The sequence below is a fragment of the Taudactylus pleione genome, unplaced genomic scaffold, assembly GCF_031769625.1.
Source record: "Taudactylus pleione unplaced genomic scaffold, aTauple2 ptg000408l, whole genome shotgun sequence".
NCBI lineage: Eukaryota > Metazoa > Chordata > Amphibia > Anura > Myobatrachidae > Taudactylus > Taudactylus pleione.
The window spans coordinates 1,459,574-1,531,662 of record NW_028284810.1 but is presented as its reverse complement, the minus strand read 5'-3'; the positions used below and the strand labels follow the sequence as shown (position 1 = coordinate 1,531,662).

The 72,089-nt window shown below is 43.1% G+C and overlaps 2 protein-coding genes across 2 annotated transcripts in view; one reads left to right on the top strand and one right to left on the bottom strand.

Annotated features, from left to right (window-relative positions):
• AGA (aspartylglucosaminidase) overlaps positions 1-15,177 on the top strand; it is a 22,387-nt gene extending 7,210 nt beyond the window's left edge. Inside the window, exons 3-9 of the mRNA XM_088446941.1 lie at positions 1-42; positions 3,140-3,252; positions 5,482-5,599; positions 5,718-5,793; positions 6,989-7,096; positions 10,423-10,556; positions 12,356-15,177. The exon at positions 1-42 is cut by the window's left edge and continues 71 nt beyond it. Coding sequence (XP_088303067.1) covers positions 1-42; positions 3,140-3,252; positions 5,482-5,599; positions 5,718-5,793; positions 6,989-7,096; positions 10,423-10,556; positions 12,356-12,456 — 692 coding nt within the window. The 3' untranslated portion in view covers positions 12,457-15,177. The remainder of the gene's footprint in view (positions 43-3,139; positions 3,253-5,481; positions 5,600-5,717; positions 5,794-6,988; positions 7,097-10,422; positions 10,557-12,355) is intronic.
• A 3,343-nt stretch (positions 15,178-18,520) lies between these two features.
• NEIL3 (nei like DNA glycosylase 3) lies at positions 18,521-58,943 on the bottom strand. Its single transcript, XM_088446964.1, has 10 exons — positions 58,685-58,943; positions 47,168-47,295; positions 35,739-35,873; positions 33,513-33,726; positions 33,185-33,259; positions 32,929-33,095; positions 30,549-30,712; positions 28,673-29,048; positions 22,730-22,904; positions 18,521-18,809 (listed from the first exon to the last, which is right to left on the bottom strand). Exons 1-10 carry the CDS (start codon positions 58,787-58,789, stop codon positions 18,651-18,653), a joined length of 1,698 nt encoding a protein of 565 aa, XP_088303090.1. The 5' UTR covers positions 58,790-58,943; the 3' UTR covers positions 18,521-18,650.
• Positions 58,944-72,089: the final 13,146 nt, after the last annotated feature.

Here is a 72,089-nt window from a genome sequence, read left to right as displayed (position 1 = left end):
TCATGGAGCACACAAGGCACACCTTTCTAGTTGGAGAATCCGGTACGTCACTCTTGCTATGTATTCTTTTTCGGCTATATATCATCATCGCAATGTATTGTTATATGAAGCTGTTTGTGCTGTGAGAGCACTTTGCATTAAGCACAATTCTATCTTGAAGGGAATTTTGTGTAGTATCTAGTAGCGGGCGAGGATTCAGGGTTGGGGACACAGGGGCAGTCGTGTATATATAAACCAATTTGTCCGGTTGGCCACCGTCGCAATTAAAAAAAAATAAAAAATTGATGGAAATATGTTGCATGCACAGAAGATAGCACTGTGTCAGAGAGGTATCATATGGGAAAGCACCATGTTAAATTGTTATCATTAAAATACAATAATGAAGATTATACTATGAAATATGCTCTAAGATAGTTCAGTATGGTATACATTGTTGGAGTGGCTGTCCCCATGAAAATAGAATGTAAGAAAAATAACTGCCATGGATAAAGCATTTATTCAAGTCTTTACAGGTCATAAATTGGTCATATTTACTGTCCTACATGAGTTGTTTAATATTTCCTGAGTAGGAGCTGTCTGCCATATTGATCAATGTGGGTCTGATTCAGAGGTTTGAGCTGCTGCAAATTTATGCTAATTATTCAATCGTGGGGCTGTCCACTGAGACTGTAATTGACTGCGCCTGTAATCCAGTGCAGGGTGCAAATAGTTGCACCATCGAGCAGACATCGGCCTTACATCAGACATTGGAGTAAGCCTATGATTGCTCAGAATGTCCCTGACACGCCCATCAACGAAAGCCACCCCATAGTCACCGCACAGGAGTGCTAATTGGAACTGCATGGATCTGCATGCAATTTCGATCCGTGTCCCCCGTCGGTAACCATCGCGGCTCATCCGCAGTGCGTCTTATACGCATGCTCAGATTTAAAACATTGTATGCTTGCCCCCAAAGTTTTAAAGGCGTCCACCTCTGAATCGGGCTCTGTGAGTGGTACTGTTATTATTTGTTAACATTACTGTCCATTCCATGGCCATGTAAACGTGTAAGTTTTTGTTCTGCTGGCTACATTCTTTTAAATGTAAAAAGGTTTAACAAATAAAATTATGAAGGTAATGTAATAGATTTTCACAGGAAGCACCACCATGACCAACACATATGATTATAGAGATGTAATGTGCAGGCAAATGTAAGAGAAAAAAACGTTCACTTTATATTAACTGGTGGGTGCTCAAGGTTCTAGAATGTGAGAATGAGGGTACATTTTTGCATAAAAAAACACATTTGTGTTTTATTAAGCAACCTTCCCAGATACCTGCCCCTAATTCCTGACCCCCACCACCGGTGTTTATTCCTAGTCCCCATATCCATGTTCTTTCCTTAAATTCTACACATTTTGGAGATTCACATACCTTGACTGGCAACTTGATTTACTAATCACGTTATTCAAGCACATGTTAAAGCTGTTTTAACATATTTACCTAATTGTAAAGTATAACTCCAATCTTCATTTGGAGCATATTTTACAAGATATATTACAAAGTTCTGCTTGCCTTTGGACAAACTATATTACAGTGTGGCAATAGAAGGATAACCAGACTGAACCATTTCAGCATTCCCTGGACTTCGGGCAGTGGGCACACTGCGGGTTAAGTTGAACTTTGTATTTTCCATTGTCACCCATGTCTGGACATTCATATCCACCCTTCCTTGCCTATTTTGCCATCATAGATATTTGTAGGTAGCCAAAAATGGCTCCATAACTTTTGAAAGCTGCATTACCATTCGCCAAAAGGAGATAGTGGAGGGTGACCATCAGTTGAAGCGCTCTTAAGATTGCAGATAATGATTTGTCCTCCCCATTGCTTTACAACTTCAGCCTGGGGCCCTGGCTAGGTTTGCAGTGAGTGGCTTCTCCACTAAAGGTGGGTACACACTATACAGATATATCTGCAGATTGAGTGATCTGCAGATATATCTGCTTATGATGGTCGTTCATACACACTGAACGCCCATCATCTGTGTCTGCCCGTGTGTCGGACGGGGGCGTATCCCACCCCCTCCCCGCGGCTGCCGATGTGTGTGTACGGTCGGTCTGCAGATGGACAGCTATGCCTACAGACATATCTGTCCATCAGCTGAGCAGTACAGCCAATGCAATATGTCTGTGAACAACGTCGTTCATAGACATATCACGGGTACACACTGGCTGACGGGCAGCAGATATATTGGCTGATCAATTAAGTGTGTACCCAGCTTAACCCATTTTAGTGGATGTTGGTGCATATTGGAAAAACTTTTTTTTTTTTTTTTTTTAGCATATGGAAAGTGAAAAATAACTTTACTATTTATTAGGAACTCTACATTTATAAACATATGATGGTTGGTATCCCCTTTACATCTATGTTCTGTATTGTTGGTAACCTGAAAGTAAAGTAAACTAAAAATATCTATGTAAAAAAGAAAATGGTAATCAAATACTTGCAGTAACTCTCCTTTTGACCATTTGCTTTTATATAGAAATAGGTAAAGGAGATAAAGGTTTTTTATAAAAAATTTTACAGCTGCAAGCCATTTCATTAATTTAAGTCTGTGATTTAGGATGTGGAATGATTTTTCATAGGGTTATGGCTATCTCCAAGTGAGCAGTTTCTGAATTATGTTATAGGTAAAAAAGCAGACGACGAAGGCCTATAGAGTGCCAAATAGAATATTTGATACTATTGTACTACATATCACTTTTTCTTTCCCAAGTTTAGTGCCACTTTAACGTTTCCTTGGACACATTCAAATTTATTATGGAAATAATGCAAGGAAGGCAACTTCAATTATACAAGAGCCGATTTGACTGTTCTTGTAAGTTCAGTGATATTTGCAACAGTAATACTAGGAATTGTAGAGCAGCAATTTCACTCCACAAAATGGGATCTGCCCGATTGTTATGAAATTGAAAAAGGTTTGAATTGCGTTTAGAAGACACATTTTTATAGCTCAATAAAGTTCTGTCTTGCGGTTTTAAATGTCTCAATTTAACTTTACGAAGTGTAATCTGTAAAGGGCTAGTTTGAGGCTCCAAGAAAAAGCAAGATAATAACAATTAAATTCAGACTGTAACTTATAAAATGTATCAATTTTTAGCATCCTTGTTTGCTGAGAGTATGGGTTTTGTATGTGAAGACTTAACCACCAACAGATCATTATCCATTTATACAAAATGGCTTACTCAGAACTGTCAACCAAACTTTCGTAAGGTATGTATCAGTGATGCAATGCATTATATTTGTTTACATGAAATAGCTGCACCATAACTGTTATAAATGTATTTTTTAGCATTGCATGAACTCCTGTGGGTTTTGATAGCAGTTTTTTTTTCAGATTTTGTTACAATATGACAAGAACTGAGTAAATTGGTTTCTAAATCTGAACAAATTGTTATTGTAATAGTCAGGATTTAGTAACACAGCTCATGGGCAATAAAAGCCACCAATAGCGTGGATTAAACAAATCTCAAAAGTTAGACTGTAGTTTTCATAGAGAGTAAATTTCCCCTTAACTTTATAGGATGACAGTGTATTAAGTTCAGCAGAGGGTGCATTTAGATACTGTAGCTACAGGTTAAAGTATAATGTACAAAAATAGTACACATTTTTATATAAGTAAACTAGCGACCCACCCCAGCTTCGTACAGGGAGCAATCTCATATTGCCACAGCCCCCTGCATTTCATAACAACCCCCTGCTTCTCACTCCTGCCCCCTGCATCTCACCAGTGTCTCCACAACCCCCACTGCTGCTGCCCTGCAGCTGGCTTGGGCCAGGCAACCGGAATGTGCTGGGAAGGGCAGGAGGATCATGGATGAGTGGTTTGTATTCCAGCTACTGTAAGCATTATCAGCAGCATGTCCCCAGTACTGGGGCACCTGTGCATATTACCGCAGCCTCCATGTGCACCCTTCCCCAGCTGCCGAACATGGCAGTGTCGTCTGTAATTCCTGGGCTTCCTGTTGAGCTTCCTCGTTGTGATTCCCCTGTCTGAGAAAAGTGCTGACTTCCATGGGTGGTGCCTTCTGTTCACCGAGGGTGTGTGGCTGAGTGGAAACATCACACTGGAGAGGGAGCACTTCACAGTGGATCAGTGGTGTCCGGAGTCCATCTGCAGGTTCAGCGTAGGGATGGACATCGGAATCCGATGGTTACTAACCATCAATATTTTTGTTCCGCTGGTAATGTTTTTACCATTTGATGGCGTGGCCGATGTTTGTCACCATCAAATGAAAATTATTTGATTGGTGTTCTGATGGTGTTTTTTTTCTTTTTTTTTTTTTTTTAATTCTTGATAGCTAGCTATACCTCCCCTATCTCCAAGCATCAGTTTCAGATGCTGTCTTGCTGTTTCAGCTGTTCTTGCTGGCCAGCTCCCATACAGCAGCTTGGTGCAATATTTTTTTCTGATTTGCTTCACTAAAATCGTCGCTGCTCGACTCCCTTTTGTCATAGATGAATGATGTACACCTAAACCTTCCTTAACCAATGCTGTATAGAATAGTGAAAACCCCATCAAAATCCATCCAGTGGTTCAAGAGAGCAGACCGAATGAACATATAAAACCCTAAACCGGGGACTTTATTATAGATATATATGATAAATAAATACCTATTTTTTTTCTTTTCAAAAATGGTCTACAAAGGAAAAGCCTATATTAAACCACATGTGGCTGCAAACTCTGTGTGATGATTATATTGTAAACCTTCAGATTGATAAACAGGGATGTCATTAAATCTGCTTGGAAGATGACCACTGTCAGATTATGTATTCTGGCCTCTTCCAACTGGTTCACAAACAACTGTTAGGTCTAAGCTTGGGCTAACTCATGTTCTTGGCAAAGTTGAACAGTGATTCTTGTGTTGAGCCAAATGGCAGAGTCAGTCAATGCATGACTAATAGTGTTAATATTTAAGAGGTGTAAGACTGTGGAGTTAAATACGACATCAGACTAATTTGATAACTACAGTTATATATAGTGGTATGAGAGGAGTCTTTCAACTACAAAAACTTTTGTCTTTGACTTCCTGCTTTATTCCACTCCCATCCTCACATTGACGTTGTCCATCACACAATAATCTGCTAAAATTAACGGGGCTGCTGTAAGTAATCTGACCTATTTGGCTGCAGATTTTTCTATCGCACCCACTGCAAAACTGGAGCTACATGGATGGATGGATGAGCAGATAATAAAAAAGTGATGTGACACTAGTCAGTGGTTCTGTTTTGTGGTCGCCTATTGACTTATTTTGCTATATTTGTGAAGTAACAGCCCAATGTTTTCATGTGCAACAAATCTTAGGTTAGTACTTGTTGAAAACTAGATTAAAGTTTACCTATTTCTCATGATTCAAGTATTGTGGCAGTATATATAATTTAAATCTATATCGTGCTATGCATAGGCAAAAACATTACTATTTTGCTATATGTGATTTACAGAATGTAACTCCAGATCCTGCAAAGTCATGTGGCCCATATAAACCTGTTAGGGGACTACAAGATGGGAAGACACCCTCTCCACAGAAAAATACAGATTTGCGCAGTCACGATACCATCGGTAAACATGTTTTTTAGATACAAAAGTTAAAGGTTCTAGTTTAAAGTTCCTACTATCGGTTTTTACTGTGACTAGAATTAAAAATACATAATAAACTTTTTTTTTCCCACCCTATTAGGAATGATTGCAATTGATAAACAGGGTAATGTAGCTACTGGGACCTCCACAAATGGGGCATCTCATAAAATCCCTGGGTAAGTGAATGACACTTTGCAAACTTTTGTAACTCCATGAAACTTGTTTCGCTCCCTTCATGAAATGCCCTGTTTAGTAGATACGGTAGAACACTGTTTAATCTATTCCTTTAAAAGGCATTGCCCAAAATGCATCCTTTACTTTACATGGAAACCCTTTATTGGCAAGTGTTTATATAATAAATAATACTATTATTTTTATTTTTTACTTATTGTTTCACCTAATTGTGAATTTTGGATCTTTTGAAACATCTGATTGCTATAAAAGCACAAATTTAGATGTTGCTTGAACTCATTACTGGCACAGAAAGGATAAAAATGTAAATACTACAGCATAACTAGAATGCAAAATTAATGTTTCTTGAGAGCAGCATTGCACACGTATAACCAAAAGGCATCAGTTAAGTATATTATTTGAGAGCTTTTGGGGTTGGTTCAAAGTTTTTAAAGCTCTTTCAGTCCAATGTATCACTAAAAATATGCCAGGGAAGCGAAGTAATACTCAGCACTCCAGCAGTACTTGCTGGCAAGCAAGACAAGACATTTACTGCTTTGCCAGCCAGTCCAGTGTCCGTATTCACATGAGTATGTGCGCGGCACTGAAAGACTAGACTTGGGTTTCCAGTTACAGAATCCATTTAACAAAAAAATTTAATTATCTGCCACTATTTTTGTTAAATAGGCAATAGGTAGCTCCACCACAAGGCATATGGAAACTATTGCTGAGCGTAGCTTTTCATGGCTTTATAAAAAGGACCCCTTAGGACTATTATACACACACTGGTTTTGTCCGGACATAATAAAAAAACTGTCCGTTTTTTTTCCTGTGGATCAGTCACTTTCACAAGCAACTGCTTTGTGCCATCTGTAATATTGCCGTGTGTTTACAATCTGTAAAACCGAAGACCGTGGATGGCAGCCGTCCTTGTAAGTGATTATTCACGGCTGTAACGTGGCAATCATGCTGTATTCATGCCGTCTAAAGGCATGTATGTATTTGTGTTTGACTACAAACACACTATGGAAAAAAAAACCTGACTGTTTGTTTTTTTTCGTCCAGACAAAACCGTTGTGTGTGAAAAGAGCCAGTGTCCCTGGTTTAAATTGTAAGGATATTGGAAATCCAACTCATTGTGTTATGAAGAAATGTATGGGTAAACAATTTAATACAGATAGTATTTCATTTTAATTCTAGACGTGTGGGAGACTCGCCAATAATTGGATCTGGATCCTATGCAGACAGCTCAGTGGGAGGAGCGGCAGCCACGGGTGATGGTGATACCATGATGCGATTTTTGCCAAGGTGACTTCACATTGTTAGGATTCCAGCAGTTTTCTTTCAAAGTTATTTCAGTTCTTTCCAAAAGAATGTTCTAAGTGGGCCAGTCTACATTTGTCAAGGGTGAATGCAAGAAACATGTGAGTTTGAATGTTCTCACACCTGACTACATGTGCGGGTTGTAAAAAAATGCAAGTTTATCGCTAAACACACATTTTTTACAACTCGTGTAGGAATAGTTTTGAAAACTGTGTGTGCCTTTATTGTAGGGTTAGTTTATTGATTTTATTACATGAATATCAATTAACAAGCAGTCTATGGGCCTGATTCATCACGGATCGCTATTGCGATCGTAGCTGCAATTATGCACGCAGGTCTGCTGTGAAAACATGGTAATGAATGCAATCGCAAAGACGTCAAACAGCCAACATAGAGACGCCCACTACCGCTATCTCACATCCATAATACCTTGCAGTCCTGCGTATACATCGGGAACATAGAGTAACATCGGCCCCTCACGCAGTTACAACAGGTCTGACTTTACACAGAAATTGCTAACCTCGTCGCACGCAGTAAGTACTTAAGCTTGGAATAGTGTCGCAGTGGCTAATTTATGCATGCCCATGCAATGGCGTTCAAACGAACAGACACTCCTGCGTTTCTCCATCCACTCCCCCGTCACCACCCCCCAGACTCTGACATCCCATCCTTCAGTCCGCGATGGCTTTGATCTGAGTAGGTGATCGCAGTGCTAACTCTCACACACACACTGTGGAGCATGCGCAGTACGCACCATCGGCCGATCTGCATACACTGTTGCAGTTGCGCTCCGTGATGAATCAGGCCTTATGTATGGCACAGCATAATATAATGTTCAGTTGCTAGCATCTTGTAACTATTATGCTGCTACTTTTTCCTGTTTAGTGTTTTGATAGAGTTCCCTCTCTGGGATCTCTTTTTCTTACGTGTAAGCAACTTGCAGGGAAATTTAGAAATGGAAAGATATCATGAAGACGTGGGAGGTTTCCCTATAACACGGATTCAATAATGATGCCGGAAGGAATCCCAGAAAGGAAGCCTGTGGTAATACATGGAAGAAGTGACGCAGTAATATGGCTAAATGTCGTTTACCTTTAGGAAAATCCATTTTAAAGCATTAAATATGGCCATTTCACAGTATTAGTATGCAAAGGAACTATCACTTTTACAGCTGGGAAAGCACTAAGGTAACTTGATGTAACAGTCTGGTATGGCCCGGGATGGTTGCATGCTCACAGAGGTCCCATCCCCAACTCTACAATCACCGTCCCCCTGCATCTCCAAGGAGCTACGCTGCCATTACACGAGGGACAAGGGCAAGGCCAAACTGAGACCTCCACACACCGACCTGTCGAGGCAACAGGCAGGAACTGAGACCTCACAGACCATCGTTGCAGAGGAATCCCGGTCCCTTCGTCAGACCCGGCGCTGCAGCTCCCGCTGCCCCCACCGCCTACTACCACCTGATGGGGGACTCTGGTGTCTTTGAGGAATTCTCCCAGGAGCCTAAAGAGTGGGGAGCACGGAGGTGAGAGCATCGGGACCAGGCCACAGTGCCATCTTGCCGCATGCTAGCCTCCCTCACCACCATCACAGCCGGCTTCTCATGCCTCTGCCACTGGACCCTCCAGGGACTGCTCTGAAGGAGAGGATCAGTCAGATGGGCAACCCACCGCCCATTCAGCTGCCTGGCCTCCTCCATGTACTGGGGCAGCTTCTCCTACCAGGCAACGGCAGACCTCTCTCTCCACTTCAAGTGGCTCTGTGGAGGGAGAGCTAGTGACAACAGACTGGCTGTTTCTTCACTGGACTACACCAAGCTATTATACTGTACATTTATTATGATTGATTATACATTTTGGTTTATTACTTTCCTATCACTTTGAAGTGAGGGCAGATGGGTCCTTGTATGGGTTATCTTCCACAGTGTAACCTTCGTAGTGTGCCTAACGTGGCTGCCTCACCTGGTACATTCATGGTTTGGATGAAAAATACATGGACCTGATAGTTAGATTGGGACCCAACTCCTAGCATTAGGATGCTGCAACCACCCATCTTGTGTCATCTCTTTTAGGCAGAACCTGTTCCACCCAGGGTAATCCTACGTAGTGCACCCAAGATGGCTGCCTCGCCTGGTACCTTTTTGTAGGTGGAATGGACAACCCGTGGAAGTTAGTACCCAAAATGTCTGCACCAACCCTGCAATATGCTTGTCGTGCTCTCCGGAATTTGTTATTTTTAAATATTCTTGGGTGATTTTTCTTCTTGCTCTAATTCTAAATAATTTGTACAGTGTCCCATGTATGATGTCATAAAGCGACTGAGTCCTTTGGGATAAAAGCACTATATAAATAAAATTATTTTTTTCAAATTCATGTACCCACCATATCCAAATGTAGACCAGGGTCATGGAAGATAAAACCATGGTAGGTCTCTTCATGGCCAGAAATAAAGGTGCCAATGATGTAAGCAGGGCATTTCCAAATCTCCTACAAATCCTAATGATATACTATGGGAGTAATATATCTACTGTTGTAAGAGCATTAGATTTAATGCTCTAGTTCTTTTTCCTTTTAAAGCCAGGTATGGAAAAGCTGATACAATTTGAGCCATACTGGCTATATTAGCACCTGGCTGTTGTGCAGTTAAGTACACAGAGGGCCTGATTCAGACCCGCTCGCTAGATGCGGTCACTCACTCCCAGCTTATGCTAATTCAGCTAAGTGACGTCAAGGCAGGCGATCGTACGGCAAGGCATAAGCATGCCCACTATGTCTTGGCGAGCGATCGCTTTGTGTATGCAGACGCCCACCAGCCTGTCTTAAGACGCCCATTTGCGCACGTCATCTCCAGGAAATGTATGCAACCATCGGTACATCGGGGTCCATGGGAACTGAACGCAGCACTTGCGGTAGACTGTACCCAACCGCAAGTACTGCGAGCACTACAGTGTATAATTCAACCAGGTGACGTGTACTATGATGCTGCCAGTTAATTATGCACGCCTCTGAAACGGCATTAAGATGCTCAGGCACGCCTGCTTTCGCAACTTCACTCCGCCGTTTCCAGTGGTCTGCCCTTTACCACCCACAAACGGCCTCTCCTGTCACTCATTCCACTGGGCTGTCTTTGCAGGGTGAGCGAGCACATCCCGATCGCTCGTACTAGTTTGCGCACGTGCACTGTGAAGTATACGCATGCGCACATTAGCAAACATCGCCAGCAACAAGCGATCGGTTGCTAGCGAGCAGGTTTGAATCAGGTCCAGAGTCTCTGCAATGGGAGTGTAACCGATAATTGGTCTGTTTCAGTTACCAGGCTGTGGAGAACATGAGGATGGGAGCTGACCCCAGCACTGCATGTCAGAAAGCCATTGCTAGGATCCAGAAACATGTTCCAGTCTTTTTTGGGGCTATCATCTGTGCCAACAAGACAGGAACCTATGGTAATTTTACATTTACACATGTGAAAAATAAACCCTACATTTTCTGGGAAAAGTTACTTTGCATTGGCTGTTTTTAATGTCATTCAGTAATGTTCAGTAAAGCATATGAATGTGAGAGTATAATGCTGTATATGTTCTAGTGCTTGGAGAAATATCTCATGTACACTCCAGTTGAAGATTTCTCATATTGACAAACTATCATCATGGAAAGTTGCATACTTGGCTGATATCCCCAAACAGTATGCTTTTACCATTTACAGAGGTGGACTTCATTTGTTTTCCTAACTAATATATAGCATAATAATTCACATATGATCAGTGACCTCACTAAGACATGAGGTATTTTATTCCTAGTGTATTAGGTTGTATATGGTTTAGCCTACCAAGGAACTGTTATGGACATTCATTTTATAGCATTTCTGTCTAGCTTTAACAGTCACACAAGACATTTGCTTTTAAAACAAGCCACTTTAAGGGCTGTACACATGATATGTGATACAAGTTAATTTATTATGAGAGTACAGATTATTCTATAGTGAAGTTGGCTTTGGGAAGTACCACACCAGTATGTGCAGACTGCCATGTCTGCACTCTAACATGCAGCTGTGTGCTTAAAACTGTGTGATATAAAATAGAATATGTATTTACGGCATGCGTTCACCACAATTTCTGCTAGTTACAAATGTACCTGACATGCGGTTTTGAAAACTTTCATTAATAATAAAAACCTTTATTCCAATGTTGCTATTCTCATGAATATAATTTACAAAACAGTGTCCTTTTCTGTCTAATTTATGCTGTCATTCATCAGGTATTTATTAGCTGTCCTGTGACTAATAATAATGATCACTCAGAGCCAATGTGCTAGAAGTGGTCTGACAACTTGGGTGTCTATTTACTCAGGGTATTTGGTATTTTAAGTATTGCCCTTTTAAGTTTCGGGCTTATACATGCTGGAAAGTGGTTGCTTTTTCAAGCCACTGATTAGTAAATAAACCCCTTAGACTTTCATGTAATGGAAAGTTTCTTAAGAACACAGTGGGCATAACAGTTAACACTCCATAACCTGAGACCACCACAATATTATTATTTCAGCAATTGCAATGATCTTTGATACTCAAATGAAAATATCAAACCTTAAAATATCATATATAGGGTATTTTTTTTTTTCTTTTTTTTTTTTAATTGCATGATTAGAACATGGACTCAACAAGACAGATATTTAAGTTGGTTTCAAGTCCCATTCAGCAGCAGAGTTATATTTAACAAGTTCCCTTAGCAAATCTTTAGAAATCCCTATTACAAATTGCTCACTGTAATGATGCATAATGATGGAACATGGCGTTTAAACCTAGCTTTGTTTTGCATAAATATATAGAAAGACCTCAGACTTCAAAGCAATCAGAGATCCTTCATTGTGCCGGATTGCTCATTAGTCTGGTTTAGTTTAGCAGTGAGTACAATTTACCAATCAATAAGACTTATTATCTTACACTGCTTACTTCATACTTTGATCTTTTACTTCCCACAGATTTGTGTATGTGAGATCAGACTTGGAGAAGCTCGTTACTCTTTAATCATTAATATGCTGCAGGGGTTTTTTAAGTTATACGACTAGTGTCTGATTTCCATTTTAATGGTATTAAATGTGCTACATGGTGTAAGGTCATTGTATAGATCAACAGGGTATTTATTTTGCAATTGAAAAAATATTTTGGTAAATACATTTCTCCACATCTAAAAGGGTTTATACTTGAATTATATGTATTAACATATTGTTTTCAATATCTGTTTTATAGGTGCTGCCTGCAGTAAGGCTCCAGGTTTCTCTCAATTTCACTATACAGTTTTCAAGCCGGGACTTTCGCAGCCACTGGATGAAATGGTAGATTGTCTATAGTATACAATATGTTTGGAGTGTTTATAACCGGGTAAAAGGCACCTCCACCTTTAATAAATATTCTTGTGAATTGCTCAGTGTCAGTGGTATTCAACATGCGGCCCTCCAGCTATTGTGGAACTACACATGCAAGCATGCCCTATCATAGTTTTAGCATGCCCTAATAGGAAAACTGTGGCAAACTGTGACCTGTATGGCAGGGTTTCATAGAATGGATATTGCTGTTAAGACCGTTATTACAGGGAAAACAAATTAGTTCCATCATGTTTGAGGACCTTTTATTCCGTTCCCAAAATGTTTGGTGAAAGAACGAAAGCACAAGAAGGCGATATACTATATGCAACTATGCAAATGCAGCAGCAAAGGCTAAATGTAACTTCAAGATGCGTATGCCTTTATATAGATAAATGTACATTTAATAGGTAGCTAAAATGCTATTAGTTTGCATAAAGGAGCTTCAAAAAAATATTTACATTTCTGAAACTTGGAAGATTTTTTAAATCAGAATATATTTTATGGGGTATGGATATTCGGCTTTTAGTCTCCAACACAAAGCACTAAAAATGAGGAAAAAAAATAGGTACTTATTATATGGGCACCACTTGAGACCTGAAGTCCACACACCTGTCATTCCTGAGGAGGATTAAGTTATCTCGAGCATGTGTGGTGAGCTGACCAGTGATAATCTAATAGAATCCACATGGTAGTCACCTCCAGTCTATGGGTGATTGCACAAGGGTTGCTTACTACTCACTGTGAATGAATAGCTTCAACCTAGTAATTATTGTTTAAAATGCACTTACATCTGTGCTAAGTGACATTACTGACCAAGCACCATGAGTTGTTTCCTATAACTTCCTTTGTCCATTGATATGTTCCCCACTCTTTCCTGCACCCTAGCTGTCAGATGAACAGTTGTCACCTTGCTTGCACTGGTTGAGTGGCATTGAGACGGAGTCTGGGGTAAGTACCACCGTGACCAGCGCTGTGTGATATCTGTGACGGAGCAATGTGCAGTTTAGGCTTCACAGTTAGGTGCAATCTATTTGTGATCTGTGGACTGATTCCTGCCATTGTCACACTGTCACCATTTGTATCCTCCCCTTTGCGCAATGTTAATCATATCTGTTATTTTGAATAAAAAAAATGCAGAGGTCTTTGTGCTGGCTAAATATTTCCTGGAATGACTGGTGGAGAGCGAATAGAGATGCTCTTGAGCACCTGCTTACAAGTGGTAGCCATATAATAAACAAGTACCTGGAAATATGGTGAACAATATTGTGGATGGATAACTAAAAAGATTGTTACAAAACCACATTATTTATCTCAATGTATAAAGTATTAGACCACCATTTTATGCTGCAGATCTGATTATTGCAGACTGATTCTATTCTATGGCTTCTTTTTCAAGGTAATCACACTTGAATTGCAATAGAAAGCTTGGCTTTTTATGAATGTTGGCTAGTCTGTAAAAACACTAGCAGACAGTTAATTGGTACTTTCCTCTAGATTTAGTAAGCCATATTGCACTAAGCAGTGCGTAAAGTCCTGTTTTTATGTTTATATATACAGGTTTTTTTTTTCTCAGCTACACTAGCAATTTACCCAGAGGTCTAATCAGACAATAAGCCTGACATGAGTGACTCCTGTCGTGTGACATAATTTTTTATCAATTGCTTTATGGCAAAATTAGTCTTTATAAATGTGTTTAAAAAGCACAAAGAAATGTATCCAGATGTCTGAAATCTATCATTTCTTTCAGAATGACAAATGTTCCACTTTTATAAACTCAAACTGAGTTTTGTATATTTGCAGCTTCTGCTGGAAGGCATTAGTTATTTAATGGAGGGAAATCACGGCTTTTCAGGCAATTTTATAATGCAATGCTGGGTACACACTGGCAGATATTGGCCGATTGATCGTCCAATATATCGGGTGCGCGTCGGCTGCACTGCACAGCCGATGGCAGGTCTGTCAATCGTGCTGTGTGTACGGATGGTCTGCCAACCGACTGTACACACACTGTACAACCATGATCAGCAGATATATCTGTCAGGTGTGTACCCAGCTTAAGTCGACTGGAGCATAAATCAACAACTTTATTTAAAGATTTTTGGTTTTGTAGTTTGAACCAGAACCATTAATGGGCTAGAATGTAAAATACACCTGTCTTGCTTTGGTGCAACTTTACATATTTAAGCTGTACAACAATGTTTCGACACCTTGAAGAGACTCGCTCCTTGCTAGCATTTCATAAAAGCCTTTTTTTTTAATGGTAGCATTATAAACATTTTTGAATTTATGGTGTGTGGACAGAGTTTGCACTGCAATTTAACTGATGCAGAGTTGCATGTAAGGCAACTGTGCAAAACTAAAGGCAGTTATTCACCCATATGCAAAGTAGTACGCATCTGCTTATGCAAATAGTCCTCATCGTTATCGGTGTGCATTTGCTATCAGACTGTGTAAGCACAACTTGGCATAGCCTGAAATTCCGCCTACTCTGAATTGTCCGAAGAATGTGCAGTACGAAAAATCACAAGATCAGTCCACAAAACAGATTGTGTGCCTCGCTGCATCAGCCTCTATCTATGCAGGCCTATATTTATGTAAGCACTCTGTAACATACTGTTTTGCACATATTGTCCTATACTGTTTTTCCCTGTATCTTTTCATGTAAATAGCTGTGTGTATCCAATGGCATTATATAAATAAATACAAGTGTCTGCGGTGTATTCAATTTACCACTTTAAAATTATGTGCTTCAATTTAAAATGACCTTTTAGCACTGATAAGCAGCAACAATTGTTTCTCTGCAATCAATGAAGTGTTATTTTCTCCTTTGGCAAGAGAACACAAACCTGAGTGCTTCAGGCCAAGCCACCAAAGGGATTCTGGAAAGAGCATCGCCTGCGCTGGTGCATACATGCATCTATATAAAAAGTTGCCTAAACGCTCATGTAAAAAAAACATGTTATTTATAAAACATGAACATAATATATAAAAAATATACAGCAATAAAAACCTTTCAGGGTAATAACTCAATCGCAAAAAAAGACATATATCCTATGAAAACAGAGTGATGATAATATTTCGCACTGCTCACATGCTATCCACTTTGATGGCATGTGAGCAGTGTGAAATAAGTATATTAACATCACTCTGTTTCCACATGAGATGTCATTTTTACGCCATTGAGTTATTACCCTGAAAGTTTTTTATTGCTGTATATTTTTTTTTTATATATATATATATATATATTTATATATATTATGTTCATGTTTTATAAATGTTGTAATTAAATAACATGTTTTTTTACATGAGTTTTTGGGTAACTTTTTATATAAATGCATGTATGCACCAGTGCAGGCGATACTCTTTAGTGACGATTTATACACCACCTTATAGTGGTCAGCAGCTGTGCACTATTGCATCAGCACTTAAGAGCCAGTAATAACTTTTTAATTTTTTTCAAGCTGCCAAAGGTTCTGCTTTTAGAGACTGTGGCACTTCCCCTCTATCAATTGTCAGTCACCTAGTTCAGGGGTGAGGTCCCTTTTTTTTTCCGGGCGAGGGCCACTTTGATATATATAACATACGCAAGCCTGGTGCAGGCCATGCCCCCTCTGTGTGATGTCACGTGGGGGCACAATCGTCGGTGCTTACAACAATGCTCCGGGGAGCTGTAAGGGTGTGATCGTCCTAAGGACGCGCCAGGTGGCACTGCTGCATAGATTCTGGCTGCAGGGGTCCATTCTAGGCACCATGCTAGCCAGATGAGCCTAGCAGAAATAAAAGCTGAGGGCCAGACCAAATGATTCTGCGGGCCTGAGGTTCCCCATTGCTGTCCTAGTTAGTAGCTTTTGGCTCATATTGTCTTTCTTATTGATGTGGAAGAGGTCCAGGTGTACTTACTTTTTCATATGTAGCTTCTTCATGTGTGCTTATTTTTTATTTTTTTTGCTGAATGACAAGACCACATCCATTCTCTCACAAGAGATTAGATTTACCAAATGTTAGGAAGTGGTGAGGGCTAGAGATTGGTATGCCCAATATTGGGAAAACAGATTTGAAAGGGAGTAATTTTCTCTTTTTCATAAGACTATTCACACATGCTCCTGGTGTACAATCTTTTTAAATGTTAAAGTATATAATATAGATATGGATCGCTTACTACTTCTATTTTATGGCGCAACTCAGTGGTTAGCATTGACTAGTCTGTTCAGATGTTCTCCAAGTATTTGCAGGGGATTCCTCTTTGCCCCAGTCTCCTCCTACAGTTTGAATGCATAATGGTAAGCTTTTTGGATTCTGACAAATGGGCTCATTTAAGGTAGGTGTGTGTGAGGGAATTTATAATGTAAGCTCCAATGGGCGACGGGACTGATGTGAATGATATCTGTACAACAGTGGGTATAATAGTAATTGTGCTACATATATATATAACTAAACAAAATGTAAAATATAATGTGCTGTGTGTGTTACTGGAGCAACTGAATGCTGCACTAGCAGTTTACAATACTCACATTAAGTCAGACTTAACACTTGAATCTCTGAGCTGTTCTTGGTATTACTGGTATCAATCTACCATTTATCTATGACTTGGCACAATAGCCAAATTAATTATGCTGATACAGCTTCCTAGAATAAGGTCCCATGTTTTAAAGGCAGTGACCAATGCTAAATGTATAACCCTGAATAGTTAAATGTTTATTATGCAAATTGTTAGAAGCATGAAGCTAGCTCACCCAAGTCCCAACAAGGAAAGTAATTGTAAGTAAAATATAAATAAATGGGAATGACCCAAACGATGGCGCTGTATAACAACAAAACTATAAAGAAAAAGTATACGATAAAGCAAACTTATACAATATGTTCCATGATAAAAAAAAAGGTCCTTTCACAGTCCTATTTGTGGAAAAGTTTCTTTATATGTTCCTCTTTTTCTCCTCCCACGAGTGTGGAAATAAATAAAAACATTTCAAAGTATATTCATAAGTTCTAAATCCACCACATGAAACACTGTAGAACAGTAATGGTGACTATGCTAGAACCCTCCAACCTCAGATATTTGATGTAACAATCAAGGGTATGCCATGCAGGACACTTCACTTACATGAAGGAACTGTATAGTTTGCACATAAAGGTATCTTTATATGCTAAAGGAATGTAATTGATCTCATGGGCAAGTTGTTTTATTCAGTAGAGTGGAATAGAATGCGTTTTTGAAGTGGATGGGGAGTCATCATGCATGTTCTACCAGTTCCTGTTTCATATCTACTCTTGCTCCCATTACACTGAAAGCCCTCAAAAGCCGGACCCCTCCACCCTTTGTCTCACATCTGCTCCTCTTTTTGACAAACCTTTCTGTATTTGTTTCATGGGTGACTACAGTATATTGTTCAACTCTGTAGAACTTCTTCTCTGACGAACATGTGGTGTGAGCTTAAATATAAGCTGTAGGGTCCAGCTACAGGTGACAGGGCCTGATTCAGAGACTGACGCTAATGCGATCACAACTGCATTTCCGTACGCAACACAGCTGCAAACATATGCTGTTAGCAAAGATCACCTGAGCATAAAGATGCCCACTACTGCCTTCTTACCTGCATGCGACAGCGCGTACCTATGTAAACATCGGTAACATTGAAGCACATCGGCGGCCGTCTTACCCTTGCGGCAGATCTGACCTGCCGCAGCCTTGGGTGCTCTTCTGACACTCAGAGCTGTGTATGCAATAGCAGTGGCTAATTTATGCACGCCCATGTAAGTGTTTAAAGTTTGGCACGCCTGCGTTTGTGACCACTCTCCATTACCACCCCCAAACGCTGACAGTCTGTCACTCACTTAGTGATGAATTCCTCGGTACGCACATAATCGCGGTGCATGCGCAATAGCAAACAATCTGCTTGAAATTACATTAGCGTTCATCTCTGAATCAGGCCCAGAGCACAAGATTTGTTCACAAGTGGAAAATGATCAAGTAAACTGAGGCTGTCATTCTGATAAAAGGAGCGCAGTGCTCTCTTCTGCTTTATTACTAATATACCATATTTACACTGACTTTAAGAGGGGGAAAATGTTTATTGTAGAAATCAATTGTAAAAACAATACACTGGAAAAAGAAATATTTGTAGTACATGAATTGTAGATCAGTGCAGCAGTTATGACTGGCATATAAGGAGATGATAGTATTAAGCTGCTGATTTAGCCCACTCAAAGAATCCACATTGTCTGTCTTTTCCAAAAGGGCAGACATAAAAATCTTTACCATTATTTGGACCAAGCTTCAAAACGGTCCTTATAATACACCGCTTTCCATGTTTGCAGAATGGAAAATGTTTATCTGCCCACTGTAAAGAGATGATCGAACATTAAATTATTTCGCTTATGCAGATGTGTGTATATAAAGTAAAATGTACTTCAGTTGCTACTTATGATTAGTACTGTCTGATGGTGTGCTTCAAATTTTTTGTTTTTTTAATGTAAAGATTATTTTAAAAAGTTATGTAGAAGTTACTAGCAACATTCTTACGGATTGTTTTAGACACATGCAACTTTAGTTTAAATTACATATGCATACAAAATATCCTTTTCCTGAACTAAGATACATATATGTGTGAGAATACTACAAACATTCAGAGGCTATTACTAGAAGTCAGGAGTATATAACATTACAAACCACCTGAAAGTTTAGTGGCCTAATACATACTATTCGAGATGTGCTTGAAACCTTTGTGTAAACAGCCTTTCCATTTACTAGCAGCTAGTCACATCAAGCCACACTATCTGTTCTTCTTAAAGAGGAAATATAGCTTTCAAATAGAAATGTAATCTCCGTTGTATGTAAACCTAAAATTGTTTGGCTATGACAGAGGTGTTCCCAAACTCTGTTCTCAAGGCACCCTAACGTTCCAGGTGGTAAAGGATATCCATGGTTGAGCACAGATGGTAAATCAAAAGACTGAGGTACTAATTAAGTCACCTGTGCCCAGGCATGGTTATCCTTGAAACCTGGACCGTTAGGGTGCTTGAGGACAGAGTTTACACACTTATGGACCACCCTGTGAATATGTGTAGAAATAAATATATACATTATACACTCCAATGGCGGCACTCCGTGGCAAGAAAGAAATCACATCAGCCGTGCTTACTAAGCACGGCTGATGTGATTTCTTTCTTGCCACGGAGTGCCGCCAGTTGGAGTGTATAATTGGTTTGTATGTTTATACAGACTGTGGATGGCACCCGGTATCTGTACTGCATTGATCTCATGAGTGCCGGATTTTGGAGATAGATATCTATCTATCTATCTTCCAGAGATAAAAAAAACCTTACAGTTTCACATGTCTCATTAAGGCTGCTTAGACATGATCTAAAAATTCACAAAACCTATTGAATTTCTGCCACTCAAACTCCAAAAAGCAATGAAATTACGATTATTATGTTCCTTGTGTAATACAGATATGCTATGCCATGACACCATGTGGTTAACTGCAGATTCAGCACTCACAGAGTGAGATTGCTGTCACTCACAAAATGGTGGAGCTGCTAATTCACAGAATTGTGTGCTCATTGGAATACACACATGAAGTCTATACAACTGAGGTTTGATCAGAAAATACAGCTGTGCAGATGGGATAAGAGTATGGTGGATGGGGGAACGGGCAGAACTATGGGAGACATTGGAGGAGACTGCCGTCGGATGCCAGCACTGAAGGGGCACCTCCCATAATATATTCACCCCGCTTAAGGCTATTTTATATCAGTGTTTTTGTGCATTTGTAATACATAGATAGATACGCACAATATATATTTTCCCTTTTTTTTTTTTTTTTTTTGGGGAGGTGGCACCAAATTAAAACTTGCCTCTGTAGATCCATCTGTGTAAGATAAAAAACGGTGCCCCCCCCCCCCCCCCCAAAAAAAAAAACACAACCAGCAGCGGGCTTTTAACAGCCAGTCCTGGTTGTGTTTAAATACAGGGGAGAAATGACATAGGGGTCCCCTGTACTTAAGCACAACCAGCCCTGGTTGCAAAATACAGGGGTCAAATGATGTAGGGGTCCCCCATATTCAGCGCAACCAGCACTGGGTTCTGAGCCGGCCCTGATTGTGGAAAAATGCATTGGGTCCCCCCCCCCCCCCCGTATTTACCAGAATCGGACCCTTTCTAGCAAGGGGGTGATGCCACAGACAGGGGAGCCCTTTCCTCGGGCCCCCCAGCCGTAGCATCACCCCTGGCCGCTAGTCAGCCCAGGCCGGGGATCCCTGGGGATACCCCCAATAAAAGGGTCCCCCTCTGACTAGCCTGGTGCTGGTTGTGCTTCATACCTCCCCTACGTCATTTGTCCCATGTATTTAGCACACAGAAGCAGGTATCACGGATCTTTAAGATCCGAACCTGCATCTGTGTACTGCTACCTCCTAACGTCTGCCCCACCTCCGAACACACTGCCGCCCGCACCACCACCACTAAGGCATGCTACAGTCCCTGGGGTCCTGGCAGCAGCTAGCACCACTACTCCTCCGCGCCTTGCCCCTGTATCCCACTGCAGCTGCCAGCTTCTTTCCCCCCGAGCCCACCACCGCTAAAGCCCGCAAACGACGGCCACCTTTGTGCACCCAAGTGAAGCCACAGTGACTACACCTGCTGGAGACTCCTACGGAGGCTGCGCAACAAATTGAAATTTCCTATATTTTCAATGGCGCATTCTTGAGGTAATAGTTTAAAAACTGTAACTTTCTAATTTACCTGAACCCCAAAAGTACGTACTCTGGCACAATAGCTACCTAATAAAAGTCTAAATTCGCCCCCTAGCCTGAGTTATGCCTTCCCCCCAAAAAACCCATAGACTACAGTAGAAAAGTGGTCCTAATTGAGAATGTCAGTAAAAAGTGACAGTTGGTGCTTTAGATTACTTCCAAATCCTCATTCTTTGTTTTTGCCCTTAAATTTGGCATGCAGCACCGAGCGACAGTTCTATCCGCCCGTGCCAAATTTCAGCCAGATACCTTCTATAGCTTTTGAGGTGTAACCCCTTAAACACCATGCCTTAATATAAGGGCACAACTGTGCCTATATCTATATATATCAGGGTTCACGAAATACAGGACCTGCTGTGTGGGGCTATGCTGGGTGCAGCAGCCTATCTCCACCGGCGGAGACTGTCTGGCCACGCCCACCGCCTGGGAGCAGCAGCAGCGAGCCAGCGTCTCCTTCCCGCATTCCCCCTGTAACCAGGTCAGACTCGCAGAGCGGCGGCACAAAAGTGTAATAGCAGGCGCTGCGTGGCGGCCGCCAGGAGACGCACCCAGGGCCGCCAGGTGTTTTTTCGGGGGGGTCTGCACCTGGGGAGGGAGAGTTGCCGGGCGGCTGTCCATACACGCCGGCACGGCAGCATGGAGTGTCTTCTGTGACAGGCAGCCTAGCAGACCATCAGATTGGCTGCCTGTCACTACAGTGCGCCGGCTGTGCGGAGCTCAGTGTGGTGAGCATGGAATGTCCAGAGACTGCTCACCACACCGATGTACAAGGTGCTGCAGAGCCGACTGAAAGCTTCCCACAGCCAGTGCACTGTAATGACAGGCAGCCGATCCGATGTCACTGCTGCCAGGCCCTGTGGAGTATGGAGAGCTCCCAATGTGTGCCTCTGTCCAGTGCCCCAGTCCCCAATGTGTGCCTCTGCCCAGCCAGCCTCTGTGAGCATCTGCCTGCTTCCCCCTATCTGTGTGCCTCCGATTGGAGAGCAGTACTTGTTTAATTTATACTGGTCCCACATATTGTGATGTAAGCCAGCCTGCCCCCACAGTGCTGCATCCTTTGTAGTTTGGCAGCGCTGGACTTTTCCATGTGATTCAGATGCAGCCCGATCCTGGCATCACCCAGAGACGGTGATGCGGTGACATGACGTCGTGTACCTGCATTCCACCTCCAGGTACAGTGACACAGCACGGCAGTGCAATGAAATTGAATCAATGTGTTTTCCTGTGGGGGCCAATGTGTTTGTATTTTTTTTTATCCTACCGGGGCCAATGTCATCTGCTACATGCTTCATGGGATTTAGATGGGACCCAGAAAATGTCAGGACCCTGATTTTTTTTTTTAAAAGTGAGGGGTTTTGGCTCTCCGCAATCACTGTGTGTGTGTGTGTGTGTATATATATATATATATATATATATGTATATACACATACGTACATACATATACACACACACACCACAGTCTGTAGGCACATCTAAATTTAGTGTGGAAAGAAAACATTTTACTTACTTCAAAAAACTCACAAGAAGTTTCCCTGGGCAGAGAACAGCTATAAAATATTCTCCCTTTGTTCTCTCCGTCCTTTCTCACAACACGAAGAGCAGAGGGGCGATGATGTTTACTGCAGAGGGGGCTGCTCGGATTCGGCGCAGAGTTGGCCCCTGTCCTGTCAATTTGAGGTGAACTGTAGAAGCAAGTCATATAATTAGCAGAAAACTGTGCAATTACACAGACAGAGGGATTCGTTCAGTCACCTGTCTCAACTACAGCTACAAATTGGAAAGTTCAGAATGTGATGTTATGGCTGACTCCAAATGGACACACTCTAGTTTCATTTATCTTTGTTTGACACAGCCAGTCTTTTTTTTTGGAAGGGAGTGAATAGCTGAGAATGAGTTTGTAGCTATCCCTTATTTATTTGTCACTGCACAAAAATAGACTCTGCCGGTCCAAATAAATATCTGTAACTATCTGGATTCTTTGCGGACAGGTACATTCACAATGAGCTCTATTTCCATGAGTACTAGTAGCCAAAGTTTCTTTACCTACATTTTAGGCAACTCATCCTGTAACAATATTTACTTTTTAAATTGGATATTCAGTTAAGGCAAATGAACAATCTATACATTGAGTTTGAAGTCTAAAAGTCCATAAACCAAACATGAAAATCAATTTATTATTTTTTTAATACCATTCACCTAAACCCTCCTCCTCTTAATAAATTAACAGTTGAGATGCGTGATTGTTTTGTAAATGTTCTGTACAATGTTCCTTGTCCTATCCCAAGCACACCATAAAGGAGACTACATTGTCCGTTGTCATGCCAGCTGTATTCATCTATATAATAAACAAGTGAGTGTGTCTGTTTGTACTTTATGCACAGCCAGAGTTTTGTACCTAGCTCCACCAAATTTGGTTTGAGCAGGATTAGGTTTTTTTTTTGCTATGTTTGAAGTTCAATAGGGACATTGAGGTCAACATGGTGCCCACCAAGCAGGCCGTTTAGTCTCCGAGTTGAAATTTTGGTTTAAGCAAGTTTGCTTAGGATGTCTTACAGTGCCTAAAACTGCACTGATCTGAAAGCACAGGCTGATATGTACCAGTGGGGGGCAGGCAGAGCCCCAACAGAAGAGAAGCGAGTCGGCGGATCAACTGTCACACTGCACAGACAGTTACTAATTTCCTCCAATCACATAGAAATGGATAGATCGGTCCTTTTCTGGGCTAAAACCATGTTGGCAAACAGTGGGGTTCTTTTCAGGATCAATGGAACAGGATTATATGCAGGACAAAGTAAAGAAATTAAGGTTACAGGTATACTTCAGGGTCTAGTCTCCAACCTGGGCAATGCTAAGTATTCCAGCTAGTAGGCTACAAATTCAGTATATTATGAATACATAAGTGCAAAATGCCTACCTGTAGAATGGCAAAGCAAAACTGAAAGATTGTAGTGCTGAAATGTGCAACTACCTGTATTAAACTATTTTTGTCACATTTCACTAACATTTTGCTTATATCTTCTGGGTGAACCGCAGCATTGAGAGGAGGAGTGGAATATTTTATTTAAAAATATTAATTTGTAGACAATTATTGAGTTTAATGACATTTTAAATTAAATCTGTGTTGAGCTTGCCATAAATATTGCTTAAGGTTACTTAGTATGTAATGTGCAAAAACACCTAATTGATTTTTCAATAACAATGGTCACACTCAAATACGGTTTAAATAGATAGAGATTATATATATATATATATAAAATCTCTCTCTCTCTCTCTCTCTCTCTCTCTCTCTGAGGTTCAGACCAGGGGTATAAATAATACCTACATGAGGAATTATTTGCACTGGAGGAAAAATATAGAAATCACTTTTTGCGATTCTGTTACAGGAAACAGAGTGTCATTTTTAAAAGTCAATTATACAGTCACTGCAGAAGATGTGGTGCGGAGAAATTGCATTAACAAGGATCAGAGCGGGTGTAGGAAGAGACAATTGGCAGTATTGTTTTCAGTTAATATCTCAAGAAAAAACATCTTTAGACTAAAAAGGTGAAGGAAAAAAAAAAATCATTCCCTTATACTGTACAGCAACATATCCAAAGCAGAGATCCCTTTTACCACCGAGATCTTGTACCATCTTGTACTTGTTGGTGCTAAACAATTCCGATTTAATTGTTGGAAGAGCAAGATTAATAGTTCCCCCTTTATATGTCTCTAGTTTCACAATTGTTGAGTTACCTATAACAGTTTTCAAAGAAAAAAAATAAATGATGGTACTGTGACAGGAGAAGAGTGGGAAGGAGAAAGTGGGATTTATTCACCTAAAGTAGCTAGAATAAATATAATACTGAGCAAGGAGCTAAGTGACAGTGCATGTTTTGTGTACTTGGGCAAATACCAGTACATATGGCAACTTCTAAAAAGTGCATGCACACAAAATAATATCTGTTTGAGAGCAGACTGCAGCCCTATGAGTGTACAATTGTTGTGACTTAAGCCGGGTACACAATGGAGCGATGTCGGGCGAGAGTGCATGCGCAAACTCGCCATCTGAGGTGTACGCTAACCACCGGGTTAGCGTACATCTCTTAATCAGGCTCTTTGTATGCACTTGGAGCACGCAAAACTTGACTTTGATAAATCATTGGAATTTTTTTTTATTTTTTCTGCTACCGTGTAAAACTACAGCTCGTTTGTGCTACAAATGTGTCCTTACCCACTGTTGCCACAGTTGCCCCAAAAGGCCTTCTTGGCACGCTAGGTCCCGTGAAACCCCACTTGCCCCATGCCTCTTTTTCACCCGAATGCGCATTTTGGGCCTGATTCAGAGATGTACTCAATGGTTTACATACAGTACAGATGGTTTACGCACAGAGTGAGTCCTGCGTGTTAGCACGCAGTGCCCTCAAGCCGCAGCATGAATGACATGTTGCAGCTGTTTCGGGGCAGGGAAGGGGTGTCGTCAACCTGCATTCCCCGGCAACGAGGGTGTGTCGTCCCATTTCTGAGAGTGCAGAGGCCAGGTTCTGCATCAGAGGACGCAAATTTTCTGGCCTTGCAAGTGTACATGAGGAGGTCGGTCTGATTAAGCTTCCGCTTACTCAGATGGATGATGCTGGAAACATGGTTGCAATGTTGATTCGATGCTGTGTTCTGTGATCCAGGCTGGAGGCATCCAGAGGCCTTTTACAGGCATTAGTATATTTTAGAACAGTAGCTGCATCCATAGACACAGCTACGGCGTCCATGTTTGAATCAGGACCCTTAGTCCCAAACGCAACGCAACAAAACTATTTCACGAGACTGCAAATTATTTTTATATGAGACAGAGTCTGAATCTTTATACGAAATGCTACAGTACAGCAGCTTTTTTTTCATACAAGTGTTGCATATCCAATGAATCATTGCAGTCTCATGAAGTGGTTTTGGCACATAGCGTTGCAACTAAAGGAGCATACACACGGTCAGATTTGTCAGACTTGTCAGATTTGTCAGATGAACGACTGAACGACTGAACGATTTTACCAAAGTTTTGAACGATTTGAACGATTTGAACGATTGAACGATTTTTGACTGCATTAAAATGAATGGAATCGTCCAAGTCTGACTGCAAACCCATCAGATGTCAGATATCGTTATCTGACAAACGGGAACGCGCATCGTTGATCGTCCATCGTTCAGGCATGTCAGATATGAACGATTTTCCTTCAGATATGAACGACTGAACGATTTTTAAATCGTTATCGTTCATATCTGAAGGAAAAATCTGACCGTGTGTATGCACCATAAGATGCACATTCAAGCAAAAAAATACGCTACAGCACACTCACACCAGGCGTTTCTCCCTGCATGGTGTATGGAGGCTAGGTGTATGAGGACACATCTGTATGAAAAATATTCTGCACTCGCTAACAATTCAACCTTTTTAACTTTTTCCTTTTATAAAAAAAACAACAAACTAGCTATGTGGTAAGCCTACTACCCACCGCAATACACGTGTGAGAATATAGGAAATTACAAGCATGTCATAAATGTATTTTCTTACATGCATAAAGAGTGGCAGACAATTAGTAAGTGCAAAAAGTCTACTTTGCCCATAGGCAAAATAACCCCTAAAAAGTTTGAACCTTTCAGATAATGCCCCCATTATTCCATCTGTGACATTGGGCATGCAGCATTCAGCAGATCTTTAGAGGCATTTGGATTACAAATGTTCCCATTTAGTAATGCAGAGCTGATGAAGTATTTAAAGTGGAAAATCCATGTCGCCCATCGACAACAGGTCAATCTGCATCTTATTAAGGCACTAAGAACTAATAGTCAACTTATACAATGCATTGTTTTTGATATATTGCATCATTTTTAAGAGAGATGTCTTGAAGTGCGCAATAAAAATTAAAGTGCAGCTGGAGAAATACAAAATGAGTACACGCCCAGAGAGATACTCAAAATGTGAAATAACAAAAAGAGGTATACCTCCCAAGTGCTCTCCAATTACCATATTAACATATATAACACCACAATGTGAACCACAGCACACAAATAACTGAATGGATTCACCCCTGGTTCAATAAGTAGTGGTATATTCCATTCATATGTATAGATGTTCCCTTGGAAAGAAGATTCCAAACTTCTTATATAGGGTATAGCTGTTAATTGGTCTGCAATTAAATAATTCCTTTCCAGCCTTTCGTGCTCAGGCGTGGACAGACACATAGAACAGAAAAAGAATATAGTGTAGATTCCTTTTCAAAAGCACAATCCTTTAATTACAAATCACACTTACAATAACGAAGTGGGTTATAAGCATATAACACAGGTCCCATCGGCACACAGCATGCAACAGGTATCAGATGACAAAACAACCCTGGTCCCAGTTGGTATTAGGGAATGGTGAGCCTGGAGTCCAGATAGTCAGGTCCACCAATAGGGAGATGATACGCCTGCTGTTTAGCACCACGGGTCCAGAAGAGGTAAGTCACACTTAAAGCATTTCGGACACGATAGTCCTTCCTCATAAAATTACATAAATAAGATATATAAACAGCTAAATGATGGAAACACTTATAAAAAAATAAAAAGTGATCCAACAAAAAAGATTGGTCAAGCACTGATGGAACGGACCATGAAGACTCAGGAGAAGGAAGTTATTTCAAAAAATGAATGTGATTTTTTTAAATATACAAAATACGTCCATCCCTACTATTTATATTCTCCCTAAAATTCATAAGGACCCCCTCCACCCCCCAGGTCGTCCAATTATATCAGGATGTAACAGTCTGACTAGCAATCTTTCAGCTATGATAGACTTCAACCTCCAACCTCTTGTACAAACTACAGAAGCCCATTTAAAAGATACAGGTGCCACGATCCGTAAAATCTCAGAATATACATGGCAGGAAGGCGACTTTTTATGTACCTCTTCACCATTCCCTAATACCAACTGGGACCAGGGTTGTTTTGTCATCTGATACCTGTTGCATGCTGTGTGCCGATGGGACCTGTGTTATATGCTTATAATTATAACCCACTTCGTTATTGTAAGTGTGATTTGTAATTAAAGGATTGTGCTTTTAAAAAGGAATCTACCCTATATTCTTTTTCTGTTCTATGTGTCTGTCTACGCCTGAGCAAAAAAGGCTGGAAAGGCATTATTTAATTGCAGACCAATTAACAGCTATACCCTATATAAGAAGTTTGGAATCTTCTTTCCAAGGGAACATCTATACATATGAATAGAATATACCACTACTTATTGAACCAAGGGTAAATCCATTCAGTTATTTGTGTGCTGTGGTTCACATTTTGGTGTTATATATGTTAATATGGTAATTGGAGAGCGCTTGTGAGGTATACCTCTTTTTGTTGTTGATATATTGCATCACACAACAAAATGGCTGCATCCACTTTCTATTGGATACAGGTGGAGACTATACAAAAATGACAGAGAAATTACCTGATTGGGGAGCCAACAACACTTCGGTTTGGTATTGTATGTTCAGTCTTCTGTTTCTTCTGCTGGTGAATAAATGTGCTATTGCCAGCATTTGTATTGCTATACACAGCATTTTCACTTTCACTGCTCCTCCTCTTATTGGAGACACTGAGCATGTTGATGTAATTATTATTGATGGAGATCTCTGCCGGCGAGGCACATTTATCTTCCTGTTCTGAATTGGTATTGCTTGTTGTACTAAAGTCACTTAGTACCAAAGTTGTATTTCCAAAAGATGTTTGCCTGTTTATCTTCACTTCAGAAAGGGGTTTTCCAAAACTGTTATATGGATATTTGACCAGGTCATTGTCATAGCTGTCATTTTCATTTGTTAAAACTTGAATGTGGAACAGAAAGAAAAAAAAAAAAAAATATATATATATATATATATATATATATATATATATATATATATATATATATATATACACATATATACAAATGCATGTATGAAACGTTGAAAGTTTTGATACGTTTTCTGCATATCTCATTCTTTGGCAATTTTAAAACCAGAACGGACTATCCCACAATCACATCTGATTTCTCCAAATGCCTCATTGGATTACAGATGAACACATGATCTAGACCAGGAGTGGCCAGACTTTTGGACTTTGTGACCTACCTTTAAAGCCAAAAACCTTTTATTTACCAAGCTCAAAAAAAAGGGGATCTGTCCTGACGAAATTAAATAGTATTCCTAATTCAAATTCCGCAATACAGTAGCACAATCTTATTCACATTACTTCACACATAGTGCCACTGATTCACATCACAGCATATACTAGTGTCCCTTATTCACGTTACGACGCACAGTAGTTCCCCCTATACACAATGCCCACTGTTGTGGTGCCCCTTACACATAAAAGACACAGACACACAACACTATACTTACCTAAATCATGCACCCGCCGTGCTGAACACTATGGGAGAGATGTCATGACGTCTTTCCCTTCATCCTTTGCAGGAGCCGGAAGATGGAACTCAGGAGTTTGCTCCAGACACTGGTTGCCACTGCAGGGAAGGAGCTGCCAGCAAATGGAGTAGGCAGCAGCGGCATCTCCCTGTGGCGCAGGGTCGGCTATGTGTATTTTGCTGGTCCTGGGTGCAGCAGCCATTCAAGCTGCCTGACTGTTATTTGCTGCTGCTGGCTTCTCCTGGACGTCCACCATGATCAGTTGATTGCGATCGACATTTTGGCCACCCCGGATCTAGACTGTAATCTAGGTTTCTTCTTCCTCCCCAAAAACAGGTTTTTAACATATAAATGCGTAAGTTTTATCTAATTTTATCTTCTCAATCATGGATGTCCTTAAAACCTAGGCTATGGATGGCTTAAGCCCTACAATTGGAAACCACTTCTCTAGATCTTTTTTTTTCCCCCTTTGGAAGACTTTGTATTCTATCACTCTCCAACCAAAACAAAAACTAACTTCTATACGACTTCCAATGACATACTGATTTCAAAGGAGTAGATCATATTATCTTCATCCCTGAAAAAAACTTTCTTCCATGATCACTACACTTCATCCACTGTCAAAGACAACAGCCAATACAATAGGACATGGTCATCTCCTCAGAACAAGGTATTTCCTGCTAAACTATGCTACCCATGTTTACAATTTTGTAACATAGAAGTCTAATCCATCTGCAAATGTGACTGTACCATATCTGTAGAGATCTCAGCAAGCAATGACTATTAGGAAGTTATTAGGAAACTAGTGTGCCGGGGAAGTTTCTCCACTAATGGAAATGCAGCCGGAACTAAAAGATTCATTGTAAATCAGAAAGCATTGGTTGCCTTTCACTGCAGTAATTTGCTCAATAATAATAAACATACCTTCCGGTCTGGGGGTGAGACACGCATCACATTTCTTGTCTGAAGGTTTATTAATGAGAGTGCAGACTGTACACGCCCAATGTTCTTCATCACGCTTGCTCACTTGGTCTTGAGACTCTTGTCTACATACCCATCCAATAATACTACTTCTTTTTGGGAGTTCACTTAAAAAAAAAATAAAAAAAAATGACAAATACAAGGTCATGTAATAGTCGTGCAAAGCAATTTTATGTAGTATGAAACTACTCAAAAGTATTTTTCTTCTTTATCAAGAAAACAAGAATTAAAATTAAGTTGATTTGTAATGTTTTCTTACCTGTACAGAGACTTACTAGCAAAGTTTCAGCAGCTGATCTTTAAGCACACATTTTGGAATACTTTCACTAAGCTTTCAGTAAAGCTATTTTTGGACACAAACTACACTAGATAGGCAAAAGTATGTGGACATCTCTTCCAATTAGTATGTTTGGATGTGGCCAGATCAGCCACATCCATTGCTGACGTGCATACAACTATGAATAAAGCCATACAATCTCTTTAGTTACTGTAGCAAGAGGGGTCATACTGAAGATTTGTCCTGGTCAACAATGCACTTATTGCGAAGTGGAAATGTGTAGGAGCAAAAACAGCCCAGCCACTAAGAATGGGTGCAGAGTACTGAAACATGTAATAATCATAATCTGTCATCGGTTGCAACACTCAATACAGAGTTCCACACTGCCTCTGGAAGTATCATCAATATAAAAGCGGTTCATTGCAAGCTTCATGGATGGAGAGCCTGATTCAGAGCCGGACGCTCTGACAAGAGCGCTCGCTCTGAATCAGTGCCCTCCTACCTAAAATTGGAGCGGCCTCCTGGCCGCTCGCATAGCTGTGGGTGACCACCCACAGTTTATGCGAGCGGCCAAAAAGATGGTCGCGATGGTCAAGACCATCGCGACCATCGGCTTGCGACGAGATCCTGCAGTAAGGCCAAAAGCACTCCCACTGACATCACTAGTGATGTCAGTGGGGCCAGCCCCAGACGGTAGGCGTTCCATGGGAACGCCTCCGTCTGGGCAGCAACACCCCGGCACGCCCCCCAAAGGGGGCGTGCTGTCCTCACCATCGGCAGCACGCCACCTTTGGTGCGAGACCCATAACGACGGCTTGGCCATCGCCATGCGGGTCTCACGAAAACGCACGACGGAGCTCCCTCCGTCGTGCGCATGCGCACTAGGGCACCATCGACTCGCTTGCGAGCGCGTCTGAATCAGGCCCTGAGTTTCAAAGGTCATACAACCATACAGAAATCTAAAAATCACCATGCCAAACGTCATTGGCAAGAGTGTGAAGACCACCGATACTGGACTCTAGAGCAGTAGAAACGCATTTTCTGGAATGAATCATGCTTCACCATCTGACAGTCTGATCTGGGTTTTATGGATTCCAAGAGAACGTTTCCAGTCTCAATTCCTTTCTGCCAACTATAAAGTTTAGTTGAGGAGGAATAGTGGTCTGGGGCTGTTTTTCATGGTTTGCCCTGTGCTTCTTCATTCAAGTGAAGGGAAATACAATTACATTCTAGAGAACTGTGTTTCCAACTTTCTGGCAACGGTGTGGAGAATGGGGAAGCCCTTTTCTTATTTCAGCTTGACAATGCCCTTTTGAACAAAGTGATGTTGATGTTGAACTTCACTGGCCTGAACAGAGCGCTGACCTCAACTTCATCAAATACCTTTGGGATGAATTGGAACGCTGGCTGCAAGCGCTCAACATCAGTGACCAACCTCTCCAATGCTTTTGTGGCTGAATGGATGCGATTCCTCACTGTCATGTTCCAAAATCTAATGGAAATACTTCCAGAAAAGTGAAGGCTGTAACATCAGTAACACGGGGAACACCACCATATATAATGCCCATGGTTTTGGAATGAGATATTCTACAAATGCACATTGGAGTAACGGTCAGGTGTCCATGTTGTAGAGACCGCAGCAGACAAGTAATTGGAGTTTAATCTCTATGGGACCGGTAACCAATTATCTCTGCTCTGGATATGTACCTTGAAATACTGAAGAAGTGAACCATATACTTTCAAATCAGTAGACCAACAAATACTATGTAGAAAAGTCAAATATGCTTTATGATGCTGGATTATGTGGTAATGGACAATGGGTCAGAAGTTCTAAATAAAATAAAAATATATATATATTTTTTTTTTGCATCTGTGTGAAGATTTCAATAATTTAAAACTTTAATTCACAAAATGCACTTAATGGGTCTAGTTATTTTGAATGAGAAAAATTGGATTTAAAAACAGAATGTATACACAGTTGAACATTTGTTTGCAACTTTTAGCAGGTATAAATCAGTCATATGGCTTTAAAAATCCTTCTTATACCTTGCGTCAACATGCTGAGGTTGATCTTTTTGGCACTTTGAGCAAAAATAGGTCATTCTGTTGTGTTCTCCCAGACGGCACACTGTGATCTTTGTACCACAATGACCGCAGTTAGGTCTTTTGTACACTTTGTAATGTTTGTAGAGGGCTGAGCCAGTCTTCCGACACTGTAAAAACAAGACTTTTATTCAGATTTAAAATTATTATTTTGGTTGGTTACATATGTTATTAGTTGCTTATTCTTTATCTTATTTACCTTACAGAAGAGAAGAGTGAAGTCACGCGTCATTTTTACAAGATGTCTCAAGTGTCGGTCTGTTAGCTGACCAGCCTGTAAGGCAGCAAGCAGTATAGTTTAAAAATAAAACATTGATCTTTAAATGAATGAGCTGATTAAAACATAATTGCAATATAATGAATCACAACTAAAAAGGTTAACCTTCATTGCAAAAAAAAAAACAAAACTCCAGGTCTATTTCATATGCAAGCTAGTGCACATGTTAGCAAGGTCAATGGTAAATGATTAAACTTCTGAATTTATCTTTATATAGACTGAATGAACTTGTAAAATTGGCATACTGCACCTGAACAGCGGGATGCAAGCCACTGTCAAAAAGAGCTTCATTCTTAATGATATTGCCAACTCCAGGTAGGACTGTTTGATCAAGGAGCACGTCACAGAGCATACGGCATCCCTGCTTCTTAACCTCAGACTCCGCTCTAGAAAAACTGAATTTCGGGGAGCAGACATCCAAATCCTGAAAAAATCTGACTTTTTCCTGACATTCTGATGAATTCCTTGGAAAAGTGGAAATACATTTACTGTATAAGCAAACTGGGTCAGTCGCTTAATACTGGGGCTCAACTGAAACTTAAGGGTAGATGTACTAAAGTGAGAGTTTTTAGAAGTGAATATGTTGCCCATAGCAACCAATCAGATTCTACTTAAGATTTAACTAGCACCTGGAAGATAATAGCTAGAATTTGATTGGTTGCTATGGGCAACATCTCCACTTCTAAAAACTCACTTTAGTAAATATATCCCTTAGAATGGCTGTTAATTTGGTTCAATCACATCAGAAATATGAAAATATATATATTCAATCACATATTTAACAAATTATAGCATTAGTAAAGCAATTGTAATTGACTGGGAATCTGATGTTGAGTTGAACTTATGCCTGTTTGCGGCACATTTCTTGCATGTTTTCACACTGTGAATGCCCCGGAATACAAGTTAAACAAACACAGACAATGCACTCTTATACATTTAAGACGCATCTCAACTTGCGACTGAAGTGGCGTAACTGGTGTTCACATATATACAAAGTGTTGACGGAACTACGGGCACACCCAGGAAGACTACATATACCAATTTCCTTGCATACCATTTGCACCAAGTATATAGGCTGATACAATTCTGCAAATTTTAGTTCAGCCCAGCATCAAGTCCTATGGGGGGAGGAATTCAATTACCCATGGTAAATAACCGTGGCTAATTGATCCCCAGGGAATTATTCAATTGTCCACGATAGTCGGCACTATCAGGGATTTTTTTCACCCGCTAGGAGGCAGGTGAAACAAAATCCCTGATAAGTGTCGTTTATTTTGCCGCTGCGAAAACACGTGTTTTTGCCTGAAAACGGGAAATTTCTCACGAGGTAAAAACTGGGTAATTGAATTGCCTGAAAAAAAGAAAATCATGGTGAAGTCCCGTTTTTAACACTCAAAGTTATTGGGCAAATGTAATAGGGTGAGAGTTTAGAAAATGTGAGAGTTTAGCAGAAAACGCATATTGGTCAAGTTTTATCTTCAAAATGGGAAAACATCTGGATGATATTTTAATTTGTGAGCGTTTTTTCAGCCTTAAAAACATCCAAGTTTGCTCTGTTGCTTTGTTCTCGGACTCTATTACATTGGCCGAGTTTAAAAAGTGTGAGAAAACTCATTGTCTAAACGCTGACCCTATTTACATTTGGCCCATTGTGTCCAATTGAATTCCCCCCCTGAATGTATAAATGCTGCAAGAAACATAAATAATTGTGAGTGACTGAAGAGACGGAAGTTACAGTATTTCAGTATTATCAGCACATAATCAGTGCCTCTAGCAAACAATATTTTAGCTGAACAGCATTACTATACAAATGTGCAGAACTATATGAGAGCAATAACATTCTGAGAACTTTGTTTGCCCTTCAAAGTTGAACTTTGTTATTGTAAATTGAAGTTGCCCAAATCCTCTGATATGACCAGGACAAAAAGCGCAAAATATGTTTGTACCTTCAGCACAGGGGAAAGAAAAAAAAAAAGGATACATTAGAATAATTTCACAACATTTACCTTCAGCTGGAAATAAACCTTCAACATAATTTGCAAATAAAATAAAATAAAAATACTTAGAAATGAGAGGAATGGTTTAACAGGTTTAGTTGAACTGGTCTCAATCTGACCTTTTCTTTCATAAGCATGTAACAATGATAGAGTGAAGAAGAGGAGATACAATTAAGCTAATTAAATCCAATTGTTACTGCCAACTGTATGTCTGAGTACATCATTTATAAAACATCATAATCTGAGAATCAATACAAAAAAAATCAAGACTACTGGTAATGAAATTGGATGCTATTATTGGAATTCCTACATGAATATAAAATTTTATAATAAAATAAATAATGATATCAACAGTGTTATTCATGGAAGAATTCAGAAAAAAAATAGTTATCCACCATGAAATAAAAAAACGTTAAAACCAATCAACTTTTACAAGCCTCTTACCCACAGAGACACTGTTAAAAAGGCCAAAGCATTACCTGACATCTACTGTGGAGTCATAGAAGCAAATCAAGTCCTTGGTAAGCTGCACTTCTAGAACTGCTGGAGCTCCACTTCCGTCTTTCCTCTCTGCTGGATTAATGCGTATTGATCCGTTCATTCCAAAATGGACTCTACAAGGTAACAATAGGACATGGTCTAAGTGTGATTACATCTCAAACTAAAGGACAAATACATATAATATATAAATCATATATAAAACCACGTAGCAGGTCATTCTAGATAACTAAACATAAAAATAAAATATGAAGTTTTGCCTACATAAACAAAAAACAAACATCTATAGTTCTCTTTTTGTGGCTTTCGCAATACTGCTATTTTACATTTAGAGCTCACAACAGGCTTTGTTAGGCAAGATTGTTCAAGGAGTTCTCCTACATCTGTAAATGGCAGAGGTTAAGTTAAAAGGCACTTTTAAGAAACTCCTATTAAACCCTATTTCATCTATTCTTGTAAGCTCGTAATAAGAACAAGAATGCATTGATGTTTGTGTTTGTTCAAACCTCTGAATTATTTACTATTAAATTATCCAGTTTTGTTATCGTTAAATATTTATCCAAGGTCAATTCAGAGACGCTTGGCTGCATCTTCCTTTAGAAGCACTGTTTGTATTACAAAATGAAGATGGAGCTAAAGGCTGTTCTGGTGCAAGGAGCGATATATTACCGCAAATATTAGGTGATCAATGAACATTATAAAGTATTTGCTACAAGCAACCACCTTTTTGAAACTTATGCACTTCTCAAGATCATAATTCAATGAGAAAAGGACGCCGTTTTCTTCCATATTTGATAGGAAAGCGGATGCTATATAAAATAACCATGTGAACAAAAGCCTTATGTCCAGTAAACATATAGGCAAAATCCTGCACATTGAACCTTTCTTCCTGCACATTTGCTTTTATTAAATTTAAAACATACTGCTTGCTCAACCAAGATAAAAGAAAATATAGTCAAACGCCAATGGAACAAGTCTCACACCAGTTGCTTATTATAAATATGGCAGATAATAATAGGACTATGCTTATACTTACATTGTTTTTGTTCTACATTTTGTGTATTAATGTTGAAAAAGGCATTTACGCAAATATCATCATATACATGGTATGAGCTTCAAAGGCCGGGATCCTATCAACCACGGACATTTTTCTCCCGAAAAAAAACGTCCGTTTACTGCAATTTTTGCCTAGTGGTGATTATCAGGCTATCCAATTTAAGCCTGTTTTTTTACATGAGAAAAAAGTCCCGTTTTCGTGAGACTTGTGTGATTTCGCGATCCCGGACACAAAAACAGGGCTGATTTTGCGGGTTTTGTTTTCTTGAGGCAGGTGAATCACAATCCCCGATAAATGCCGGCTTCAGGCTATTTGGATGGCCCCGTCAGCAGTAATTATCAGCAGCAAATAGTATACCGGCCAAAGCATAACCTATGATATTGGTGCAATGTGAGACAGTGAGTGCCCATGTAGCTCGTCATGTTCTAGGTTATGGTTAATAAAACAAATCTAATTATTCAGAATAAGCCATGCATTCACAACCTAATGTAATACTTTGGATCATTACAATTAATCGGATAAAGCTAGTTATAACGTCATTAGTCAGGACTGTAGATAAAGTCAGCATGTACACACCAAAAGAAGGATTTGCCCCATCTAATATTCTATATTATTGCACAGCTTTCACAGTAAGTATAGTCCAATATTTTTGTTGGTTGTAGTCACTTATAAAAGAAAGAAAGTAGGGGAAAAAAAAAATCTGTGCCCCATGTAATCAAACATATAGAAGTAAAGATGTCACTACACAGGTTATACAGAAATTAATTTTAAGAACCTGGGCATCCACTGGAAAAAAGTCAGAGCCATACTGTCTACATGGATTCATTTTGTTAGACCATCTAATCTTCATAGAACGGCTATCTAGAAATAAATCTAACAATAAGCAAGGCTTAAAATTTGTCAATGCAGCCTCAAAAAGATGTTTCACTGCAGACTAACGGGGCAAATATCATATAATAAGAACATAAGTGGTGATCTCAAGATTCCCAGATTCATATGAAAGATACTTGAGAGTTTTGTAACAGTTTTGGTTTGGGATGCTTTGCTGCATCAGGAACTGGATTATTTGCTACCATTAAAAGGAACTATGAATCTGCTCTGTATCAGCGACTACTGCAGGAGAAGACTATTATTCTGTAAAACAAAGCACAGAGGTTTCATGCAGAATGACGATGATCTAAGGTACACAGAACTGATTTTTTTTACAGTTTTAAAATGGCCTAATGAAGATCCAGCGCTATCACTTTAATATGTTGCGACAGGGTTTGCAATAAGCACAAATGACTTGAAGGTAGAAATTCCTCCCCAGTGCTATGATCACGCAGATCAATTATTACGGGAAGCATCTGGTTGCAGTTATGACTTCTAAAATTAATGAGACTGGGTGAGCAATTACTTTAGTTTACTAATGAAAGATGTAATATTGAGATTTGGTTGAATTCATGATAACATTCTCTATGAAATATATTCAATAAAAGTAAAAACAGAAATCAGAAAGGGCAAATACTTTTTCATGGCAATTAATTGTCCATCTGAATAAGCATCTAGATAGAGTAGACGGTTGGGGGGTTAAGTTTAAGCCTTTTACAACAACAGTTGAAAACAAGAAAGGCAAACTAATCTAATAAAAAGCATAAACTTTCACAAACGGTTTATTCTCCCTTGATTACTTATAGCTGCTCTATTTATTGCATTTTAGTATTAGATTATAAAGGATTTGTAATCGACACCAAATTGTACTCAACCTTAAGCCAGGTACACACTGGAGCAATGTTGGCATGATATTTAGTTTCCGGACGAATCGGAATGACATATCGGCCGCATCGCTCAGTGTGTACGGTCAATATGCACACTCCCGCGGACGCTTGCAACATCGTCCTTTCGACCGTGCTGCACGGCCAATTGGACGATATTGCAAGCGGCCCCATTGCAGGTAATGAAGGACAGAACAAGGTATCGTTCCATCCTTCATTACCTCGTTCAGATGTGTAACCATGATCCAATATGTCGGCACGTCGGGCAGACATATCGGCTGGGTACACATCTCTCAGTGCGTACCCAGCTTAAGTTTCCTAAGGCTGCTCTATTGTTCTTTTTAGAACCCGTGATGTCCCCAGTTTACAAGCCAGCCAATCAGATCAGTCAAGTGTCTATTTAAGAAGTGTGCTGATCTTGTGTGAAGTAGTAATTGGTCTACTCATGGGATAATGTTAGTCAGGAAAAGGTGACGTGTCCAGTCTTGTCATGCTATGAGGAAGGGATTTGAGGCATGTGGGCATCCACAGTTACTTTAGACAGGACAAAGGGATCCTCACTGAGCAATATTTTCACTCACTCACTGAGAGAATGATTTAGCATCTTTTTTGTGAAGCAAGATGTTTATAAACATTTACAGCTGAGACATTGGTTGCAGAGTTGTATCCCCTCACCACTTAAGAAACAGTCTTTCCCTATGTTACTACTATCTTGTTTACAATCCTCCAACCATAGGGGGGATCTCGTGGTGGTATCAATACCAAATACTGGATTGTAAAAAAGGGGGAAACTGCCATCGCAATTTAAGTGGGAGAAGGACTTTTCTGGGGTCCATTCGGAGGAAGAGTGGGATTTAATTTTCTGCTCTTGCTATTAATCATTCAGAAATCTTTTATAAATTGCTTCAAAGAGCATTCTTTACCCCAGAGCGGCAACATAAAATTTGGCCCTCAGTCTCTCCGTATTGTTGGAGGAATTGTGTATGTGTGGAAAATATTTATCATATCTTCTGGTCTTGCCCTATGCTTCGGACACTCTGAGAGCCGGTATTCCTTATGATTAGCAAAGTAATAGGGGTATGTATCCCTGCAGAACCTTTAACTGCTTTATTTCACTTTTACTCGTGGAGATAGATATCTTATGGGTCATATTTTGGTAGTCACCAAGGCCTCTATCACCCAGTTATGGAAGACCGTCTCTATACCCAATATTGCAGTTATTGAAAATAAAGTTCAAAAACATTGTTTATTTGAGACAATGGATTGTAAGTACTCCTCCTCCGCTTCTTCCATTCATATGAAATGGTTTAGGTGGGGAGAATATAGAGAGGAACAGGGAAACACTACTATATATAACCCCACTATTTAACTGTTCTTAGTCCCCCCCCAATCTGCAGTGTGATATGTTGGTCCAATGATAGACCTTGCTTCGGTCCATTATTTTTCTTGTATATGTGTATTGATTGTGTAATATTCATGCTGATTTTGACTTTTTGGTTATGCAATGTACCTGGCTTCCTTTCCTCTTTCTCCCCATCTGTACCCCCATTTATTTTTAGTAAACTTATTGTGGAAAAAAAAAAAAAAAAGGACAAAAGGGCTCTATTTACTAACATTCACGATTTAATTGTATTTTCTTTGTGATATTAACGATTTAATTTGCATTGTGATAATATGAGATATGGTAAGAACTTACCCTTGTTATCTCTATTTCTACGAAGTCCATAGGGTTCCACAGGATACCTTGGGGTATAGGTGTGACGTCAGTCGCTGGGCACCATAGAGTTAAGCTTTTCAGCCTCCCAGGATGCACTAGGGTCCCCCTCCTATACCCCGCCCCCGAGCCAAGGCACCTCAGTTAGTTATCAAGCCATAGGCCGGAGGAGGAGAAGGAAGAGAGAGAAAAAAGATCTGGACACATACAAGAATCACATTCTCACCAGAGGGAGACGGAAAACCGGTGACCAGAGCAAAGCCCATCTGCAGCACAAGTGCGACAGGGCGGGAGTCCTGTGGAACCCTATGGACTTCGTAGAAATAGAGATAACAAGGGTAAGTTCTTACCATATCTCATATTTTGTACTTCAGGGTCCATAGGGTATCCACAGGATACCTTGGGGATGTCCCAAAGCAGTATCCTTTAAGGGTGGGGACGCTCCTGTGCAGAAAGGAGAATCCGCCGCCCGAAGGAAGCATCCTGAGAGGCGAAGGTGTCAAACCTGTAATACCTCACGAAGGTATGGACAGAGGACCACGTAGCAGCCTTGCAGATCTGAACTGCCGAGGCACCACGTCGAGCTGCCCACGAAGGACCCACAGACCTAGTGGAATGAGCCTTCAGAGAAGGAGGGACCGGTAGGCCTTCATGAAGATAAGCTTCAGAAATAGCCATACGGACCCAGGCTGCCAAAGTTTGCTTTGAAGCAGGCCAACCCTTTTTACGGAAGCCATAGAGGACAAACAAAGCGTCCGACTTCCTAAACGAAGAAGTGCGGTCAACATAAGTCCTTAAGGCCCGCACAACATCCAAAGAGGCCTCACCCACGGAAAGACCCGGTGAGTTAAAGGCCGGAACAACTATTTCCTCGTTAACATGAAACTGGGAAACAACTTTGGGAAGAAACTCGGGCCGAGTGCGGAGCACTGCCCTGTTCCCATGAAAAACCAAGAAAGGGGGTCTACAAGAAAGAGCCCCTAACTCAGAAACACGTCTGGCCGAAGCAATGGCCAGAAGGAAAACAGTCTTAGCTGTTAGCCATTTAAGATCCACTGAGCCCAGTGGTTCAAACGGCGGTCCTTGGAGAGCCCTCAGGACCACAGCCAAATCCCAAGGCGCCACAGGTGGAACAAAGGGCGGCTGAATGCGGAGAACACCCTGCATAAAGGTGCGCACATCCGGGATTGTAGCAATCCTACGGTGAAACCAGACAGATAGGGCCGAAACCTGTACCTTCAAAGAAGCAAGGCGAAGCCCATGATCTAGTCCCGCTTGCAGGAAGGCGAGAATCCGAGACAGACGAAACTCCCGCGGTGCATAACCTCTCGGTCGACACCACTGGAAGAACGTATGCCACACGCGATGGTATATCCTCGCGGAAGACGGTTTCCGAGCTCGTAACATGGTACGCACCACAGAGCTGGAAAACCCCCGGGACCTCAGCATGGCCGTCTCAACAGCCACGCCGTCAAAGACAGCCGAGTCAGGTCCGGGTGAAGGCAAGGACCCTGAGACAGAAGGTCCGGTCGTAGCGGCAACCGCAGAGGACTGTCCACGGACAGACCCTGAAGGTCTGAGAACCAGTGCCGTCTGGGCCACGCGGGAGCTATCAACAGGAACGTCCCTCCTTCCTGTTTGAATTTCCGGATTACCCGTGGAAGAAGGGAGACCGGAGGGAACAGGTATGCGAACCGGAACGTCCACCGGACGGACAGAGCATCCACCAGAGACGCCCCTTCGTCTCTTGTGCGAGACCCGTACACCGGCAACTTGTTGTTGTGCCGGGACGCCATGAGGTCGATTTCTGGAAGACCCCACCTGTCCACCAGTAGTTGAAAAACGTCCGGGTGCAGGGACCATTCCCCCGGATGAATGTCCTGGCGACTTAGAAAGTCCGCCTCCCAATTTAGCACTCCCGGGATGAAGACCGCTGATATGGCCGGAAGATTGCGCTCCGCCCAAACCAGGATCCGAGAGACCTCTACGAGAGCCGCCCGACTGCGAGTTCCTCCTTGCCTGTTTATGTAGGCCACGGTGGTAGCGTTGTCCGACTGGACCTGCACCGGGCGACCCTGGAGAAACCGCTGTGCCTGCTGGAGAGCATTGAAGACCGCACAGAGTTCCAAGATATTTATTGGAAGCTCCGCTTCTGTCTGCGTCCACCTGCCCTGGAACAAGTGTGGACCCGAAACTGCTCCCCAGCCCCGAAGACTGGCGTCCGTTGTCAACAGGACCCAATTTGGAACCCAGAACGGACGTCCCTTGTTGAGGTGGGTCGTCTGTAACCACCACGCAAGGGACAGGCGAACCTCCTGGGTGAGCACAATCGTCTGGGACTTCAGAGACTGAGGCAGCCCGTTCCACTTGGACAGGATCAGGTGCTGCAGAGGTCTGGAGTGAAACTGGGCATATTCCACCATGTCGAACACCAACACCATGGAGCCCAGTAACCTCATCGCCGAGTGTAAGGACACCCGGCGGCTGTGCAGGCAACTGCGCACCCTTGACTGTAAAGCAGAGATCTTGTCCTCCGTCACGAAGATCCTTTGCTGTCCCGAGTCCAATAAGGCTCCAAGATGCAGAATCCTCCGAGACGGGATTAGAGTGGACTTCTGCCAGTTGATTAGCCAGCCGTGCCGTTGCAGCAGTGCAATGGTCAGGTCCAAGTGGCGTAACAGGAGCTCTGGAGATCCTGCCACCAATAACAGGTCGTCCAAATACGGCAACATGCGGACTCCCTGCAGCCGCAGAGAAGCCGCCATGACCGCCATCACCTTGGTGAAAACACGTGGTGCTGTTGCCAGGCCAAAAGGTAACGCCCGAAACTGGAAGTGGTCGCTGCGGATTGCAAACCTGAGGAACTGTTGATAGCGCAAAAGAATAGGGACATGCAGGTAAGCGTCCTGTATGTCCAATGACACCCTGTAGTCCCCAGGTTCCAGCGCCAGAATGATGGACCGTAGGGTCTCCATCCGAAACTTCGGGACCCGCAAAGACTTGTTGAGTGCTTTGAGGTTGAGAATCGGACGATATGACCCATTGGGTTTCTGTACCAAAAATAGATTTGAATAGAAACCCTGGCCCCTCTGGGAGAATGGAACAGGCACTATAACTCCAGCCTGGAGCATAGTGTGCAATACCTTCCGCAGCTCCGTAGCCTTGTTCCGGTCTGATGGTAGACCCGTGGTGAAGAAGCGAGCCGGGGGTCTGTGCCGGAAGGAGAGGGCGTATCCGTGGGAAACCACCTCCAGAACCCAAGTGTCTGTCGTAGTGGTCGACCAACACTGGGCGAACTGTAGCAGGCGGCCTCCCACCCTGGGATCCCCCAAAGGGAGGCCCGGACCGTCAGGCCGCAGGCTTGTCATCTGGCTTGGGGGCCGGACGTCTGGTACTCCATGCCTGCTTCCGGGGCTTGACCGATTTCTTAGGGCCAGCCTGTCGAGGAAACGACTGTGGTTTGGGCCTGCCCTGGGCCCTAGATGACCGAAAGGACGATGGTCCCGAACCAGAAGGAGCAGCGGCCGACGGGAGACAAGCAGATTTGGCTGCCGCCAGCGTGGCCACAATCTTATCCAGATCCGGACCGAAGAGAACTTCTCCGGTAAACGGCAACGCTTCCAGACCTTTCTTGGAATCTGTGTCCGCCTTCCAGGATCGCAGCCACAAGGTGCGACGAGCAGCTACCGCTGCTGAAGAAATTCTAGACACCAGAGTACTAATGTCTAGAGCCGCCTCGTTGATGTAGGTGGCCGAATCACGGAGATTGCCAATCAACTCCACCTGTTCGGCCGGACAGTCGGATTCAAAAGAAGCCTCTAATGAATCCGCCCAGCGCTCCATCGCTCTGGCAACCCAGCAAATGGCCATAGCCGGCCGTGCTGCCCCCCCTGCAAGGGAATAAGCGGACTTCAGGCAGATTTCTACCTTGCGGTCCGTAGCATCCTTAAGGGAGGACATGGATGGCATCGGCAATGTGGCACTACGGACAAGACGGGTCACGTGAGAATCCACCTGTGGAGGGGATTCCCACTTAGCAAAATAATTATCCGCGAACGGATAAGCCACCGCCAGGCGTCTCTGCGGCTGGTATCTTTTGCCAGGTTGTTTCCACGCCTCCTCTAAATGGTCCACCAACTGACCCGAAAGAGGAAAGACTGTGGCATCGCCCTTCACATCTTTGAAAAAGGCATACTTAGATTTAGCCGCTGGGGGAACTTCGTCCTCAATCACCAAGGCTGTGCGGACCGCCCGAATAAGTCCAGAAATATATACTTTGGACTTAGCATCAGCGTCCTTAGTATGGAGAGGTTCCTGATCGTAAGGATCCAGAATCTCCCCATCATCAGACGTCCCTTCGTCATCCTCATAAGGAGCGGACAGAGACGCCACCGGCCTTTTATGAGGCCGCATCACAGACTCCCCTTGCAACACATCCGACAAGTGCTGTACAGAACTCGTCAGGGAGTTAACCCACGCTGGCTCCTGAGAACCCGGGAGCGGGGAAATAGGGAGACTGTGGGGTACCACCAATTGTCGTGGGAACCCCTGCATGGGTGACGACACCACAGACTGCTGGGACAAACCCATCGGAGTAAACGCGGGCTGCGGAGCTAACTGGCCCACTAAAGCTGTTAACGCCTGAGCGAAACAAGCCCAGGGCGGCTCCTGTACCGGTGCTGTAACCGTAATAGGCCGCGCCATGGACAAACACTGCCGGCAAAGGCCCTCCGCGCTACCCTCCCCCTCCGCTAACGGTACTTTGCACGTGGTACACTGTAGCCGGAGGGGAAAATCACTTTCAGACATGATGGCACCACGTATGTGACCTCTCTCACCAATTAAGTATTAAATAGGCGAGAGACCACCCTGCAGCACCGCACCGCAAGGGCTTTAGCAGAAAGAACAGGGACAGTAATAAAGCTGACAGTTTAGAGAAGAAAAGTTACAGGCAGCGCTAGCACAGTCACATACAATGCAGAGAAATAACAATTCCTGCACTAACAGCGCTGATCACTCAACTACACAGACACAGGGCCTGGTAGGACACAGCGCTGCATACACAGACCTGAGCCACAGCGGAGGAGAGGTATGCGGGGGGACCCAGACCACGATGCTTCCGTCCAGCGCTTCCAGCAGCGTTCACCATGCGTTCTGGAGAAGATGGCCGCAGAGGAGCAGAGAGGAGGCTGGCCTGGGGGAGGAGCGCTGCCACAGGACCAGTCGGCAGCATGCAGAGAGGGCTGTGTGCAGCGGGGGAGGCGCCGGCTGTGAGACAGGGAAGGCGCGCTCCCCTGGCATGCATTTAACCCCTGGGACGCCGCAGCGCTACCGCTCTGCTTCGGTCCGCTGTCCCAGGGGGTAGTGGAAAGCGCAGGTTGGTCGCCTGGCTCCACGCTGCAGCCAGTCCCCAGGGAGCCCCCTGCCTGGGGACTTAGGACCATGTGACCAGCGGGGACCCACCGGCGGGACCCCGCTGCTTACCTTTGTCCCCCTTGGATCCGGCCATGGTCCGGAACATCTGGGGTCACCGCTAGCTGTGACCCCAGATGCTCACCAGCATCCCCGGATCGGTACCGGCGGGGGTGTAGGGAAGACAGCATGGACGTCAGGACTGACTGTCCATGCTGTACATCCAGATGTGCAGCCACAGCTGCACTGAAGAAAGCTTCAGGGGCTCTTCTAGCCCCCCACTCCGACAGGTGCACCCGACGCCGGCCGGGCACCAAACTAAACTGAGGTGCCTTGGCTCGGGGGCGGGGTATAGGAGGGGGACCCTAGTGCATCCTGGGAGGCTGAAAAGCTTAACTCTATGGTGCCCAGCGACTGACATCACACCTATACCCCAAGGTATCCTGTGGATAGCCTATGGACCCTGAAGTAGAAAATTCTAATTATCACAGGAATGTATTAAAATCTGCACGCCGGGACATAACTTGCATTGAAGCTATGTCCCAGTGAATCCCACTCCCTGCTTCTACTGCTGTCTATCCGCATTTGCGATAGACAGCCTATTCCTGCGCATCCGCAGTTATTAGAACGGCCATGCACAGCAGAGAGCCTCATCGGTGAGCTGTCAGCGGGGTACAGCGCATAGTAAAGCATTTCTCTGCTGCTTTTAGACTTTACAGAAGCCGAGGCAGGCTCTTGTTGGGCTGAGCAGGGAAATGCTGTACTATGCACTGCCCCGCTGACAGCTCACCGGTGAGGCTCTCTTCACTAAAGAAAACTTCTACTACTCACTCTGCCCCTTCCTTCCAGTCCTACCCAGCAAGGATGGGGTTAAGCTGCTGTCTGACGGGTCAAGCAGTTGTTAAGTACCGAGTCTTCTTGCTGCTATACACAGACGGAGCACAGAGGGAAGAGGGAGATGGGAGGGGGCGCTAAAGAGCACTCTCCCTGATGTAAAATCATCATCACGTCTGCAGACAGGAGGGGTCCTGTATAACACCACGTGACGCTGGCGTTATTATCACACAGGCTCTCTCCGTTATTTTTTTACGATTGCAGGTGGGCAAATCTGAGCAGATCGCATTTCCCATAATTGTAATGGGCAATGTGACCTGCTTACTGAAAAAAATGTGATCATAAGGGCTTGGAGGAGAAATGTTTAACTGCCTTTTAGTACATCTATGCGATACTTAAATATTGTGAAAAGTGTGTGAAAACACCCGTTTTCACAATATTTTTGTAAAAATAATGTTGATAAATAGGATAAATAGAGTCTCAAAGCACAGTGGTGACACAGGGCTTATGTAAAGCTCATGCTAGGAGATTGCGAAATCAAACAAATCTTTATATGAAAGAAAATTCATACATATAACTTTCTAATAGATATCTGGTCATTTTAGGCAAAACACATAAATAGTACTTATACTGTCTTACCGTAAGGTTCTCACCCCAAAATACACAAACAGTTCCTTTCCCAAGGTCTCCACCCCAGTGTAGGTACTTGAAATCAAACACTGTAGAATGCTGTTACTTGGGGCTGAAGGAACATTGGTAGATGGTTTCTATAAATGTAATATGAGGAGGTAAAGGGAAAAAAGCTTGTTATTAAATACCAAATCACAGATGTGCTGGTAGCACAATTCTTTTTCTTAGAGGTTAAAAAACAAGAGATATGGTAAGAACTTACCTTTGTTATCTCTGTTTCTACGAAGTCCATAGGGTCCACAGGGTTGACCTTGGGGTATAGGTTGGGAACCAAATCCGGGCACCACGCAGTTAAAGCTTTTAGCTCCCAGGATGCACTTGGGTCCACTCTCCCTATAACCCCACCCCCAAGCCAGAGGCACCTCAGTTTGTAAGTAGCCAAAGGCCGGAGGAGGAGAGAAAAAGAGAGAGAAAACTGGAACACTCGATAACCATACTCACAGAAATGGGAGACGGAAAACCGGTGACCAGCCACACAGCCCATTTGAAGCCAGGTGCGTCAGGGCGGGCGCCCTGTGGACCCTATGGACTTCGTAGAAACAGAGATAACAAAGGTAAGTTCTTACCATATCTCTTGTTTTCTACTTCAGGGTCCATAGGGGGTCCACAGGGTTGACCTTGGGGATGTCCCAAAGCAGTTCAACCAAGGGAGGGGACGCTCCTGTGCTGAGAGGAGAATCCGCCGCCAAAAAGGAAGCATCCGGAGAGGCAAATGAAACCAATGCCTAGAACCTTAAAAAGGTGTGGACAGAAGACCACGTGGCCATCTAGCAAGGCAAAACAGCCAAGGCGCCACAGCGAGCCACCCACGAGGGTTACATGGCCCGAGAAAAAACAAGCATTAACAACAGAAAGGCCTACCCATGGGTAGGCCCCTGAAGAAGACATACGAGGCCGTCCAGCCAACATTTGGCCATAGGCCGGCCATCCTTTCCTGTTAAAACCAGAAATCTCAGACCACCAATAAGGAGTCCGATTTCCGTCAGGAACTTGAACGGATCACATAAATCCACAGAGTCCGCACCACAGTCAATGAGGCCACACCAGCCGAGAGGACTGGGGACTGAATGGCCTCACCATAAGTTCCAGAATAATATGGAACCTAAAAATCACTAAGAAGAAACACAGGGTGAGAGCAACTCACACCCTGACAAGATGCCCTCCAGAAGAGGGAGCCACATGAGAACGCTCCCAATTCCGACACTCACCTGGGTGATATAAACTCCCTGAGAGAAAGCGAGAAAGCCAAAGCAATAGACCATGTAATGGCTATCACAACCAGCGGTTCCATTAACTTTCCCCGGAGTTAACGAAGAACCACTACTAACTCCCAAGGAGTCCCTAGGGAGGACAAATGGAGGCATAATCCAGAAAACACTCCAAAGGATGAACTGGATACCAGAGCAGAGCAATTCCATATCTTAATCATACTGACAGTGTAGAGATCCGCACTGTCAGGAAGGCCAGGCCGAGGGTGAAACCCAAGCCAGCCGGAAGGAATGCCAGAATATCTGGAAATCCTGGACACCAGAGGATCATATCGACAGGTATAATACCATAAGAATTATGGCTGCCACAGTTTGCGGTAGGTCCCAGCAAAAGCTGATCCATGTGCTCTAATCATTCCAACGATGACAAAGCCAGGGAAGCCGTAAGACCACTGTAGGAACACAGTCAAAGACAAAAGACCCAGGTCCAAGGCAAACCCCAGGACCCTGAGACAACAGGTCTGGGCAGTGAAGCATCAGGAATGGAGTATCGATGGAGAGACTCCGAAAAACCAAGTACCCCTGACATCTGGGGCAATCAGGAGCCACCAGCAGGAAAGCATCTCCGTCTCGATTGAAACACTTCCCTCGAGGAAGAATGGAGACTGGAGAACACAGGTACGCAAATTGGAAGAACCACTTCACCGACAAAGAGTCACTGAAGGTTGCTTCAGAATCCCCAGAGTTGGACTGTAACACCATAGTGTGATAGAGTCAGAAGGCCATGGGGGTCACCTCAGGAGGACCCCCCCCTGCTCACCAGTAGATGAAACCTCTCTTGGGGAAGAGACTAGTCCCCTGGATGCACGTCGTGACGGCTGAGGACTCCCGCTTCCCAATGGAGAGCACCTGAAATGAACACTGTCGAGATGGTCGGGAGGAGACCCTCAGACAATGTCCGAATGTATGACATACCTGACATTGCCACCCAACGAACAGTATTGCTAAAAAGGAAGCCACTGTTCTGACCCTGTCGGACTGAACTTTTTCAGGTTCACCGGGAAACAAGGGCTATGCCAGAGTGAAGGCCCAAGACAGGCTAAAGTTCCAACAAGTTAATTGACAGGGGGAATCGACAGACATCCAACTGCACTGAAATGGATGCGAACCAGACACTGTCCTTAGCAAAGAATACCCTGGACGAGATGGCCATAGTCACCCGAAAAGGGACCGACTTGCCTCCGGGGAGAGCATCATCGTTTGAACAGTGATCAGACAGAAAAAACTTGTTCCATCTGGAGATAAGCCAATTATGGAAAGGCCTGGAATGGAACTAAGCCCATTCCACCCTTCCAAAGGCAGACACTGAATAGCGGACCATGCATCCCAGAGTGTAAAGACATATGTCGACTGCGCAGACATCCATGTACTCCTAATGGAAGAGTGGAGATGCCGTCTTACGCCAGAAGAATTCTCAGATTCTGAGAATCCAGCAGGGCTCCTAGGTGAAGAATACCCAGAGAGGGATGCAGGGAGGACTTTTTCCCCATTGATTAAACGTCTGCACCCTGAAGAAGCCACAGTCAACCTGACCCGGCTGTAAAGTACCCCGGTGATCCTGCTAAGAGCAGGAGGCCATCCAGGTACAGGAGCATTGGGATATACTGAACAGAAGAACTGTCAGAAAATCCAAAACGCTGGTAAACCCTTGTGGGGCTGAGAGCAGTCCCAACAGGCAGAGCCCGAAAAATCGTAAGTGCTGTGATACAGCAAACCTCAGTCCATGCTGAGGTAAGGTCTCTGTAAGTACCCGTAGGCACGCGTCCTGTATATATAGTGATACCATAAAGTCCCCAGGTTCCAAACATAGTATGATGGAGCATAGGGATTGCCTCCTGAGCCCAGGTAGCTTTAGGAACTGGTTCAGGGAATTGAGACAGAGAATAGGCCAAAGAGGACCATTCAGCCACCGCACCAGAAAGAAAGCAGAACAACCAGTCCTTCGCTGAGAAAGTGGGGATGGCCCAATTAGCTCCGCTTACCGCAACAACTGTATAGCTTTCTGGATTTGTAAGGCCCTGTTCCGAATAAGGGCCTGCGTACCATCACATGGAAATAGGCCGCCTGAGCAAAGAGAGTGCGTACCCTCCTACCCACGTAGCCGCGGCAACTAGACACTAGTACCGGGCAAACTGAGAAATCGCCATCTCCCAGTGGTAGGCCTGTCTCGTCAGGCTGACGATATATCCGTAGGTTCAGAAGCAGGATTGGCTGGCAGTCCAGGCCTGCTCGGAACTGGATATGTCGGCCCTTGTAAAGGCCGACAGTCTATGAAGAAACAGACCTTTAGGCTGACCCAGAGGACAAAAAGACTTAATAGTCTGAGGCCCCGTAGTGAGCATAGCTGACGGCGGGAAATTTGTACTGCCACTGTCAAGGTCAGGACCCAACAAGATATACCCTATAGATGGTATCTGCACCTCTGCATTCCCTGAGCGCAACCATAGGGTATTACGGAGGATACCGTCGCAGCCGGAACTCTGAAAGTTAGGAGCTGGTATCCAATATAGGCATGTCCACCTATGACAACTGCATATATTACGTGAGCGACCAAATACATTTGAACCCCAGACGTGTTGGGAGGGGAAAAAACATTACAAATGCATCAGCTCAGTATGCAATAGTATTAACCAACCATGCTATAGCCATGGTAGGATGGGTAACAACCCCTGAAAGCGAGTATACTGATTTCAGGCAGAGTTACCACCTACGGATCAGAAGAATCCGACCACGCAGGAATGGGATGCGTAGTAACGTCTGTAATCCGACGAGTAACACGCCCATCCACCCCAGGAGGGGCTCATGATGACCCTCAGGGAATTTGGGACAGGAGACCAAACACTGTTGTAATACCTCATATCTGGCAACAGCCAGAGTCCCGCCATGCGATCCACCCGCTAGTCAGCAACAGGGACCCAGAAGGCACGTAATACTGAGGGTGTATGATACAGGTGCAGGTCAACATTCACTCTAGCCAGAATGGGCCTGCTACCAGCCCCAAAGCAGGGATAATAATACCTGAAATAGGCTTCCCCCCGTGTAAGAGGGAAAGAGCCCCCAACAGTATCCAGTTCCCGGTAGAGCCAAGTGGGAAGTAACCACAGGGCATCAACCACGCCAATTTGCGTTTCATAGAAAAACGACATCCACCCAGGGTGGCTGTTGTGGTAATCCCTGCAAGGGGCATGACAGACTATTGTGGCACCAGGGGGAATTCATATACTCGAAAAACCCCTGTAGGGAGCGGTAGTCTGTGTCACAGGGGATGTGCAAGAAACTGCGAGATACCCTGAGATGAAAAAGGGCAGTATGGTGAAATAACCCCAAGTGAGGTACAACAATGGGGCCCGCCCGGCGATCCGCAATTAAGAGGATCCCGAGAAAACAAACCGCCCAAGGGGGTCGTGAAAGGGGCCGGCACCCGATGACGCCACATACAGAACCCTTTAAGAGTTAAATCCTCCGCACTAACACCTGCAGCACATGGCTTGCAGGATAGTAAAAATGGGTGCAGTATAACGCTCTATCTCCTGGTCAGACATATCTGACCAAGCCTTGTGATCAAGCAGCGCTATACTGGTCCTGACTGATACTAAAAATTAGCTGCAGGGACCCATTTTCAGCAGTTCCACTCAAAATATGGCAACGTGCAGCACGCAACAGTATGTGACAAACCTCACAAATATTAACAAGTATATAAATGTGAGGTCTCAGAACCACCCCAAGTACAGCTGTATTAGGGCAGATAAGGAAAGGGATAGATATACACTGACAGGTGAGAGAATAAAGTACAGTCAGCACTAGCATAAGTCACATACAATGCAGATATATACATATATACATAAACATGTCATATAATATACTGCACTATTACACTGCATGCAACTTACCCAGATTCAGTGTCTGGGAAGGCTACAGCGCTGTGTACACTGACCTGATGGTGAGGTACGCAGGGGGACTGGACCAACTGCCATCTCCAGAGATTTCTGCTGCACCACAAAAAAATGGCCGCTGGAGACCTCAGAAGAAGCGTGGCCCGCGGAGGAAGCAGCTCAGCGATGCCAGACTATAGATTCTGAAAGGCGCGCTGAGCTGAGGGGAGGAGCCTCTGTAACAGGGAAGGCTGTCTCCCCTGGCCGGCAATTAACCCCCGGGACGCCGGCTCCCTGCACCGAACACTAAGTCCCTGGTGGTCTAGTGGACACACGGGGTATGGGGGACCCGCCGCCACTGCCGGCACCTCCGGTCTGTCCCCAGAGACCGGAGGCACAGGACTGCATTTCAAATGCGCGGATCACCGCAAGCGGTGACCCGCGCCTTACCTGCTCCCCGTGGATCCGGCAGCAGTCCTGGGCGCCCGCAGAGTCCGGCTAGTACAGACTCTGGGGTCCCGCTGAGATCCCCAGATCTGTACTGGCGTCTCAGCGCCAGCGGGGTGACGGAGCGGCAGCTTAGACGTCCTATGGACAGTCTGACGCTGCCGCTCTGAAGAATCCAAAGGAAAAATAAAAAACTCTGTCCTTTAGAAAAAATAAAGCTTAGGGGCTGCTAATCAGCTCCCCACTGCACTAAACGGTGACCCGAATCCGGCCGGGCACCAACTTAAACTGAGGTGCCTCTGGCTTGGGGGTGGGGTTATAGGGAGAGTGGACCCAAGTGCATCCTGGGAGCTAAAAGCTTTAACTGCGTGGTGCCCGGATTTGGTTCCCAACCTATACCCCAAGGTCAACCCTGTGGACCCCCTATGGACCCTGAAGTAGAAAAAACGGGTATTAAAAGGCATCACAGTGTCAGCTGCAAAGAAAGCTTTAAGAAAAAAAATATCATTCTTTTAAAAAAAAAATACATATCTGGTTTCTGAAAAATACAATTGACATCTTTATAAATGCTATACAGTAACATGTAACCTTATATTAGAACATATGTAATATGGCCTAGAAATAAGGGGCCTGATCCTGTGTCAGACTTCAGGCGCCCATGCCTATGTCTTTTGCCGGTCTTGCATCTGCGACTTTATGCCAATGCCGTTACATCTGTCCATCCCAATGTGCAAGGACTTAGTCACCCACTTTCAGCGTCTGTATTGGCTGAATTGGTGCATATTTAGATGCCAAATTATGCTCGGGGAAGCTTTGGAAATATTAGCATAGTTTTTCGCAGCTGCATTCCATGCGAAATCACAGCTGTAACTGCATTAGCGTGTATCTCTGAATTAGGCCCTTTGCACGTCACATGTATGTATACTCAAGGCTCCTGCAAGTTATTGATCTTGTGCAGACATCAATAACAATGTTACACAACACGAATTCTGGAACTACTGCATCCAAAAATCAACCCAACTTCATCTTGCACAACCACTTTCCAAGAGTCACTTTTTTCCCCAAACGCTTGCTGAGCATGCAACACTCCAGAATGATTCCTGTACCGGACAGAAACACACATAAATATACCCTACAGCTTCCTCGCCAAGGTACAGATACCGGTGACTCTTTGCAGCTCATTAAATGCACTTGCTCATTTATGTTATTTCCTAAGATCCTTAAAGTCTTCTAGGAATTGAAAGTAACCGGTATGTATATCTGCAAGTGTCAATCTAAACATATGGGAATGGCTAGACTAGCATGATTTAGAGCTCACCCAGGCAGCAGTAACATCGCTTTATCCACCAAATAGGTCACCTTGTTAACATTCCAAATACTAGTAACAGATTTACAAGATACAGTGCAGTAAGAAAGCATTTTTTTTCTTTGCATAAGATAACAAGGTCTCTAAGTTCTCCCCGTGGCCTTGGCATTGGTATATAAAAGGAACCCTAATAGGAAAGATTGATTATGAAGTCTAGACCTGTTCTGTTATCATACTTTCTGGTTTATCCAATCATTTTTCAAAACAAAATGTATGCTACTCAACTAAATTGATAACCTCTATGGCATCCCTTTTGAGAGCCATTTCACAGTTAAATTACCCTTTTCAGCTTCCACCATTATATCTAAGGCTGCTCTGCCGGAATATTTGTTTTAATAATTTAATGTAATGAAATCTCTTACAAATCACCCCTTGCAGTCGTAACAGTGCAAAATGTCCCCTAAATATCCAGGAGGGATACAGTAGCATTGATGTATAACCTAAGCTTCTCACATTCTTTGAGGCTGTGTGCAATTTAAAAGTCTAAATAGGAGACAGAGCCATAACAGATGGTAAAAAGCTAGGACCTCAGATAAGAAAAAGATATTATGTAAAAGAAGCATCAGGTCTCACTAATGGACTTTAGCACTCATCTGCAGTCTTTCATTCCTAGCCCAGGTAATTACAAAACCACTATTGGCATATGCTCTGGTATACAGCATGGTCAATTACTTCGCCTCAGCACTGAGAACAAACCAGTAATTAAAGTTGAAGTCAACATCACTTTAAATGCTGTTTAAAACGTATAGACTGCAGAGCATTGTAGCAGAGGGTATGACACTTTATAAAGATGAAAGTGTCCTAATTACAACAATAATTAAAGAGAAATTAAATAAAGTATGTATACTATTGTGAATTTTGCTAAACTGCAATCACACAGTTTCACTAGCTAAAGCTGGGTACACACTGGCAGATATATTGGGCGATCAATTGATCGGCCAATATATCTGGTGCCAGTCGGCCAGTGTGTACCAGCGATAAGTCTGAACGACGTCGTTCACAGACATATCGCGTCGGCTGTGCTGCATAGCCGATGGACAGATATACCTGCAGACATATCTGTCCATCAGCAAATGTGTACATTAAGCGACCCGCCCCTTGGCCAGCGGGACCCGCTGCTGCCTGGAAGATGATTTTCGTCCAGTGTATATGAACGACCATCATCTACAGATATATCTGCAGATCACTCAATCTGCTAGGTGTGTACCCACCTTAAAAAATAAATGTAAACATATAAATATTTTGAGGATGAGGAATACAAGCGTATAGCCACAATTTTGCTAATTTCCGATGAACGTAATACACATCAAGCCCAATATAAGAAACTTTGATTCAATTGCTCAGAGGACACTCCATGCAATACCAGCAAAGATAATTATTTTAATTATAGGGCTACTAAATAAATGTATAGAAAATTTTGCTACACCTGTTCAGCAGAAGAGCGCAACAAAAGGCTCAACAACAGGGTTGGATCCATAATCCCGGCAGTCAAAATACTGGTGGCGTCATCCTGACAGGGTTAGGATACAGACAGCTGTCGATCGGTATCCTAACCCTCCCCCTTTCACTAACCCTAACCCTCCCCCTTTCACTAACCCTAACCCTCCCCAGTGCCTTAACCTAACCTCCCCCTCCCCGCACCCTAACCCTCCCCTTAGTGCCTAACCCTTAACCCTCCTCCTAACACCGCTACTTACCTTCTGGATGCCATCGGTGGGATTCTGACAGGTGTCGGGATTCCGGCGCCGGTATATAGACCGCATCACCGCTGTCAGAATCCCGACGCCTGAAGGCAAGTAGCCTAACCCTCCCGCAGCCTAACCTTAATCCTCCTCCCGCAGCCTAACCTTAATCCTCCTCCCGCAGCCTAACCTTAATCCTCCTCCCGCAGCCTAATCTTAATCCTCCTCCTGCAGCCTAACCTTAATCCTCCTCCCGCAGCCTAACCCTAAGCCTCCCACAGCCTAACCTTTATCCTCCTCCCGCAGCCTAACCTTTATCCTCCTCCCGCAGCCTAACCCTAACCTTAATCCTCCTCCTGCAGCCTAACCCTCCCTCTAGTGCCTAATCTTTAATTCTAAACCTCCCCCTAGCCCTAATACTAACTGTCGGGATGCTGGCGGTCGAGATTCTGACTGTTGTCGGGGTTCCTTCCTATAGTATCTACACTATTAGATATCTGGATATATACCAGTACTTATTCTTATTTTTATCATTACGTATTAAAATCTTATTTTATTATTAACGATATATACGATTGATGTGTGTTTGTGCAGCACTCTTCCAATTATTTTTTAATTTACATATAGTACTATGCACCTTATAGTCTATTGCTGCTCATGGTATCTGGATAGAAGATCAACAATAAAAGGTCGGCAGCCAATAGGTCGACAGGTACAAAATGTCGACACAACATAAAATGAAAGGGAGAGGTCAGGAGCAGCGCCAGCCAGTCAGACCAGGAGAAGCCAGAAGGAGCCTTCACCAAGGAGATAGGAGTATCAGTCCAACAAACAGAAAGTGTAGCTGAACTATCTTAGAAGCAAGTTTACTTCAGGAGGAATCCACAGTGTGGTGGATATATGTTTGATGTTTTATATTTATGTGAGTGCAATTTATTATTAAAATAAGAAATTTTAAAAGGCAATAATGCACTATTTTTTTTGCGATTTTTCTGTGCTTATTTTTAATTTGTCCCTGTGGTGCCCTTGTGGACCCTATGAATATTACCAAATGAACAAAAGGTATCTGTGGACTGTAGAAATTAACTGCCACTAATAAGGAGAAGAGAGAATGTCTATCTATTACTCGGAAGAGTAGGGGGTAAATTTACAAAGATGGGAGTTCTATTAAGAAGTGATGTTGCCCATAGCAACCAATCAGATTCCAGGTATTATCTTCTAGAAGGCACTAGATAAATGAGAAGTAGAATCTGATTGGTTGCTATGGGCAACATCACTTCTTAAATAAAACTCCCATCTTAGTAAATTTACCCCTAAAGCAGGCCATACACGGTGAGATAAAAAGACGTACAATATGCCCCTTGAAACTTTCCCTTGAAATTTTCCATACTATGTGTTCAAAATGAGTATGATTTTTCATACGATCTGATTCGTTTCACGATTACAAATCGTAAACGAGCGATCGGTTGTGCACATAACCATTACGATAAATCTGCTGGAATGTGAATAGGGGAGGGCTCGGAACGCCGTGTTTCACGACATAATGGAGGAGGGGAGTGGCTAGGGATTTTTATACACCTCGTAATCAGACATCGGATCGTATTACCTGCCAATAGTGATATGATGTGTGTCACATTGTGGTAAGATAGGTCGCCCTTGTACGGTTTTCCGGTACGAGAGGCGATCCAATTATATGACTGCGGGGATGCACATCGCCATCGTATGTACACCAAAACAACATACAATGTGTACGACCACTCGTTACTATCGATCGAAACTGTACACTTCGTATAAAAATTTTTTACCGTGTATGGCCGGCCTAAGACTCTAAAAATATATCTATTTCTGGTGATTGGTTCAAGAATCATCTTTGCGTGTTTCTATATGTAGGACCCACTATAAGCGCCATTGTGATTACATTTATTCATTGAACACTTTCTTTAAAGGGTTTTTTTTTGGTGAAGGCTCCTAGTTTTTCACAGGCTGCTGTGGTGTGTTTGCGCAACCTATATAGATCTTTTTTATTGACATTCACCATATTGACAGGAAAATATCCATATGTCAACATGTCGACAGACATATCAACATGCACATGTAGCATGTTAACACTTCAAATGTTGACATGGTGATAATGTCAACAAGGTGTTTTGAGCCTATAGGGATTATATATTCACATGAATGTATTAATATATATCACCAGGTCACAGGCTCCGATAAGAGCCTGTCACATCAGCGATCACTTTACTTCTAGCAACGGGTTCATTTACCGACTTTCAAGCTGCACGTGTGCACGGCAGTAATGACCGCAATGCACAGCGGGACCTCCTGCAGCCAACCGTATAGGAATCGAAGAGAATCCTCTCTATGGCTGCCCCACTGCAATCGATGGGCTAACTAACGCTATCTGAGGATGGCGTTAACCCACGCATGGCATATATAAGGGATAATAAATTCTGCCCTTAAACATGCAGAAACAGAAGTTTCCACATATTTTAAGGGCAGAATTGTTTAATAAATATACCCCTTAAAGATGTAAAGACATCATTAAATCTTATGTAGTACTGTACCTACTGTAGGATCACCCTGCCATGATTTGTGCTATGTTGCATAAAATAGTGAGATTAGGCTGTATTTGCGCTGCATTACATTGTAACTGTTTATTTTGTTTGCTGGTTTTAGGTTTTTTTTTGTTTTTGTTTTTTTTTAAATGCAATCTGAGAATAGGAAGAGCTCATACTGTTAAGCTAATATAATAACAGCCAATAAATGATCCAACGGATGGGGCTAGGGGTCCGGCTGAAGAACCAGAGACTGGCATTAGGCATAGTTACCTTGCTGCTGACCGCAGTGCCCCGCAGCTCCACCACACGCTGACCCTGGGGAACCCGGGTCCGGATCTTCTCCCCGTTCAGCGTACAGCCCGGACCCTCAACCATAGTGCGGGCACAGGTTTAATAACGCTGCTACTACTGCTGCTTCCCGGCGGCGGCCACCCAGCAGCACCACTGACTGCACTGACAGTGAATTCATTAAATTTCAAAATGTGGCGGCAGCTGATGTGGTTGTCTCTACTCACTTCGCCCACCCAGCGTCCTGATTGGCTGGCAACGAGGAAGTACAGTTAGATAAACAGGCTTCTTATTGGTAAGTGCCATCTGATTGGCTAAAAGTGAAACGTCTCTCTTTCACATAACACAAGTTACGCAACACACTGGGATGGCTATCGGTGGGTTGGGCAGTGATTACCATCGATGGCACTAAACCATCTATGGGGTGGGTGGCACGGAGTCCCGCGGGCCAATTAGAATAGGGGGCCGGGAATAAGTTCCGTACTGACAAAACCATCGACCATCGATACACTAGTAGTGACTAATGACTAGCTTAGAGAAGTGTGTGTATATGTGTGATGCAACAGTCTTATATAACTGAGCTCACTGCTCTACTGTGGTGCTGTGCACGCAGGCAGTAACTGACTAGGACTTTGGGATGACGAGATTCATAGCCACTAAAAGGAGGAGAGTTTTAGCCTTATGAAAATAGCATCACGAAATAATACAAAAAAAAACAATATTTGTATGATATATACTGTGCGTACATTTTCAAAAATTGAAAATATTATGTTCTAAAATATGTAATTGGTTAGTACACGTGGGTGATCATACAGGGAGGACTTTAGTCATATTGGGCAATCCTCATATACAATATCATTGAGGTTCCTGTGTCTATTTTACAGCTTTTCCCCCATAGATTTGCAGTTCCATCAGCAAGGGACAATTCTTTCCTAAAATGAATCTGTTTTACAGTGTCATTGTGTCCCATTATTGTTACTTTTCTTCTATCTGTAGTCATTAATATTCAACCACATCATTTATTCAATCTGTTTATATGACATTTACTTCAAAGACTTCTGATATATTTTTTTCTTTAACATCTGCATGTTATTGTAACATTTGATTATTATATGTTATCTGTTTATTATACATTGTACCCAATTGTGTTAATAATATACAGAGAGAGAGATAAATTACCAGATTTGTAGTAAAATCTTGTTGTTTATTGAAACACCTAAGGAGCAAATAACAAACAGGTCTAACCAAAGACTTTTGTTAAGACAAAACATGTACTAAACTGAATTCCCCTTAAATACCCCTAGTCCTCCCGTCCATCAATTACGGAAATATTGCACCCCACAAACGTAACCGGAATCAATAAAATAAAAAGTAAGAATCAACATCGACAGCCGCCCCTTTTGAATTTCTCTCTCGTTCCGGAGCTTGCGCACACGCATTGCGGCTGCTGCGCGTGCGCAGGGCCTAAACATCGACCCACTTGCGAGCGCTCAGCGCTTGCGAGCGGGTCTGAATGAGGTCCTCTGTATATCAGAGGTTTGTTGTCTCCGCTGAGTGTGCTAGAAGCACCAGAGAAGCGAGCAACACCCTACGCAGGAAAGTGGAACTGCACGGGTTGTGACAGCTGCAGGGTACTAGAATGAACACTAAGTCTTTGGGCCTGATTCAGAGGCGCTCGCAAAAAGCGAGCGCTCGCTCTGAATCAGGGCGGGCGCAGCTTTTTTTAGTTGCGGGCTCTTGGCCGCTCGCATAGCTGTGGGTTACCACCCACAGCTATTGCGAGCGGCCATGATGATGGTCGCGATGGTCAAGACCATAACGACCATCGGGCTTGCGACAAGACCCATGTGGTAGGGTCTCGTGGCCGCAAGCCCCAGAGAGCTTCTGACTGAAATAGAGCCGGAAGGTCTCTCACTGACAGCACTGGTGATGTCAGTGGGGCCGTCCACAAACAGCAGGCATTCGCTTGGGAACGCCTCCGTTTGTGAAGACACCCCGCCGCCACGCCTACAAAATGGGGCGAGATGTCTATCATCATCGACAGCCGCCCCTTTTGTAGTGAGTCCCGAAGCACGCGCAGTGCACACTGGACCACCATCGACCCGCTTGCGAGCGTAATGCGCTTGTGAGCTGGTCTGAATCAGGCCCTATGTCTTACCTCAATTTTTCTTCCAGTATGTGGGTAGTTAAACTCACTACCCACTGACATGCTCCTGAATGTGGTAAAACTGAGGTGGCGGAAACAGACAAATTTGCTCGGTGTAAGACAACATTTCATAACCCGAACATGTAGATAAATCTGGGGGCATAAGCATGTCCTTCAAGTCCGATTTCCTCCTGAGTTTGAGTTTTATTTGGGGACACAATGTTCCAATGTTTCTTAATTGAAGATCGATTGTCAAAACTTCCAGTGTCATAAGTTATCATCCAACTCTTCTTAGGCCGCGGATAATACCTGTCAAATTTAACAGTGTATTGCAGTTCATTGCATTCCTGTATAGTTTATACCCAAAACCCAGATCAGTGGCAAATATAGTTACATTTAGAAAATTAATCTCTAAAAGATCCTGTTCCATCACCCATCTAATAGGTGATTCTAGTGTATTCAAGTAGTGCAGCATATGAAACGAGTGCAAAGGATCAGAGTATAAATACATTATCTATGAATCATTTGTAGTTAGCAAACCAGGGCAGGATATGTTCCCATTCATAGTTAACCAGATATAAATTTGCATACGATAGTATAATGTTACTCACCATCGCCATTCCGGAGTTTTGAATATTGTATCCATTTCAAATCTGAAATATTTGCAAGCCAAAGTAATCTAAAGCATATCAAGAAGTCAGTGTCAGGCCTGGGTGTTGATTGATCTCAGTTGCGGGTGCAGTGGCCGGTGGGCTTGGGTGAGTTGATGGTAATAAATGGGGAGGCAATATGTAAGTCTTCCTCATAGGCTACTCTCAGATGTTGATGAGACCTACTCTGAGGCTTTGCATCTAATCCACTTGATGGTATTCATCAGTGACTCCTCCAAGTGGGATATGGGTTTCGCTGCACCAAGTGAACAGGTCGTGGCCCCCAGAGTAGGTATCTGAGAGAAGCGAGAAGACAAGGTACAGAACTAGGAATGTACTGGAGGAGTATCTGCTATGATGAATCAGACAGTGATTAGCGATGGGGACAACGCCGGAGATCCAGATACCTTTAGTCACGAGTAGCTGCACTGGGAATCTAGACGCTGAATAGCGATGGGTAGCAGCTCCAGTGATCCTGACCCTGTATAGCAAGGATAGGTAACTGGGTATCCAGATGCTGAACAGTGATGAGTAACAGCTCCGGTGATCCTGACGCTGAATAGCTAAGGATAGGTAACTGGGTATTCAGACGTTGAAAAGCGATGGGTAACACAAGGAATGACTACTGATAAAGAACACTAAAGAATAGTGTTGAGCCTAGGACACAGTCTCAGCAAATAGTCACTAGAGAAGCGAAGTTGCACAGGCTTTTTCCTGTTCACGAAGCCGGACTTAAATACCCTTAGGTAGCTGGTCATTGGATACAGAGATCAGCTGAGTGACCGCAAGACTTCCATTGGAGAGGCCTAATCAGATGACACAGACCAACATGGCTGTGCCCATGTATGCGATAGCATCACGGAGAAGCAGTATGGAAGTCCTAGCAGACCCTCGGAAGAACATTCAGTCCACTACTCACCCATGCGCCTAGTGTCTGACCGCCTCAGAGATCAAAGACGCTGTTACAGAGGTGAGAGGCATTTGATCCCAGGCCGCAACCTGACAGTACCCCCCCCCCTGTAGGGTGGACTCCAGACACCTAAATGGCTTTTTAGGATACTTCTTATGGAAGGCACAAATGACTTGTGGAGCATGGACATCAGAAGCTTTAATCCAAGAATGCTTCTCAGGACCATAGCCTTTCCAGTCAATCTAGTACTGAAGTTGCCCTAGGCGAAGACAAGAATCCAAAATTAGTTTCACTTCAAATTCGATTCTGCGATGAGTGTGAACTTGAAGAGCCTTAGGAGGAGAGCATTGGAATTGATTCAGGACCAAGGGACAGAGTAGAGAAACATGAAAAGAATTTGGAATTTTCAAATGAGAAGGAAGTTTCTATTTGTAGGCAACAGGATTGATGACTTGCAAAACAGGATAAGGACCAATGAACCGAGGAGCTAGTTTCATACTGTGTACCTTCATCCTGAGATTTTTGGTAGAGAGCCAAACTCTGTCACCTGACTTAAAAATAGGAGCGGGCAAGTGTTTCTGATTCGCAAACTTTTTATAATTGCTGGAGGCCTTCTTCAAGTAGGAATGCAACTTTTTCCAAATACTAGAATAGGACTCTAGAAGACTTGAGACTGCGGAAACTTACTACTCACCCATGCGCCTGGTATCTGACCACCTAAGAGATCAAAGACACTGGTACAGTACATAGGTGAGAGGTGGCTGATCCCAGGCCTCAACCTGACAGTCAGTATGTGTGGATTCCCCTTATGCTGCTTAAGCAGAAACAATTTAACTGATCAAAACCCTGCTTCATGGGGGATGACTGTGTACAATGAGGACACATCCATTACCATTCCACTAGTCCATTAGTTACAGGTGTCACTATAATATTGGAGAGACCCTTGATGAATACACCAGTATCCTTGATATAGCTATCAGTGTTTCTCACACAATGTTTCTCTTAGCCATAGGTTGAAATAGCGATTGAGTGATTGAGTTGATCAATGAAAATATTATTATTCTGTACTTTGTGTGACTGTGTCACACATTCACTTGACTTACCCAGTAGGCTTATACTGGCAGGCAGCTGCAGGCTACCACCAACATGCACACCAGGACGCCGGTTAGTCCTCTCCTCTCATCCAGTCCTCCTCCTCCCCCTCTCAAGTCACACCGGCGCACCGCTCGCCTCAAGCACAGAGACAGACAGGGACCAGCTCCAAGGAATAAGCCAGGCCTCTGCTTAGCGTAGCCACCAGCCGCCCACAGCAGACTCCAGAGCGGGTGGGTGCATGCGGCTGTATAAGGGGAGGGCTGGCATGTGGCTGTGCAGCATGACCCCTATGACGTCACTTGCAGCCACACTTGCTCAGGGGCAGAGTTTGAGCCGAAGGACTTAGTGCTCAGTACTGCCCCTGGGCTGAAGAAAAGATGCGCTGTGCACAGCTAATTCTGAAAATCCAGTAATTGGTGGAACCAATCCCTAGATTCGAATCCCTGCATTGTTCCCGCTAAATCGCGGGATTTTGCTGATCGCGATCCTGGGATTGGCTTGCCTAATGATGTCCTTCTTGTACAGGCAAATCGCTGTATGCTACAGAATTTTGCAGTTAGTGCTTTCTTTTTAATAGTTCTGTGACTTGTATTTTAAGTTATTGAACAGGTCACAGAAATTGGTAAATTTGAAAATGTAACAAAACTCAACTTCTGAAGAATAGAAAAACATCTGTAGGACTATGATATCTAGTGACTAACAGGCTGATTACACATGGAAGCACACTGACTTTTCATAAGACAGGCCATTCTCTTTTATATGGTGTCATACAAACTGCTAAGAATGGTAAAATTATGTTTAGTAACAAAATTGATTTGGCAAAGATCACTGGAAAATACAGCTGCCAATATAGACTAAATATTATGTATGATGGGTTACAATGTTACAATAATCTTTGATCTCTGGATATAAACATTTGGTACTTATAAACCTCTAACAGGTATAATGTCATTTATTTGGCAGATAAAAGTACTACTGTAGCTGTCCAATCACTGTTATGATACAATAGAGGATATAATACATTTTTATTTATAGTGAACAATTGCAGCTCCTAATGCTAGAGGCAATTATGAACTCTCCATAGATTTTTAATATCACTTAAATGGTTCTGCTATGCAACATCGTGCTCATTTTTTCATTTTGCATGGCCCATAACTTTGGGAAGTAGATATGCTGGTAAATGGGGGTGCAGATTTCCTTGTCATACATAAATGCAGTTCTTCATCCTCACTTTTTATTATTGCTTTCAAACTTTTCAGTGCTCTAAGACCATAACCTCACTGCACAAATAACATATTTAAACTTAATATGCAAACTATGGGCCTGATTTACAGATGAACACAATGCTCACGTTTACGCAGTTGAGCAATTATCGGTAGTTTTATTAACATTATTGCTTGTAGTGAGGATTTATTTACAAAGTGATTGACAGGCAAGGGTCGCTTGTGGATGGCAATAGAGGGTGGCAACTCCAACACAGATATGTCGTTTTCGGGGCTTGTCTCAGCCTGCGACTGCGATCCTGTACACAGAATTGATGGCTCTGGTGTCTCATTTCCGATGGCCAATCTACACAACCATAGAGTTACTGACAATCAAATGATCTATGACCGAGCAGCATCATTGTAGCAGTCGCTTGGATTTGCTAAGCTGTTGGTGGGTGTCTCAATACAAATCCCTGCGGCTGCTACATTTGCATGTTTTCACACATGTCATACAAATTCGCAGCTGCGGCAGCATTAGCGCCCATCTCTAGATCAGGCGCTATATGACAGCTTAACAATTTGCTTATGAAAGATATAGTACTGGAGTTTGTTATTGTACTGATTAGACCCCTTAACCATGGGTGCTTTTTTTTAACACTATTAAAAGTATGTAAATGAAAAGGGAATGGAACTTTTTGGTTTCAATGACCTCATAACCACTTGCTATCGGGTGTAGTGATATCACTGAGTTTTTTTTGTTATTATTTTTCTTTTGCCTAATTTGCCTGCTTCAACCCAGGTCAGTTAAGTTTTCTTTACTGATCTTCTCTTCCAAGTACAAATTAAATCACGAGTAACCGGATTTATTGTGGATATTTTTGTTAGTTATTTTTTAACTTTAATGTTAGCTGTTTATTTACTAAGTAATTAAACTTTCAAGCAGTTTGGTGGTTTCAAGTTTGCATTTATCGTTCCAGTCATGTTTTCAGAAATGTAAAATATAGACAACCTTGGTTCCTTCCCTATGTGGGCAGCTGGATGGGAACACAGATCTGCCAGGCTGCTGAAAATTTATATTGCTTAGCAAATTAGCCCCTTAGCCTTTTTATTATTATTATCATTATTATTATTATTATTATTATTATTATTATTATTATTATTATGAGGTTTCTAATCAATAAGTACTAAATAGGAGTATTTATGGTCAGCATTATATTATCATCATATACTGATAAAAAAATTCTGTGTATTTTACTAATATTAGCATTGCTTTTGGGGTACATTATATTTAAAAGGGAGCATGGCATGATCATGCTGACACAGTCTAAAAAAATTGTAGCTAGATCACATTAGTAGTGTCGTCTCCTTGGGATAAACAGCAGAACTTCTCATGCAGCAGCCAAATACACTATGTGGACAAAAGTGATTGGACACCCCCACGCAAGCGAAATGTATACCATTGCACACGAGTTCCAAATGGCAACTAATGTGGTGGTTTCGACAAGAACATTTGGTAGGGAGGCCCATGCACTTGCAGTTCTACGGAAACAACAAGTGTTTTTATCAGGACGGCAATGCTACCTGTCATGTTTCCAGGGTGACACTGGACGGTATACAGAACATTTGGTAACCCAGATAGACTGGCCAGCTTAGAGTCCATATCTTAACCCCACGAACCTCTGGGATGAATTGGAGTGATGGGTGCTATCTAGGCCGACTCTACCTTCTTCAGTGTCACAGTTGGTCACTGTACTTAAGGCGAAATGGTGAAACATACCATTTTGCATGCAAGGGGTATAGAGGCACCGCACCTGGTGTCACCACACGTTGTGACATCTCAGTCTGTGAGTGCAAAGATTTTGTTACAATCTTAAAGACCACATGCTGTTTACCTCTAACCAGACTCATTTTAAAAGTTTCATAGCGCATCATTTTAGCTGGGAATTATTCTCTAATTTTTTATTCTACTCAAGGAATTTCTGGAATATTGCTTTTTGTGGGGAATATAGAGGTTTATTTTGGTGATATATTAAAAATACTTAGCAGTCAAATCACTTACATGCAGTAAGTCACAGAGCGAGGGGGGTGCAAGTTAGATCTATGTAGAGTGGCGTTCACCCACTTTCCCAATGGCACATCACTGGCATCACCACAGCACCACAGGTAATTGAATTGCCTCAAGAGCTTTTTATTTTTATGCAGATTATCTACTTTATGTAAATTAGACAAATATTACTGCAAATACCACAACACTGTAGCACTAACTATGGTGCTTCTGTGTAATACAAACAGTTTTAACATTTGAATGTTGGTTGTCTGGATTTCTAAAACAGGAATTGTATAAAACATTTCCAGGACCAACCAGGTGTTATTGACAGCCACAGTTGGCAGATGGAGGGTCATACAGAAGCTTAAATCCTACAACTCGAGTGTAGAACCATCAGAAACAATGTTTATAAAAATCATATTGTTTGACAAAGTTAAGTTACTCACATAAGTTACGATTCCATAATTTTGCCATGAACATCCCAGTTTACATGAAGTCCAGTCATTGCTGTTCCCCATATCTAATCAATCTACGCACAACTCACATTGCCCGGATGGTGACCGTGTAGTACAATAATGAATGTGTTTCCTGGGATTACAAATGAAACACAGAAGTCCTTCCGAATTATGTTTGATTTGTTTTGTTTTGTTTGTTTACACCTACATGCTCCGAGAGTCCTCATGGCTTTCCTTTGTCATGATCCTCCATGAAAAAATCTTCACTTGTCTTTGGTGAGTAAACAACCTTTTCCCCAAAACTAACAGCCCTAACAAAAAGACTTAAGTGAGATAAATAATGTAAACACCCCCTGTGCATTATTCATAGCACTAGATTCCATTTAAACTTGAAAACCAAAGCACAAAATACAGTAGGGCCCTGAGCATTTGTCTTAGTGCCTTGTCAGGGTGAGTAGTAAGCAGGACATAAACTTCTTTCCCCTTGCAGTAAAATTAATTGCACAGATTGTACTGTCATATAAACAAGTAAACACAGTGGGACAGTGCTTCTCAGTGAGAGTTACTGCAAATGTTAAAGGCAATCACAGCATGGTGAAAATGCCAGAAACCATCATCATTCCTCCATTCCGTTACAATAATGATATTGATAACGACAGACATAACTTATTTGTCCATATTTCCATCCTAGTCACCTACGCATCTTTCAAATCATGGAAAGACATATTTTCTCATCTTATTTCATGAAAAACAACTGTTGAAATTGTCTTGCAGCAATCTTGTCATTTTCTTTGGTCAATGCTTCAACTATTTTCATTGCCTGTCTGCAGTAAAACAAAAAAAATACATTCCAAAACAATGCTGTTAGGCTTACTGTGTGTTGTATTTTATACAGTAGAGAGCAATTATTTTAGTAGTTTGAGGATCATGAAACTTTCTATGGATATTGTCCATGTTTTCTTGCCATATCATTAACATGATTATAAAGTATTTTTCTCAACATGGACATTCTTATATTTAGTAATGTCCTTAGCCGGAATTAGACATTTTCTGATTGGTGACTTTCCTGGGTTGTAGCATGGTGACAGCTATACAGAGTTGCACACAGACATGGACAATTTCTTCAAAACACAGATGCCCACTTGCAGCCTCTTGCGCCTGTGGAACGCAGCCTTGGTGCATCTTTAGACGCACTGGAAGGTGCCGTTTCTCCATCTGAGCATGGTGTACTATGGGCAGGATGCACTAAATGAAAAATGTGGTAAAAACCCCGTTTCCGGCGTTTTATCGCATTTTTCGTATGCACTAATGAGTTACCAGCGGGGGTCTCCGACGTGGAGGGTAATGCTAGCTATTGCTGGCATTACCCTATAGAAGCCTATGGGCGTCTATCGCATCGTGCTGGTATGAGGGATCCGATCTGATCCTTCCCAGCATGCCACGCGGCCGCCACGTCACTCTGCGCATGCGCAGATGGACTCCCGGGTCATAAACCTGGAAGTCCACTGTGCAGCGGAGATCGCAAAGGGCAGCTCTTATCGGAAGAGCTGTCCTTTACTGTACTGATCGCATATATTAGTGCATATGCCATCAGTACAATTGCGGTGCATGGCGGCAAGTGGCGCCATATGTTAGTGCATCCCGCCCTATTTGAGCTGTTGTGCATCATTTGACGCAGTCGCTGCTGCTTCTGGTTAGTCTCTACCCTGTTACTTCGCAGGAATGCTTACTAAAAACCACACTTCCTATGCCCAAATTAGTTCAGCATCTTGTTTCGGTAATAATCGGGACACGTGCAGTGTGATGCAGATGCATGCAAGGTAGTTAAAACAACTGCACATATCGGCACAGCGTGCAATTCTGAACTAGGCCCATTATATATTACAGTATCCATTGAATAAGTGTTTTTCTAGACTGTATCAACTAAAGTAACAACTAGTAGCAAGCTGCAATTATCAAGACATCTCCAAAATTAAGATTTTCTATTATCATTTATCAATTAAAATAAAGTCACTGTGGCAGCTGATTGATGCTCGACTCCCGGCAGCACTGCCCACAGTGATAAGATTAGTCTTACTACTTGCCAGGCCAGTCAGTAGTCTAGCAGTGTGAGCGTAAGACAGTGTTCGTAATTGTAGAACAGTACTTATACTTAAACCAATGCTGTATATGATAAATATACTTCCCCATGCTTTGCGATGAAGACTATGGGGGTCATTCAGACCCACTCGCAAGCGGCAGTACGCTCGCAAGTGGGTCGATGTTCCCCACTGCGCATGCGCACGACGGAGGGAGCTCCGTCGTGCGCATGCACGAGACCCGGACTGCGACATGCATGTTGATTGACAGCACGCCCCCTTTGGTGGGCGTGCTGGGGGCGTGCCTGCCAGACGGAGGCGTTCCCATGGGAACGCCTACCGTCTGAAGCCGGCCCCACTGACATCACTAGTGATGTCAGTGGGAGTGATTTTGGCTCTGATAGAGCCAAAATCACTCCAGGGCTTGTGGCAGGGAGACCCTACTGCAGGGTCTCCGTTGCAAGTCCGATGGTCGCTCATATATGCTGTGGGTGGTGACCCACAGCTATACGAGCATCCAGGAGGATGCTCCATTTTAATGGAGGAGGGCCCTGATTCAGAGCGAGCGCTCTGGTCAGAGCGTCCGGCTCTGAATCAGGCCCTATATCTGCCAATAGTCATCATCAGGAGGTGGGCTTTTAGTAAATAGGCAGAAGCCCTAAGTCCTGCAACAATTCTCATTTTCGCAGGATTTTAGGACTTACTGCCTTTTGGAAAATACACCTCTAAATAACCAGTTGTGGCATAGTATATCTTGTATGAAATTGCTATGGACATTTACAGAAATGTTGCTGCAAGCATATGTGTCCAGAAAGATTTCCAAGATTCTGCAGCTTGCACCTACATGGATAGGAAGGGGGAGTTCTAATGCAAGGACAGTAATGTCACATTTCTGGTCGGATTTGATGCTGTCAGACAAGTATTTGTGCTGGCTGAGTAATGACCCCCTGGCCTTTGCAAATAAACACTTTTCTGCTTGGGGTCTGCATATTGTGGTCTTCTCTCTGCCCCCTGTAGGTGACAGAGTGGGAGTGTAACAACAGTGAAGTACAGAATTAGCAAGCTTGAGTGTAGTCAGGAAATCCAAGATCAGGGTCACAGGAAAAGTAGCAAAATGGTGACACAAGTCAAGGTCTGTGGCACAGGTAAGTAGCAGAACAATGAGACAAGCCAAGGGCACAGGCAGTAATTAATCATAAGAAGAAAACAGGGCCTGGCACACAAAGCAGAAGCTCAAACACTGGTGCTTAAAGTCAGCCTAAGTAGGCTGCAGGGTTTAATTTGGCGCCAACGTCGAATCACAGTCACGTGCAGCTATCCCTTTAAGACTAGAAGGAGAGAGAGTAAGTGGAGAAGTTGCACATAGCAACCAATCAGAGTCTAAGGGGTCTATTTACTAAGCAGTGTTAGGAGACAGAGAGAAAAGTGATAAGGTACCAGCCAATCAGCTCCCAACTGTCATATCACAGGCTGTGTTTGAAAAATGGCAGTTGGGAGCTGATTGGCTGGTACCTTATCACTTTCTTATCACTTTTCACTCTGTCTCCTAACACTGCTTAGTAAATAGACCCCTAAAGGTACAATCTCCAGGAGACCCGACTCCTGACCGCCGGGTCTGCCCGACATTGGACAAGTGTGTACTCGTCGCCGACAGATCCACAGATCAGATCCTGGTTGTCTGTCAGGTCTCCTGGTTTTTAAAAATGTTTAAAATCTAGGAGACCCGACCGCCGACCAGTCGACCAATGTTGTAGTGTGTAAGCTGTGGAGACCGCTCTCAACCGCTCTCCGGTCCAGGCATCCCAACACACCATCAGCGTGGCAGCGTTGCCGGATCCGGTGGGAATCCGCACCATCCACCACTTCTTTGGGACTCGGCGGGAATGGCAGTGGTGGTGTCTGCAGGCATGGTGGCTAGATGAGGTGGGCATGGAGCGGTGGTGGCTGGCGTGCTGGTGGTGGCAGTGTGAGAGGCAGCAGCGGGATGATGCAAGAGGTGGCTAAGTAATTACCTTGCAGAGTTCGGCAGCAGGCTACGGCGTGGCTTCCAATTTTGAAATTCAAGATGGCCACGGCGAGCCAATCACGACCCTTTCCACCCCTTTATGCTGGCTCATATAAGCCAGTGCAAGGTAGTGGATGTCAGTCCGACGACAGAGTAGGAGCGAAGAAGAATTCTTGAAGATCGAAGACGCCGGGGAAGTCCTGGATGGGCGGCCATGAAAAAGAGCTTAAAGGCCGCCGCCCTCCCATTGAAGATGCTGTGGAAGACCTGGGGGAGGCAACAGCCATGTAAATGTTTAAAGACCGCCGACCCCCAGGTGAAGGTGCAGTAAAATAAATTATTAAAACATTCAGTGCTTTGTTTTTATTTTAATATTTCTTTTACAGGGGTACTATAGGTACCAGTGAGTCTGTAATGCCCCGCTTGCTGGTACTTGTGGTTCTCCAAGAACCAGCTTGAGGGGGAGGCTTGCTGGGACCTGTAGTTCCACCTCTAAAAGACAATTTTACACTTTTACTAATGGAATATAAACTCAGCGCCCACAACCCAGGGGTGCCAGGGATAGCCACGGGCTTCAGCCCTGGCCATGGGTGCCCTGGAGAGGGGGATCCCTTTATTGGGGGGTCCACACTTCCCCAGGAATCCCCGGCCTGGGCTGACTAGTTAGGGGGGATGAATGCATTGGCTGGGGGACCCGGCCAAGTGTGTCTCCTGGTCGTGGCATTACCCCCTACTAGTGGAGCCTGGTGCTGGTTCTGAAAATATGGTGGACCCCTACTTGTTTTGTTCCTCGTAT

Coding starts and splice junctions, on each gene's coding strand:
- NEIL3 (XM_088446964.1), bottom strand. CDS start 58,789: ATGGTTGAGGGTCCGGGCTGTACGCTGAACGGGGAGAAGATCCGGACC. Junction 33,096..33,184: donor TCACTCTTCTCTTCTGTAAG/GTAAATAAGATA, acceptor TTGTTTTTACAG/TGTCGGAAGACTGGCTCAGC. Junction 22,905..28,672: donor GTTGTTGGCTCCCCAATCAG/GTAATTTCTCTG, acceptor TTGCTTCTACAG/TTCACCTCAAATTGACAGGA.